The following is a 72,089-nucleotide window of genomic DNA, read 5'->3' as shown; positions in this document are numbered from 1 at the left end:
GAAGGCAACTTGGTTTAGGCCGGAAATTCAGAACAAGGTCCTTGATCTGCCCTTCGATGGCGAAGCCCTATTTGGGAAATTAATAGACGATACGCTGCAAGACATCAAGAAGGACACAGAAACAGCCAGGTCTCTAGGTACCCTCCAGTATCGCAAATCTCCTTTCAGAGGTTCGAGAGGCAGAGGAGGTGGTTATAGAGGTTCATATCAACAACAGCAACAACGCTATTCTTCGAACAGCTCTGGATACCAGCAGAATCGCCAGTCATTCCAGCAAAGGCAAGGCCAATCTTCGGGTTATTCGAGGCCTTACAATAAGGGCAAGCAGGCTGCCCGCGGACGGGACATGTCCAAGCGCCAATAGCGGCCTCCTGGCTCTGCCTACTGTTCCCTCCTCCAAGAAATCTCCAGTTGGAGGCAGGGTGTCAAAATTCCTTCAGAATTGGTCCAAAATAACATCGGACCGTTGGGTGATCAACATCATAAGGCGAGGACATACTTTGGAATTTGTGGAAGTCCCTCCACCCAGGCCCCCGGGAGCCGTTCCGTCAAAACATCTGCGTCTCCTAAGGCTCGAAGTACAACACATGCTCCGCAAGGGGGCGATAGAGCCAGTTCCCTCCAAACAACAGGGCCAAGGTTTCTATTACAGGTTCTTCCTGGTGAGAAAGACGCTGGAGAAATGGCGCCCCATCTTAGACCTTAGGGAGCTAAATACCTATCTCGTCTCCCTATCCTTCCGGATGGTATCCCTACAGGATATATTGAAGATGGTCAGCCCGGGGGATTTCATGGCCACGCTCGATCTGGAGGACGCATACTTCCATGTCCCGATTCACCCAGCACACAGAAGGTTCCTACGCTTCACAGTAGCCAAGAGCCATTTTCAGTTCAAGGTTCTGCCGTTCGGACTTCGCTCTGCCCCCAGGATTTTCACGAAGGTGCTGGCACCGGTGGCGGCATTTCTGCGAAGGAGCCACTTCCAGGTCTTCCCTTACTTGGACGATTGGTTACTGAAGGCCCCGTCCAGAGGGTTAGCGCAGGACGCTGTGCAGGCTTGCACAAATCTGTTCCAGAATCTGGGGCTCACTTTGAACAGGGAAACATCCACGCTGATGCCCTCAAGAAGAGCACGGTTCCTAGGAGCAGTGTTAGATTCAAAGCTCTCGAGGGCGTTTCCTACTCAAGAGAGGATAGAGAAACTGCAACGGTTGTCACGAAACCTTTGGGTAAAAAGGTGTCTTTCTGTACGCAGTTACAAGTCGCTGCTAGGGGTGATGTCCTCATGTATCCCCTTAATTCCACACTGCAGACTTCGGATGCGTCCCCTGCAGGAACAACTGGACCTCCAATGGAAACAAGTGCATGGATTGTTCGAGGACAAGGTGGTTGTCACTCGGGAGATGAAGGAGGCAGTGATTTGGTGGTCACTTCAAGACAATTTGTGCCAAGGAAGGTCTATCCTTCGCAACCGTACGATCGCCTCAAATACTGACGACGGATGCGTCATTGGAGGGATGGAGAGCAGTGATGCAGGACCTGCAGGTCAGCGGCCATTGGTCCCCTCGCGAGCAAAAACTGCATATCAATCTGTTGGAGCTGAGAGCGATCAGACTAGCTCTTCAAGCTTTTCTTCCGCGACTCCAGGGTTCACATGTGCGCGTCAGAACGACAACACCACAGCTATGCATTATGTGAACAAGGAGGGAGGAACGAGATCACTCCTCTTGTCGCGGGAAGCTCAGCAGATATGGGAATGGTCAATTCTTCAGAGAATCTCGCTAAAGGCGGAGCACTTACCAGGAGTGCTGAACGAAGGCGCCGACAGACTGAGCAGATTATCATCAGTCAGTCACGAGTGGGAACTAAAACAGCAGGTTCTGGATCTACTATTTCAGACATGGGGCACACCGGAGGTGGACCTTTTTGCAACGCCAACCAACAAGAAGTGCTGCTCTTACGCCAGCAGGTTCCACCATCAAGGCTCATTGGGCAATGCCCTGTCGTTAGCCTGGACAGGGAGGTTTCTCTATGCGTTTCCACCGATTCCCCTGATTCCACGCCTCATCAGGAAGATGAAAACAGAACCATGCAAAATGATCCTCATAGCGCCAGCATGGCCACGATAGTTTTGGTTCACAGAACTACATCTGCTGTCACTAGTCCCTCCATTGCAGCTGGAGGAGGTTCCGGATCTTCTGACCATGTCCATGACCAAGTTCATTGCACCTGACTGCATGGCTCCTGACCAGCGAGAATTCATGAATGTCCCTCTTTCCAAGGAGATCAAGGACATCCTTTCCCAGGCAAGAGCACCTTCAACAAACAAGACATACAGATTAAAATGGAAAAGGTTCTGTATTTGGTATAAGAAGGAAAAGGTTGATCCTTTTACGTCTAAACCTCATCAGATCTTGCCTTACCTACTCTCGCTAGCAAAGTCTAATCTGACCCATTCTACCATCAAGGTCCATTTGGCGGCACTTTCCAGATTCAGGAGAGCTGACTCTGGTCCTTCATTGTGGTCTTCAAGAATTGTCAAGCAATTCCTCAAAGGCCTGTTCAGGGTCTATCCACCAGTGAGACCTCCTCCTCCAACTTGGCATTTGAACTTGGTCCTGGCTCACCTGATGAAGGGACCGTTTGAGCCAATTCACCGCTCAGACCTGAAATATTTGTCATGGAAATTGGCCCTACTTTTGGCCCTGACATCGGCTAGGGGAGTGGGAGAGTTGCAAGCCCTTACTATCCAGGAGCCGTTTTTACAGTTCAAGAAGAACACGGTCATCTTGCGGATGAACCCAAGATTTATTCCTAAAGTTCCCACAGACTTTCACTTGAACAAACCAGTAATTCTAAAGACATTTTTTCCAAACCCAGTCACTCCAGCGGAGAAGTCATTGCACACTCTGGACTTACAACGATGTCTTAAATTCTACTTGGCCCGTACCAAGGAATTTAGAAAGACTTCGCAATTGTTCATTGCCTTTGGTGGTCCAAGCAAAGGTCTTCTTCTGTCCAAACAGGGGATCTCCAGATGGATTTCAAGTGCTATTCTGCATTGCCACAACATAGCAGGAAAACCTCTGGTGGGCAGGATACGTGCTCACTCAACGAGATCAGTGGCATCCTCAACGGCCCTCTTTGCGGGGGTGTCTATAAAAGACATTTGCAGGGCTGCTACCTGGAGCAGCGTGCACACTTTCACTAAGCATTACTGCTTAGAGTCATTGCAGCAGGATGATGCAGCAGTGGGCCAGGCTGTCCTGAGGAACCTCTTCCAGTGATTGGTGAGCTTTCCTTTCTATCCCACCTTCCAGTGGTAACACATTTTGTGATTTTATTTGTGATGATATACAGTACTTATTTACAAAATGTGTTTATGATGGTTTACTGCTTGCTATTCTGATACAAAAGCATGGGAATCTATGAAAGTTCCAATACTGGGGTAAGAAAACAAGTTACTTACCTGTAACTTTGGTTCCCCAGTATTGGTAACTTTCATAGATTCCCATGCGCCCACCCACCTCCCCGGGGAAAGCTCAGCCTTCAGCAAGTAGGGTGTCTAGCACACAACGGCTACGAAAATCTGAGGCTCTGAGATTCCTTCAGGAAGGTTCCAGGGGTGAGGCTCTTCTGATTGGCTGATGCCTAATATTTGGTCTCTTTTACAAAAAGAGGCTGATATGCTACAAAAGGGAATGAGGCCTAGGCCTTTCCTTTCTCTTTTGTACCTACTCTATGGTATTTTGTTATTACCGAGACTCCCATTCTGACGACGGGGAATGATACAAAAGCATGGGAATCTATGAAAGTTACCAATACTGGGGAACCAAAGTTACAGGTAAGTAACTTGTTTTCTTCCCTTTTGCCTTGTTGACCCGTGTTTGGCCTCACCTGTTGTTTCCTCTGCTTCTGCCACCATCTGGACAAGCCGACTGGAGGGCTGCAACACTAGCTTGGCTCCCGTGATACCACGGCAATTTGGGGCAAAGACAACATTTCCCAGCGTGCCCTGGCGCCCTGCAGCATGTCATCGTTAGAGCGCCAGGAGGCGCTTTAAAACCAGGAGAGGCAGAGTGGGCTAAAGAACGGTGATGGATTAAACCCAGATCTGTTGACTGGGTGTGAGTGTATGATTGGTTCAGATGCTCAGTCCATCACCACCCACTTTTGTACCACTTTGTTCGCCATAAGTTGGCAGGATATGCTCAGACGTGAATCCCTTGTTCACTTTGCCACTGGATTCAAGCAAGCCTGGCTGAAGACGGCTGTAATGCCAGAAACCGGTCCTAGGAAGCTTGAAACCGGTCCAGGGAAGGCATGGCTTGGCAGTTCGGGCTGGACTGTTCCCATGAGGCAAAGGGTCATTCTGATTTGCATATGGCCATGTCTGAACTGGGGTGGCAGAGTGGGCTGAAGAACGGTGATGGATTAAACCCAGATCTGTTGACTGGGTGTGAGTGTTTGATTTGTTCAGATGCTCAGTCCATCACCACCCCTTTTGTACCGCTTTGTCCACCATAAGTTGGCAGGGTATGCTAAGACGTGAGTCCCTTGCTCACTTTGCCACTGGATTCAAGCAAGCCTGGCTGAAGACGGCTGTAACACCAGAAACCGGTCTTAGGAAGCTTGACATGGCTTGGCAGTTCGGGCTGGACTGTATTACCATGAGGCACAGGGTGAGACTGATTTGCATATGGCCATGTCTGAACTGGGGTGGCAGAGTGGCCTAAAGAACGGTGATGGATTAAACTCAGATCTGTTGACTGGCTGTGAGTGTTTGATTAGTTCACATGCTCAGTCCACCACCACCCCCTTTTGTACCGCTTTAAAACCAGGAGAGCACTCACTCAGCGCGGGACGCGTGCGAGCGTGCCCGGGTGCCCCCAGGGCGAAGCCCGGTTCAAGGGCGGGCCCGTCCTTGCCCGTCATCGGCTGGGCTGGGCCTGGACTCTTGGTTTTGGATGTTCATAAGGACTAACTGCAAAATGACTGTCAACTGGTAACTATCTTCATCTTTATCAGCCCTGCCAATTTTTTCCCACTGTTGTACAACTACTCGGGTCTGATTAACCCGCCGGACCTTGCACATCGTTGACAGGGGCTGGGGGGGGGGTTTACCAATTAACACGCTGTCAAGTATAAAGATATGTATTTGCAGAGTCTTGTGTAAATATCTTGTCTAACTATTTGCCCAGAATAAAATCTCTATTGGTAATTGATTCAACGTTGTTACTGAGGAGCAAAGGAGGGGCAAACTTCTTTTAGAAAGCACTTAGGGTGTAAGAAAAATGGGGAAAAGAAAATTACATACTACCCCGCCTGGTCAAAAATTGAATAAGACTAAAAACCCTAGTGCTTCTCTTATGAACTACTTGTCCGGGGTGGTGGGAGTTTAAGAGAATCAAATTTCTAACGTAGAAGAAGAATTGAGCAAAGAGTCGTCTGGGCATACTAACTCGTGTACATGTAGTTTATCCCCTCCGGGAAACTCTGAAGATGCTGTAATTCCCACACTAGAGGCGATAGATAAACTACACAATGGCTGTATACAATTAGTGTGCGATGATATTTCAGTGGTTGATATGGAAGTTACTTTGTTACCTCCCCTTAAAAGAGCGTGCATATCTAAGAAACCGGCCATCACAGCTTTACCACCACAGATTCATGCACATCCCCATAAACTACAAAGGGCCAAAACTAAATTAATCACCTCATCGAATGAGGAAAGCCCAGTCACTACCAAATTAAAAGAATGTGTAAAAGGCAGAAGTAATAAAGGCACAAGTAATAAGGGAACAGTTAAAGGTCCATTTAGTGCCGACATGGGAGATATTGTAAAATCCATTGAAGATTTGACTATTTTCGTCAAAGACGCAATTAGCATTCTGGAAAAGAGACTCGATTTAATCGTGTCAGGTCTGGCCATTCTGATAGGACACGTAAATGACACTAACATGCTGAACAACGAATCATGTATGGTTAGGGGACAAGTTTTCGATCATAATAGTGCCACAATAGATTGCCCTTCAGATAGCGGTAAGCAAACTACACAAGTGGATAGAGCTAGCTGTCAGAGGGGACTGGTGTTTGATAGTTCAAAGGGACTAAAAGTACAGGGACCAAGGGAGGCTATAGTGAGAGGGAGTATAAATGATCCAACATGCATAAATAGCATAAATCCACCTCTTAGAGATAGTTGCTCTAGACCAGCCACTAGACTGACACACACTCTTGCCCAAAGCAATAACGTTGATAGATTGGATCTTCCACCTGCAGCTGCTCCGCATACCCTGATTTTGGCAAATGTGCCACCGCCAAATGAAGGCGACAGGCAAAACTGGGCTACATTGAGAAATAAAACACTCCACTATCTAGGTTCAAATACTGGCCTGACGCAAGCAATGTTCAACGCTTTTAAAATGGTCAGACGTGTCAGTTGGTTGTTCACGGTAAAAAGATATTTGAAGGGGATTGTATAGTTTTATCCTTAGGCTCCCCGCCCTAGTACAAGAAATTCTGATCCGGGGAGGCTCTAGTAGAATTATGTTAGAAGGGATAAAAGTGCTGGCCCTGGGTTTTTTCTACCAGCCAAAATTGCCTGTTAATCATAATGTAGCCCAGATGGGTAGTCATTATAACTCTTATAACAATGATACGAGGTATAATATACATGTTTCAAACCGGTTTGGCCCACTGTGCACACTGGAGGAAGTGGATTGACAAATGTCGAACAAGGTTGTCCGAATATCTGTGAAGGTTTTGAAGTCCCCCATGGGGATGGTGCCGGGGTATCAGCAGTAGACATCATGGAAATTGATGATATTGTACAACCTGGGATCCCTCTGGCAGTCGTATCCCCCCGCTCCCAAGAGATAGCGCGAACACATCGAACTACCCAAGTATATTTAAAATGGGAGATATTTCAACAATAAGACGTGAAATGATGCCCCGGTGAGTAAGCAAGTGGATCTTACCCGGTCATAGTAGGAAGTAAGGACAGAAGCGTAAGGGTCATAATTGAGCATAGGAAGGGCAAAGATGGGGAGGAGAGAGTAAGGGCCACAGGGTCTCAAAATAAGCATGCTGGGGGCGGGTGAGTATAGCTTATTGGAACATTTCTGGGCTACATTCTAAGGTCGACGACCCATTTTGCATTGATTTTATTAGGGATCTTGATCTCATATGTTTACAGGAGACCTGGTTGATTTAAGAAATACATCTCGATGGTTTTAAAACCTACCACATTCCTGCATGTCGCTCTACTCATGGGAGAAACAAAGGGGGGATTTGTCTGTATGTTTCTAATCTGCTGGGAGTGCAGAGGATAAAAAAATGTTAAAATCAACCAGTTACTATCAAATTGTTGTCGTTGATGTTTCACATGTGGTGGAGATTGTTATTATCAACTTTTACAATAACATGGATAGGGGTATTGTCTGTGATGTATTATCTGGGCTTAATGAGGAAATCAAGAGACACTGGCCCGATGTAGGTCACCAAATACCGGTCAGTAACGGCCGAATTCGGCCGTTACTGACCGATATTTGGTGGTTGAGATGTAGGGGCCAATATTTTACACAATCGGTAAATTTACCGACTCGGTAATATTACCGATTCTGTAAAATACCGAATCGGTAATTTTACAGATTCGGTGAATTCCAGATGTAGGTAGCACTGTTTACAGTGCTACAGGCCTTCAGAATTCGGTATTTTACCACCCAATCCTATTGGGTGGTAAAATACCGAATGCAGGTGTGCATGCACATCTGTGCATGGACACCTGTGCCATGTGACACACAGACATGCCCTTAGGGCATGTCTGTGTGCCACATGGCACCCATGCCTGTACTTGGGGTGCTAGAGGGTGTCAAAGTGACACCCCCTGCACCCTTGCAGGAATCGGTATTTACCGAATCGGTAAATACCGAATCGGTATTTCCCATTGATTCCTATGGGCTTCAAGGCCCATAGGAATCAATGGGAAATAGCGATTCGGTATTTACCGATTCGGTAAATACCGACTCGTACAGATTCGGTAATTTTTTACCTACATCTGCCTGCTTCAGATTTACCGACTCTTAAATACCGAATCGGTATGATTCGGTATTTAGGAGTCGGTAAATCTGAATTACCTACATCGGGCCCTATGTGTTATACCGGGGAAGGATTCTATCTTAATATGGGGTGGGGATTTCAATATTAATGTTTGTACACAGCCCTCGTGTGGTTTTGGGGACCCGTATGAAGAGGATATAGGCCAAATGTAATGTAATGTAATGTAGTATACTTGTAAAGCGCACAGCTGCCCCAGCAACGGGGCGTCCCAGCGCTGTATAACTCTGGGGAACCCGTCCTGGCTTTCCCTGTGGGATGGTCCCTTGCTGGGAGTCCCCAAGGTGGAGCCAGGCATCCCCGGAATTGGTGGGGCCATTGTGGAGATTAGGCAAGCTAATGCCCAGAGTTGCCGAGTGGAACCCCTGATTAGAGTAAGCACCGAAATGAGAATTATCGAGTCCGCTGACCAAGGTCCACGACCCTGCCGCGTCGGGAATTGAACCCTGGTCCCAGGCTGACTTCTGCTCTCAGGCCTGCCGCCTCTAACCAGTGAGCCACACTACTCCACAAATGCCGCACTATATACACTCAATTGTGGGAGAAAGCTTAAATGAAGTCATGGCAACGCATGATCTTGGTTCTGCTAATGTGTAATGTGGTCCACCTATCAATTTTAGTACTACTTTGTAGGTCGTGGCCATAGTACACTGATTGATTTTATCATTTTTCCTAATCGTTACGCGTCATGGCTGGAGAAGTTTACTACCCACCCAATTGGGATTAGTGATCAACTGCCTCAAAGCGTTATCATTTTCTTGCCTGATAAGGGCATAGGTTCAGTGGTTCAGAGCTTAGCCTGGACCCAAGGCTGTGTGCTGGGTCGACAGAATGGTTACTCAATATCTTGGGCCGAGAGTGATCCTGAGATCTTGAGTTCCAAAATAATGCTACAGGCAAAAATCCCAATAATTGAGGGCCCCGAAATTCGAATGATATTTTATTATGGTTTTAAATCCTAATCATGTATGTATCTTTTGATCAGTTTTAAATATCACTGCATTTTATTTTTTGTAATGTTTTTTATTAACTATACAATAAAGAATTTACTTACGAGTGCTTAAAAGATGATATTTCCCCCTGCGAGCTACTAAGTGCCTTTTCCCAAATAACTGGGATGGTACAAAATATCCTAAAACGCCCATGCAGGAACCAAAATATTTCAAAAAATTAATGGTTTGATTTGCATTGTACAAAATCATATTCACTATTAAAAGCCGCCCTACATAAACCAGTTGAGGATTATGAGGAAATTAGGGATTTTAGGAAGGCCTATAGCCTAGTAAGAAATAAGCGCAAGAAAGATATTAAGGAGCAGGCCTGGACAAATTTGTACGATGCATCCCTATGGAGGGATTGCTCATTATTTTGGGAGGCAGTGAAGGCCCCTTTTTTCTCGAATGGCGGGGGAGCAAGGATCGAGGTGGCCATAAGTGTGGATACCTGGGTCAACTTCTTCTCCTCCGGCTATGGTGCGGGGGATAAAGACATTGCTGAAGTAAACAACCAAGTAGTACAAAATGACCATATTAATTTTGTGCCAACCGGTATCCTTTTTACACATGAGGAAGTTCAAACGGCCATAAAAGAGAGCAAAGGAGGCAAATCTCCTGGGCCGGACGCAACTCCGATTGACCTTGTATAAGTATAAGCAAGACTTATGGTCCCCACTATTGACATAAGTATCGAATGCTAGCTGTGAAAGGGGTTTTATCGAATCTTGGTGTGAATCCATAAATATTCCTATTTTTAAAAAAGGTGACCGGAAAAACCCAGCAAACTACAGACCTATCTCCCTGCTTGACTCCCTTGTGAAAGTAGCCGGTAGAGTGATATTGAACAGATTACAGCAATGGGCAGAAGATAATAACCGTTAACCCCTTGCATGCGGCCGCGATTCTGCGCCTGTGCGGCAAAATCGCAAGTGGGCGGGTTCATGACGGCCCCCAGCCGTCATCAGCAGACGAGCGCCGTAGTGCATGACGGCTGGGGGCCGTCATCAGCATGCAAGGGGTTAAGCCCGGTTCAATATGGATATTGGGAGGGGAGGGGTACTGTAGAGCAAGTCTTACATTTTATTATGATACATGGAAAATATACTCATGCCAAGCAAGGCAATTTATTTGCGGTGTTTGTTGACCTCACCGCGGCCTTCGACTGCGTGGACCACAGCAGACTGTGGCAGATCCTAGAAGGATTAAAAGTAGAGCCACCCCTTATAATATTCTTGAGACAACTATACGCGGGGGCCTCTGCCAAGGTGAGGTTTGGGTTAAAAGGAGAATGTACTAAGCCTTTTAATGTTAAAAAAGGAGTAAGACAAGGCTGCCTACTTGCCCCGTTCCTCTTCAGCCTATACACTAATGAACTGGAGGAACCATTGGTGGCTAAAGGGAGAGACAATCCGATAATTAATCACACTAATATCGTCTCACTTTTATATGCTGACGATGCAGTCTTAATGGCCAGAACTCAGCTTGGGCTTCAGAAGGCCCTGAGCACCAACATTGATTTTATGGAGAATAGGGGTTTGAGGCTTAATGTAAAAAAAAACATATGTCATGTCATGTGGTAAGGGAAAGAATAGGTCTTGTACACTTGTAGTTGGGGAAGATAAAATTTAATCCACAAAAACATTTTCCTATCTCGGGATTTTACTAGAGGACTCAGGGTCCTGGGGACCTGCAATTAAGAACAGGGCCTTATTTTTTAAGAGGTCGGCGGTGGCCTTGATGTTGTTTGCCAAAAAGATGGGTAAGAGGCCACCGGAAATTTTACTTAAGATTTATCAAGCTAAGTGTATTAGTGTGGCCACATATGGAGCAGGGGTATGGGGATCCAGCGACGTTAGAGCAATGCAATTAATAGAGAATGCTTTTTTAAGATTTATTTTAGCGGTCCCTCAAAGTGTATCTGTTTTTAACTGTCATAGCGAATTGGGGATTCGCTATATTACGGATGTTATTAAAATTCAACCGATGCTATTATGGCATAAAGTTTGGACATCACCTGATCTAGGACTAAACCTGGATATACTCAAAGATTCCATGGGTATGGATCAGGCGAGAAAGATCCCATGGTTGAATTACATCCGTTCTTTTTCTAATGATCTGGGTAGACCAGAATTTTTTAGTAACCCTGATTCCTTACTTAATTTTTCTAGAAAAGATCTTAAGGCACTGTGTATGAACCATTTTGATTTGTTACGACTGGTGCTAGAGATAAGTGAAAACTCAGTGATGAAACACCAACTTATATTGACTTCTGTCACTATCCAGCCCTATCTGGCATGGTGTATAAGGGGGTATGATAGGTATATTCTGACCAGGTTTAGATTCGATTCTTTTTTCACCTGGTCACATTCCCGAACACTAATGACTGGTCTAGAATGCTCATCAAATGCCCATGTGATAATTTATCAAATCAATCATTATTACATGTGATTTTCTTTTGTAAATTTTACGCAATTGAATATGCCAGATGGATTAAACCTTTCTTGAGGCAGGGTTTATGGCGATAATGCCGACCGGCTCTTCTATTTTTACAGTCACTGAATGATGAGTATTGTGTTGGAATCATGTTGGGTTTTTTAAAAAGTATTTTGAGGAAAAGAAAATGTATTAGCTGTTCCTAATTTAAGCATGTTTGTATATTATTAAATGAATTGTTGCTTTTATGGTTTTATAAAAATTGAAGTCGAATAAAGCATTTACTAATCTAATCTAATCAGTTACTTCACCATGAGGAGGATATGTTTTGTTGCAGGTGAAAAACATCATAGCTTGAAACATGTGGGTAAAATATGTGCAAACATTTGCGGATCCAAAGAGCAAAGTTCTCCAGCTGTCTTCACTTTGATGTCTTTCATGTTTGCATTTGCTTCCCTCAAAAATTCAAGCAGGTCATCCCAACATACTTAGCACAACTGTGTGTCAAAAACCAAGTAGGTGCACCTAGGTTTCTTAACATACATTTCAATTCTTCATGACGATGATACCAATACCCATTGGGGCTATGTTGCCATGCCATTACATTGATCAAGTTGTATTCTAACATTTCCCCCTTTCCTTGAACTTTATCAGAAAATTCCTGTGCAGAAGGATTTTGAAGATTAACTCCAGATGAAAGTCCAGACATGTCACTCAACCAGAAGATGGAATATGTATGGAATGCTCTGGGTAAATCTAGTATCCTCAAAATAGGCTGGATGATCAATATTCAGTTTCTGGTATCTGTAAGAGGCGGTCATCATAGCAGCCACCTGCTCCAGTGAGAAACAGTTTTAGAAAACAGTGAGCCTCTGAACATTTCTCCCACATACTCATGTGAGCTTCTATTGTTTGTTTCATTTGGAAGAGATCAATAGATTTACTGATTACTTCTTTAGAGTGCAAGGGATGGGTGCTGTTGTGTTCATAAATTTCTTATGATCTGGATTGATTCACTTTTTCAATCTGTCCATTTACTGGTAACATTTAATCCTCCATAGAAGTTATATCTTGAACATCAACATTTTAATAATAAATATTATTTTGTACTACTTATAATGTCGCTTTTATACTTTGTTAACATCCACTAACTCTTGCCAGTTTTTTTTGCTCTTTTGCTCTTTGTAGGGACCGCATTTACAAGAATAAGTGGTTAATGAACATCTAGTTGTACACCAATAGTTTCAGCATTCTTTTTAAAATCTGAAGGTAAGTAGACAACTCTTCCTTTAAGACCTTCATGAAGTTCTGTTAATGCTAAATTCCTTTTCCTTGGATCCATATGAATAACAGACTGAAATGGGTGCATATGTTTTATGAGAATGTATTCAGAAACATTTAGGGGCATATTATCAAGGGGGTTTATCTCCGCTTATTGGGCTTTAAAAGCCAAGAAAGTGGAGATAAAATTATCTCCCTATTACCTAGCTGTCGCTAACAGCTAGTAGGAGATAGCGACCATCTTGGGCCCCACTTTGCATGTCAGTGATATTTATCACTAATGACATGCAAAGTGGGCGTGCCAAGATGTTAGCGACTGGAAACAGTCGCTAACATCGCTATCTCCTATTACCAAACTTTTGGAGATATTCGCGCTAAGCGCGAATATCTCCAAAAGCTAACACCTGCCCTGAGCAGTTCTTAGCCAAGGTATCCAATGGGAGGTGGATAACATGGCTAAGAGCATTAGCTCGGTAATGCATGAATATCGCTGACTTTTCAGCGATATTCATGCATTGCGGCCGATTTTTATCGCATTTGCGATAAACCTTGGTAATACCAACGTTTATCTGCGATAAAAATCGCCGCAGCTCAGCGGTAAATTTTTGTCTCTAACCAAGCAATAGCGATAATTATCGCTATTGCTTGGTAATATGCCCCTTAATTCTCAAAGTACTTCCAGAACTGTTATTAATTCTAACTTGTTATGTTCTACTCTGGTGGATTTTTTTATCTTCTAACTTATTGTAGCAAGATTTATATGCAATTGTCTGTGTGGGCAAAGCAAACCATTCTTCTATAAATAAATATACAGCAAATCGTTGCCACTAATCTCTGCTCTCTTGTTCAGTTTTTGAGTACAGAACAACATTACAAGTTTGGCTTTTGCAGTGAGCGTATTGACACCAAATAAAAACACAATTTGGTTTCTCAGAGGATACGATATTAAACTTTCTAATCTTTTCTTTAAAGTTAAACACACTAACACTTGTGTCCTGTTCCTCCATGCCTGCACATATCAACTCTTCATTTTCCCTACACTACTGCTCAAGACCAAAGAAACAAAACTGAACATTTACACAAAAATTTTCTACTTGTTCTGCTACTGTTCCATGCAAAAGGTTTCTATTCATTTCTCCTAAAAATAAGGCAGGAATTCTTACATAACAAAGTCTCCTAACTACATTTTACATTTTAGAATGATGACCAGCTAACCTTCTACAGTGATTAAAGGTGCGGCTGCACCCTTTCTTCGACAGACCTGTCAGTGAATGTCCCTGTAAATTGGTATACTTCACTACTATGTATGGATCTAATCCTTGCAAAATCCCAATTTTCTGTTTCAACTTTTTGATTGAAACTGGTGTAGGGTGCCGCTCGCCGAGGAGTTTGAGAAGTTTGACGCCTGGGAACTCTGTGCCTCGTTTTTGCCTGCCAGGAGCCCCGTAGGGCATTGAAGCTGCGTGGGAGTGTGTAGGCGCTGGAGGACGGGACTGCGAGGCCCATCAGGCTATGCGTGTTCCAGCGAGCACACCTGTTGCCTCTTCCCGTGTCTCCGCCCCCCTGCCTGTGCCCTTATACTCCTCGCGGCCCCCGCTCCGCGGGAGCCGCTCGCCGAGGAGTTTGAGAAGTTTGACGCCTGGGAACTCTGTGCCTCGTTTTTGCCTGCCAGGAGCCCCGTAGGGCATTGAAGCTGCGTGGGAGTGTGTAGGCGCTGGAGGACGGGACTGCGAGGCCCATCAGGCTGTGCGTGTTCCAGCGAGCACACCTGTTGCCTCTTCCCGTGTCTCCGCCCCCCTGCCTGTGCCCTTATACTCCTCGCGGCCCCCGCTCCGCGGGTGCCGCTCGCCGAGGAGTTTGAGAAGTTTGACGCCTGGGAACTCTGTGCCTCGTTTTTGCCTGCCAGGAGCCCCGTAGGGCATTGAAGCTGCGTGGGAGTGTGTAGGCGCTGGAGGACGGGACTGCGAGGCCCATCAGGCTGTGCGTGTTCCAGCGAGCACACCTGTTGCCTCTTCCCGTGTCTCCACCCCCCTGCCTGTGCCCTTATACTCCTCGCGGCCCCCGCTCCGCGGGTGCCGCTCGCCGAGGAGTTTGAGAAGTTTGACGCCTGGGAACTCTGTGCCTCGTTTTTGCCTGCCAGGAGCCCCGTAGGGCATTGAAGCTGCGTGGGAGTGTGTAGGCGCTGGAGGACGGGACTGCGAGGCCCATCAGGCTGTGCGTGTTCCAGCGAGCACACCTGTTGCCTCTTCCCGTGTCTCCGCCCCCTAAACCAGGATCCGTATTTAACCTGGGCAGACCACGCGTTAGCGGGACGCGTGTGCGGGACCTATCCCGGGACAAAGCCCGGACTAAGGGCGGACAGTCTTAGACAGTCCGAGACAGACTGAGACTGGACTGGGCGCGCCACTCTGCCCCTGCTGACCCGGATTTGTTTGGTTGCAGTAAGACTTTGTACCCCTGTTTATAATTTAAACCCTGGATATACTTGCATCGTATTACGTATGCCCTCTCTTATTTTCCGATTGCTATAGAGTGGGTATCAATAATTAGTATAAACAAGAATGCCAAAAAAGATTCCTGTGGCGGGGGGTAATACCATGGACAATTATATGGTTCATGTAGTGTCAAAGATTAATAATGAAAGGAGACAATCCTTAGGCCTTAGTCAATCCCCTATTCTATCCCCCCTAAGCCCATCTCCAGACTCACCGTGGATTGATATACCTTCTCAGGTTGAGGGAAGTGTAATCCTAGATACTGATACACACGATAATGGTACCTTAAACCAGAGTGTTCATATAACACAAGGACAAGACTCAGCTCTGGAAAATGATTCTGATTCCCAGTTAGTTGATACTGAACAAGATTCAAATGTGCTGGAGAGTGAACAGATAAATAACGACACTGATCCCCCAGCTCAAGTCCCTGCTACTCGTGCTATCAGAAAGTGTAGAAAACCACAAATCCATCGTGGTGGAGCTCACTCTGGGAGGAAGAGGGCTGTGTCACCTGTGAGAAGCAAGGAAAAAAGTAGGGGGAAAGGAGAAGATGCTGAGAAGTTAAACATGGATGAAGAGCTATTATCCAGGATAGCAGAATTAATTGATATTAAATTTAAAGCTTTAATTAAACCAGTAGTGGCTAAACTGGATAAGCTATCTGCGGATGTAAAGAAATTAGGCGCAGATCAGAAAAAGATAGTAGAAGAGGTGTTAAACATATCTGTAACAGTCACAAATTTGGCTTCACCCGTAAAAGAGGCTTTTGGACTTGGAATAGAGGGAGGCATAAATTCCAATACTACACAAGCAATTCTATTGGAACAGACCCCAAATACCGTGTCTAATCATTCATTGTCAATAGAGGTTCAGCCCCTAAACCCCCCTGTACTGTGCGCACCAGGAGTAGAAGAAGATACACTACACTTTATAGAAGATGCGGCACCATTAGTGCTGGTACTGGCAAATGCCCCCCCACTAGCAACAGATCAATCAGAATCCCCCACGGCGCTAACAAGTAAGGCCCTGCATTGGTTATCTGGAAACATGCAGTTGGCCCCATGGGGGAAACAACAGCTAGCTGGAGACATTAAGTCAGCCAGTCGGGTTCCGTGGATAGGGCAAAACCCCAAAAAATGTAAAGGGGACTGTATAATTATAAATTTTGTAAACTCTGCTGTTTTACCAAACATTCTACCAAACATCCTGCCACCACAGCGCAGGAGAGGTACCATCATTCCTCTCACCCTAGAATTTTTTGGCAAAAAACAACGGAGTATGACATACCCTAAGCCAAGTCATACCCATATCAGGCCAATTTGGCCAGAAACAATTAATGGCTGGGGTTTTGATGTACCAACTAACAACTGGGGTTACAGTTTGGACAGAAGGGAACGTCCAATACGGACATATCAACAAGATCATCAACATCCTAGCCACTTCAATAACCGATTTAACATCCCCATTTCCAACAGGTATGATGTCTTTCTTGATGAGGGTGGGCTGGAAGGGGTGGAATGACTACCTGATACACCTCTTAATCCTGACCACAATGATTGCCTGTCAGACGACGTAGGTTTAGGAAATGACAATCAAATCCTAGAATTGCAAGGTAGTAATGTTGCGATGTTGGGAGTTGTGAATCAGTTAACTGATATAACTAGACCACATAATGATATAAATCCAGTCCCCTTCTCAGTACATACTATGGCCAATTCTGTGTTAGAACGGGTATGTTGCAGTACAGGTCCAATATCCACTAGTTTAGATGTATACGAGAAAACTGACACAACACAATGTGAACTGCAAAAATGCAAGGAGAGGGTATTATCGTGGAACATAGCAGGACTCCATGATAAACTGAGTGATAAAGGATGGTTGTCTTTTGTCAAAGAATATCCGATAATATGTCTCCAAGAAACTTGGGTAGCAGGAAAAAATTTACATATTGAAGGCTACCAGAGTTTTATTATTCCTGCAGTTCCATCAGCTAGCGGAAGAGCAAAAGGGGGTTTGGCAATTTTTGTTAGCTTGACACTTGTATGCCATAAGGTTGAACACCATTCTGGTAACAGTAATATTCAGGTTTTAGAGTTCAGGAGGGGTAAAACAAAACTTGTACTGATCAATTTTTACAACGCAGTGAATCAGCCCGGAGATTGTAATATTGAGTCTTTGCGTGAATTCCTAAGGGCAAATGTCGGCTCTTTGCCTCGCCAAAAGATAATAGTAGGTGATTTTAACACACATTTATGTGGGAACCCTAGTATGATAATTGTTGGTCAAATGGGTTGTAATAGTACGGAAGGAATTCATTTTGATCACTCACGGAGGGGAACTGAACTAAATGATCTGTTGAATGAAAATAATTTCTTTATAGCAATGTCAATAGTATCGGAGCTAACTGTTTTCCCAACCCCCACATTTAAAGGTCATGCGACAGGGACATACATAGACCATATTTTACTATCGGCAGACCTTGTTAATATTGTTGAGGATTTCACGATTCAATTGAGCATTTATAGCGACCATAACCCTATATGCATTAAAATGGGTGAGAATACATTTGAAAAACGCAATCCCCGTGAGGATCGAGGTCTTATAAAATGTATTAACGGTAAACGACGCTTAAAATGGTCAATGGTGGATTGTGAACAGTTTTACTCCTCTATTAATAATGTGTGTAACTATGAACTGTCAGTATGTACATCCCCTGTATCAGCGCCATTACAAATCTTAGCATCTTTCAAGGAGATTGCCAAAAAGGTGGAGTCAATTTTAACGGTACCTACCAAAGGGAAAGTCAACCCAAACAGTAATCCAAAATGGTTTGACAGTGATTGTTCGAAGGCCAGTCGTGAACTTAAAAAAGCCCTAAAAATAAAACCTAGAGACCTAATGCTTGTCAGGGACTTGCGGGTTAGGTTTAAGAAATCATGTGCCAATCGCAAGCGAGCGGTAAAAAAAAGTCTATGGGAGTCTTTGTTAGACCCCGAGACCTTGAAAAACAGCTCGAAGTTCTGGGAGATTATTAATAAGCCTATATTTGACCACACTAGCATTTCCAATGTGGGCACTAATATCCCAGAGGAAGAATGGATTAACCACTTCAGCTCTATTTTTAAAAATAATGAGTCGCAAGCAGAATACAGATTAAATGAAAGTAGTGAAAATGTATTGCTCTTCTCAATTGATGAGGTAATAAAAGTAATTGAAGGGCTAGCAAACAACAAGGCCCCAGGACCTGATGGCCTTCCTCCCGACCTTTTTAAATCTCGTATAGTACTTTGGGCACCGGTCCTTACAGCAGTACTTAATGCGGCTGTGTCATGTGGATGCCCAAAATCATGGGGGGTATCTACTATCGTGCCCATATTCAAGAAAGGAGACCGTAATAGTCCTCTTTGCTATAGACCAATATCACTAATAAACTCCGTGGTTAAAGTTGTGGGAGGAGTAATTTTGAATAGATTGGTCAGGTGGTCGGAGGAAAACAAAATAATATCCTCAATCCAATACGGATTTAGGCCTGGGCATTCTACGATCTCTCAATGTTTAAATTTATACCTTATCATTGGGAAGTATACTAAGGCCCGGCAAGGAACGATCCACATGGCGTTCATGGATCTTTCCTCGGCTTTCGATTGTGTGAGTCGCGGGAAGCTCTGGGGCGCCATGGCAAAAATGGGTGTGGACCAGAACTTAGTTAATTTGCTAGAAGATATGCATTCTGACACTAAAGCGAATGTCAGATACACACAAGATCTAAATGTGACAAAAGACTTTGGAGTGTATCGGGGTGTTCGACAAGGATGCATTCTGGCCCCGTTCCTTTTTAACCTCTACATAAATGATTTGGAAGAGCACCTTTTAAGCACTAAGACAGACTACCCGTACATTGGCTGAAAGGGACTGCCGGTTCTGCTATATGCGGATGACGCAGTCCTTTTATCTAGGACCGCCAATGGACTTCAAATTTTATTAGACTCTTTTTTTTCTTTTATGAAAAATAGAGATTTAAGTATTAACAATTCTAAATCCTACATAATGAAAGTTGGCCAAGGAAGCAAAAAACCAAATCGCTTAAATGTAAATGGAGTACAAATCCCTGTAACAAACACATTCTCTTACCTTGGGGTCCTTTTTGACACTCAATTAAATTGGGGACCCGTGATTCAAAAAAAGAAGGGAGAGGTTATCAGGGCAAATGCGGCTATAATGGACTTTTCCAGGAAAATGGGAAACAGCCCAGTTGCTGCATTACTCCAACTTTACCAGGCCAAAAGTGTTACTATAGCATGCTACGGTAGTGAAATATGGGGATATGCTCCTCTGGAAGCCCTAGAGATAGTTGAAAATAACTTTCTAAAACAATTATTAAGGGTTCCCAGGGGTACGGCAAATTTCTCTGTGCATGAGGAATTGGGGGTCCCCTTCATATGTGACAAAATTGCAGTAAATCCCCTATTATGCTGGATGAACTGTTGGCTAAATGACAACATACCACTCACCCAGCTTATATTAAGAGAAGCACTTACATGGGATAACAGGATGAAGATTCCCTGGTTAAAGTACTTGTATAAGTGCTTTACTGATTTAGGTCGTCCTGAACTTTTCTTATTTCCTGAATCCATTACTAAATCGGATGTTATTGCGGTCAAGAAGGCTTTTATTGATTCTAGATACCAGGATAGGGAGTCATGTGAATTAAAAAAAGATAGTGTACGAAATCACGTACTAATAAAAAGTACATTGCTTTTGGAACCGTACCTAACATGGCAAATATCTAGTTATGACCGTTTTCTATTGACAAGGTTCAGGTTTAACCTGTTTCATTTACTGTTGGCTGTTCCTAGGGGATCTCATCGTGGGCAAGTGTTGCCGGCTTGCGGCTGCGACGATAAGTCTCCGCAAGACCTGGCACACTTTTTGTTTTTTTGTCCCTATTATGTTATACTGAGGAAGTTATATTTAAAACCCTGCTTGAAAAAGCTGAATTTTCTACAATTTCGCCCTGCTCAACACTTCCTTCAGCTGCTAAGAAGTGAATACACCCTGTATATATGTAGTTTTTTAAAATTGGCAATGAAATTTAGAAACAGTATGGAAGGTTAAAAGTATTGATACATGAAATGTTATTCCCTGTTTCTTTTAAGGACTTTTTTAAATATTCTGAATGCTTAATGTAGATCTGTCTTGTTTATGACTCTATTTTTATTTGATTTCTTCTTTTAATGACAAATTGTGTTAATAATTGTATAATGTAAATGCTTTTATGGTTGTCAATAAGAACAACCGAATAAAGTTTCTTGACTTGACTTGACTGGTGTAGGAACGCTTTCAATATATCGATGAATTCCTGATGAACACTGAAAATACTGCTACAGTTCCAAGTGTATACAGGGGCCTGTTTACACCTTCCTTGTACCTGTTCAGATATCACTTCCTCTACATTCCTAGGAACCTTCTTCTCTCTTGGAATGGGAGTTCCATCCTTCACCTCATAATATCGCCCAGTTATCTCAACTGCATGCACTAATGTGTTCTCTTGAAAGTAGCTTTTTTCATTAAAGGTATGCTTCCATTCTCAGCTGAAAATTTTACAGAAATTACTTTGATTCACTAGTCTTTTCCTTTGGCTTCTTCTCTCCATAGACAACCCTGCTTTATCCAGTGTTCTCATTCCACTCAAAATCAAAATACGTAGCTTCCTCTTCAGGTCAAAGGCCTTATCAACCACAGCCTCAACACATTCCTTTTGTTTAACTGCTTCTTGTCTCCCTTAAAACTGCTTGACAGTTTGTATGAGATTCTGAATTACCCTACTACGAAAATTCTGACTCTTATTTGCTTGAAATGCCTCTGACTTCTTGTTAAACTATCTCCTTCCTTGTACGATTTAGCACTGTTAATGTCAGTTACTTGTTGTTCTTTCTTAGCAGATTTAAAATCTTTATTTTTATTCACTTGCTTTTGTTCACTTTGCAGTTTTCTAAATACTATTTTAAGAAACATCTTCGTTTGTTTTCTTATCAGCAGCTCTTTTCTCTTTAACCACATTCTGTCCCTTTTGTTTCTCTGTTGTAAGGAGATAGTATCCTTTCTTCTGTTTCTTTCTTGTTTCTGTTTTTGCTGCATTGTAACTCTCTGTTTTTAAGTTGAAATAAATGTCTGGAAACAAAACAAAAGAATGCATTTAGTTTTTCATTATATACTAATAGAATACATGTTTTAAGCAGCTATCTACTGACATAAACAGTTATATTGCTATATTATAATCACTCTAAGTGCCTTATTATAAGTTTGGCGGTGTGCTGCTCTCCTGCACCGCCAGACTCATGTTTGAGCACCCCACCAGATTAGGTTTTTTCTCCTGACTGGTGAGCTGTTCTTTGACTTTCCTGCGGCGGGGCCTAAAAAATTGGCACCACAATGGGAACATCAAAATCGTACCTGCAGGCCATGGACTGCTGCAGTCCATGCCAAGCAGGTACTGGTGTGCATGCACACAGGGGGGCGCAGCATGTGCTGCCCTAAATGCACCCCATGGCGCAGAGGCACAAGGGTGTTTCCTCACTGCCACACTTTTCATGGCAGTCGCGCACTCATGAAAAGTGTGGTGTGAGGAAACTCATAATATGCTTTGCCAAGCATATTACAGCCTCCAGACTGCTGCACCACCTCCAGAGATCTCTGCTCCTTTGCGGTTGTAGTGGTCTCAGGGTAGCATAACTGCCCTGGTAATAATATGAAGACCACCACTGAAGTACCCTCACAAGTCTGGCAGTATGTGGACCACCAGACTTGTATTAAGACCCTAAGTCTATTGATTTTCAAGTTTTTCTGTGTGTCTCTGCCTGTGTCATCTTATGCATCAGTGCATCCCTAGGTATACCACTGTTTTTATCAGTGTTTCCCGGGGTGTCTAAGTATATGTGTCAGTGTGTGGCAGGGTACTGTATGGAGAAGTCTGGGACTGGCTCTCTCAGTGTATGCTTAATTGTGTCATTTGGTGTATTAATATATACATGAGTGTGTCCCTAGATATCTGACTTTATCCATCACTGTCTGCTTGGGAGTGTATGTGTACAAAACACTGTGCACCTGGGAGTACTACTGCGTGCATCTCAGTGTTTATGGGTCTGTCAGCTTCCATATCAGTCACCAACTGGGTTTCTTACTGAATGGTCAGTGTGTCACTGAGTGGGTTAGTGTTTGTAACAGTTTGTGTCTGGCTGTATTATTGTATGCATGAGAGTATGGCTAGGTATGTCAGTGTATGCCTGGGTATGTTATCATATGTTCAGTGAGTGCAATAGTGTGTCAGCATATGCATCAGTATGTGCCTGAGTTTATCATTGGATGTATAAGTGCAGGAGGGAGTGCTGCAGGGCGGGGCGGGTGAGGGGCAGGATGGGGGGTAGTAAACTCCGGCGTACGGCTGAACAGAGATAAGTAAAGAAATAAATACAACGAATTACATTGCGCACGCTGCAACGCCAAACGAGATGCAGCGCATGCAATGTAATTTGTTTTATTTATTTATTTCTTTACTTACCTCCGTTCGGACGTATGCCAGAGTTTACTATCCCTCAACCTGCCTCTCTCCCGTTCCACCCCACCGCCCTGCAGCACTCCCTCGAGCAGAAGCTACTGTAAAAGTGTTTGCTGAAGTGTCTTAGAGTATGGATCAGCGTGTGACTTAGTGTGCCAGTGTATGCATAAGTGTGTCATTCGGTTTGTCAGTGTTTGTATGAGTGTGTATCTCGGTTAGTGTATGCTTCACTGTCTGTCCGGGTGTGTGTCTGTATATATCAGTGTCTGCCTGGGTGCCCTACTCTGTACATCAGAATGTACATGGATGTGTGAACATATGTATCACTGCCTGGGTGTGTCAGTGTGTGAATCAGTATATGCCTGGTTGTCTTAGTGTACGGGTTAGTGTCTGACTGGGTGTGCTAGTGTGTTCATCAGTGTGTGCCTGAATACGTCAGTGTATATGCATTAGTGTATGTGTGGCTCTGTCACTTTATGCATCATAAGCACATAACTCCCTATGGCTTACCCACAGCCTAAATTAGGGGGAATTTTATATAGAAAAAGGGGATATTAAAGTTTGGAAGGAGTTTTGAATGGGGTGTTGGCTGACACTAAAACTATGATCACAGGTTCTGCAGTAGCAGCCCAAGACATGTTTAAACAGCTACTTGTCTGGAACCTTGACTTCTTACTTTCAGTACTTGAATACATATCTGAGTGAGTGTAGCAGTGCCTCTTTTAGTGTATGACTGTTTGTTTAAGTAAATATATCAGAATATGAGTAGCTCTCTTAGTAACTATATAGGTCTGGAAATCTGTATGCAATTGCCTGCCTGAATAGCTTACTGGCCGTGTTAGGTAGTATTAAGATATATAACTGTGTGTGTAACTAGGTGTGCTACTGCTGAATATGTAAGTGCTGTGTGATTGTGTGATCAAATGTCTAAATCCCTCTGTCGCTGTCTGACTGGGTGTGTGAGTATCTCTATGCTTTTGGTAATACATATGTGAATTGCAGTATGGATGAGAGACTGAACGTTTAACTGAACATACGTCTCCTATTAGTGTGCATTTAAGTCACTGAAACTTCAAAATAAATATGTATCTTACATTTTAACAACATATCACCCTGCCCTATGGCTTACCTATGCCCTACCTTAGAGGGTAGCTTATATGTAGCAGAAGAATAGTTTAAGGCAAAGGGTTTTAAAAGCCAAATCAATATAGCAGTTAAATTGCACACACAATCTCTGCAGTAGCAGGCCAGAAAGACATTTAAATGGCTACTTCTCTAGATGGGTGACTTGATTATGTCAGTACTTGAGTGCATATATGTGTGAGTGTATCAGTCTTTCTATAGATATGTGAGTGTTTGTGTAAGTAACTATATCAGTATTTGCGTGGCTCTCTTAGTAACGCTATGGGTATGTACATGCATATGCTACTGGCTGTATGGATAGCTTACTGGGTGTGTCAGTTAGTATTAGGGTATGTAACTGTGAGAAACTAGGTGTGCTACTGCTGAATACATAAGTGCTGTGTGAGTGAATGTCTAAGACCCTCTGTCACTCTCTGACTGGGTGTGCAAGTGTCACAATGCTTTTGTTAATAGATATGTGAATTGAAATATGGATGAGTGACTGGATGTTCAAATGAGCGTATGTCTCTGTTAGTGTGCATGTAGCTCACTAAAACCTATATCTTACCTTTTAAGTGCATACCACCCTGCCCTATGACCTACCTATGACATGCCTTAAGGGTGACTTATATGTAGTGTAAGAGGAGTTTAAGGCCTGACACAGGGTTTTAAATGCTACCTTGACATTGTAGTAAAACTGCACACACAGGCTTTGCAGTAGCAGGCCTGAGACATGTTTAAAGTGCTACTTGTCTGGATGGGTGACTTGGTGGTGTCAGTATGGGTGAGAGACGTGGATGTATAACTGGGTATATGTATTTGTAAGTGCACATGTAGCTTACTTAAATTTCCAAGTAAATGTGTCACCTTCTAACCTCATAGCAACCTGCCATATGGCAAACTATAGGCATGACTTATATGTAGCAGAAGGGGAGTTTAAGGTGTGGCAAGGGATTTCAATTGCAATCAGAGTTGCAGTAGAACTGCCCAGACAGGTTCTGCAGTAGCAGTCCCAAGACATGCTGTATGGGCTACTTGTCTGGTTTGGTTACTTGGAGTATCAGCACTTGAGTACATGTCTGGAACCTGCATCAGATGAACTTTAGGTGTTTTACTAGATGTATAAGTAACTATGTTGGTATATGATTTGCCCGCTTACAAACTTTATTATTCTTTAAATAAACATGTAAATGGATACATAGATTGCTTACTGTCTTTGTTAGTGTGTCTTGGGGTATGTAACTGTGTGTACAAATAGCTCTTTTAGTGCTTCATACATAATCGTTGTCTAGCTGTATGACTGAATGTGCAGGTACATATTTTGCTGTGTGACTAGGTGTGTCAGTAACTTTATGGTTTTGTAAATAGGTATCTCAGTGAGTGCATAGATAGATGAGTGGTTGGATAATTGAGTATACTGCTATCTAAGTGTGTTTCTAATGCATTTAAAATTCATATCTACATGTTTTCCCTTTTAACCCCTTCGCTGCGGGGTGTTTTTCCCCCGCTGTGCGGGGGGAGGTGGGCCTCGCACAACGCCGCCGTGCTGGTGACGAGCTCAGCTCGTCACAGCCACACCTGTTTTTAGAACGTTCAGCACAGCGGGGAAATTAGCCCCACGTGCGAACGTTCCATCGGCCGTGACGAGCTGAGCTCGTCAGCAGCACCCATGAGGTTAGAGACATACCTTCCTGCCCTATTGCCTACATACAGCCACCTTAAGCGTTGTTTATATGTAATAAAACTAAAGCTTAACACTTACCAAATCGGTATGACTCAATTCTGCATAGCAGTATGAATTACAGACAGCGGTTCTAGAATACTACATGTAACACATTTGAAAATCTACTTCCTTGATTTGCACAATCAGGCTTTGAATACATCTGCTAATATTTACTTAAAAGATCCTGGGCATAGCTAGAGGAGTGAACTATAGTCTTACAAATACGTTGATTATACCAGTTGTGGGTGATATAATGCAACCATATCTCGGGAACAAAAGCATTTACTTCACCACTATCTAGAATTAATAAAGTTTTCAGTCAGATACATTTAACAGAATGACTCTGTATGTATTTAAATTTGTTAGTGAATATTTCATAATCCAAATGCCTATATAAAAGACTGCATAGATTCATATATAAATTACTTATGAAATGGGTGACTATTCCCGTCAGCACTTCACGTCCTATATAATTGGTTATATCGCTGCCTATTTAGGTATGCAACAGGATAGGTAACCAATACTTATACTTTCTTTCATTTAACATGCACTCATAATGATATATGTATATGACCTCGCATATTATACCACTCATTACATAGTCAGTGGCATCACTGGTGACATCTCAAATGACATCACTGATGACATCACTAATGACATCATCTATGGAGTATGAGTTTCTAAAATGTTTCTGAGACTTAAAGATATATACTAAGCTACTGCATAAATTAAATTACTATTCTTTCTATACTACTAACATGTCACATGAGTGAAGTGTGAGTGTCTTAAACCATGTGTGAGTGGCTGTATGGGTGTGAGTCTGAGTGGCAATATAGGTGAATATGTGGGTGTGTGAGAGGCTGTATGGGTGAGTGAGTGGCTGTGTGAATGAATGAATGGGTGTGTGTGAGTGGCTACATCAGTGACTGAGTGGCTGTTAGTAGGTGTACGGATGGGTGAGTGTATGTGTGAGTGGCTATATTGGTGGGTGAGTGGGTTTATGAGAGGCTGTATGGGTGAGTGAGTGATTTTTTGAATGGTTGTTTGGTTAAGTGTATTGGTGTGTGAGTGGCTGTTTTGGAGATTGGGTATCTGTGTGAGTGGCTGTATGGATGAGCATGTGTATAAATGAGTATATGGATATGTGAATGGGTATGTAAGTGGTTGTATGGGTATATGAGTGGGTGTGTGAGTAGTTGTATGGGTGAATGAATGTCTATGTTGAGAGGCTGTATGGTTGAGTCACTGGCTGCATGAGTGGGTGCAAGGTTGAATAAGTGGGTGTGTGGGTAGCTGCATTGGTCAGTGTATGGCAGTTTGAGTGGCTGTATGGGTGAATGACTGGTTGTATGAATAGCTGTATGGATGAGTGAGTGTTTGTGTGAATGGCTGTATGAGTGTGCAAGTGGATATATGAGTAGCTTCATGGATGGGTGAGTGGTTGTATGAGTACTTGTATAGGTCTGTGAATGGGTACCTCAGTGGTTGTGTGTGTCTATGAGTAGGTGCATGAAGGTTGTATAGAATGTAAGTGTGTGTGTGGTGTGTGTGTGGGTCTGTGGAAGTCATACGTGATATCATCAGTGATGTCATTTGAGGTGTCATCAGTGAAGTTATCAGTCACTTCGCTGACCATGTCATGAATGATATAATAAGTGAGGTCATGAGCAGTGCATTGAGGGGGTATCAGTTATAGCTAGTTCAGGTACCTCTAGCTGCTGAATTTCACTGGATTTGTATGAGTGGAATCTGAGCTTAATTATAATCTTCCAGTAACCTCTGTTTTTAGTGATTTTTGTAGTTGTTTTAATGTTGTTTCCTAACTATAGTGGCCATGTAATCTTTGCATTTTTAAGTGAATGTCTATCTTTAAACTGTAACTTTGAGAGTGAGTTTGTGAGTGAGTGCATGAGTGTCTCATTGGGTGCATGAGGGAGTGTGTGAGTACCTCAGTTGGTGTGTGAGTGGGTGAGTGTCTGCATGGTCTGGGAGTGGCTGCGTAAGTGTCTCACTGGTATGTGAGGGTTTGGATGGGTCTATGAGTGGGTATGTGAGTGTCTGAATGAGTGTCTGAGTGGGTGCATGGTATCTAAGTGAGTGTCTCAGTAGGTCTGTGAGTAGGTGTAAGTGTCGTAGTGGGTTTGTGAGTGCCTCCATGAGAATATGAGTCGGTCTGCGAGTGAATGCATGAGTGTCTGAGTAGGTCTGTAAGTGAATGTATGTGTTTGAGTGGGTCTATGATTAGGTCCATGGATGTCTGAATGGGTCTGTGAATAACTTCCTGAGTGGCTGTATAGGTCTGTGAGTGGGTATGTGAGTGTCTGAGGGGGGCTGTCAATGGGTGTGCAAGTGCCTGAATGTGTGAGCGGGTATCTAACTATCTGTGTGTGTATGTCAGTAGCTGTGTGAGTGATTTGGCAACAAAAGAACCACACCTGCCCTTTTTTCCAACAAGAATCCACAGTTTTGCACAAAATTTCTACCCAAGTGGAGTTTTTTCTGCTGGTTAATCACTAAGTGCTACTTCCCTGGGTAAATGTTCAGTACATTTTCTACACTACAGCTGCATAATGGAGCATTAGGAAATTTCACACTGCCCTTGTCTGGATTTTGGCAATGTGATTGTGGGTCTTTATCCAGAAATATGTGATAACATGAATCCTTCTATAGAGAAGACGACAAGACTTCAAAGAGGTAAACCTCTACTAAACAAGGGTCCTTCTTCTTAACTTTATGAATTAAGTGCTTCTGTGCTTGATGGAGATGTCCTCATATTCCTCAGCATCAAGAACTCTGTAACAAAATTGGCAGGAAATTCTCTGGGGGGGGGCGATTGTTAAGCTGTCCCTCATCCTGGTAAAAAGCAGGTACCTTAGGAAACTACTAAGGTGGGCGGGGCCAAACTGGTAAGCATCCGAGTAATTTCCACATTTGCATACTCCTAGCAATTTAAAGTAAAGATGTGACCTAATGGCTAGAGCGGTCGACCTCAAAATTGTGGAACAGGGTTCGAGTCTGGGCACTTAATCTCCCTGAGCCTAACAAAATGAAGGTGCTCATATAAAGAGCTCTGAAACCTTCAGGTCGAGTTCACGTTATATAAAACTTCAAAGAAAAGGAAGAACAATGGACTGTGCTCTCACCAGGAAAAGACAAGCAAGAACCCACTCATCACAATCACATATAGATTGCGCTCCAATAGGTCAATGATGCTGTCACCTCCACAAAGGATTTCAGATCATTTTTTATTCTGTAATTGACATGAAAACACTCTTGCTTTGCCTTTACCAAGCCCAGGAGTTAGGATCATATGTGCTTTACATAAGGGGAGCTTCAGAGGGGCACCTTTTATCTTCATATGTGTACATGCTTACTTTTGAGGTTTAATGTTTGTGAAATGAGTGTCAGGGCCAGAATGGAACCTACCTCCTTGGCTGGCCATGGCTTACTGAGAAAGGGACTGCATGGCCCCCTCCCTGGGCTGATATCAGCCCCATGGACCCCATTCCCCCAGGTCCCGGCCTACTTGAATGAGTGAGAGGGCAATGCAGCACCCTCCCTGGACCAATTTCACACCCGGGACCCCATTCCCCGGGGCCTAGCCATGTGTCCCTAGGTGCCCTGGTCCACCCCATGACATCCAGTGTGGTTTGATGGGGCCAAGGCTGGCCTTAAGGCCCCGAAATTCCCAACTGGCTCCCCGCCTCCTATGGGAACCCACATTTCTTTTGCACACCAGTGCGGCTGGGAATGCAGCTCTCTACGTGCGAAAGCAATCCTTTCATCTCTTTCCCAGCCCACATGTCTGTGGGTAGAAAAAAAGATTAAAACTCCACTTCCTGTAAGCAGGACCACTGAGACAGCTCCTGCTTGCTGTGAGCAGGGTGTGTGCTTTTGACTGGTGAGAGCTGTCAGCTCCGCCAAGCAAAATGAAACAGCTATGTCCCAGCGGTAGGTACCCCAGGGCATATCAGGAACCAGCCCTGGGGTATGGTGGTTCCCAGGGCCTTATATGGCTCCAGGAGGGGGGCTGCGTCACACTCTCCTTTGATCTGCACAAGCCAGCATCTGGGAACTAATGGTCCCTGGGGGGTCCATGAGGCTCCCGGGTTCTTATTAACAAGATCCCTAGGGAGGTGGTGGTCCCAGGGGCAATATATGGCCCAGAAGAGGGCCCAGTGGCACCTCCTTCTTTTAAAAAAAATAATTGACCCTGGGGAGGTTGTGGTGCCTGGGCCCCAGATGGGGCACATGCTGCATCGACATGTTTTTTTACAATTGTAGCCCCAGGGCTGTGGGTCCCTGGGGCCTCAGGGGGGCTCCACATGACTCCCCATGTATTTTTTAATTTGTAGACACAAGGAGTCCGTGGTCCCCAGGGCTCGGAGGGTCTGCGAAGTCCCTCCGAATATTATTAACGAGAGCCCCAGGGAGGATTTGGTCCCCGGGGATCAGGTTGTAAGTGCACCTCCCTATGTATTTTTTTAACATTGTAGCCATAGGGACCACCTCGGGGCATAAATAAGGGGCCCTAAGTGCCCCTCCATTTTTTATATACCTCTGCATGGCCCTGGGACCTGGCCTACCCAGGGATTACTTCGAAAAGTAGCATCATTTTTAACTCTTGTCACAAATTGATGACATTTTGCTGCAAAAATGTTTTTAATGAATGCTTTTTTGCACTGCTGGGGTTGAAGATCAAGGCTAGGAGGTTAGGGTATTTGTACCCTTCCTCCTTTCTTATTCTTCTGCGTTTTTGTTTTTGGGACTCGGCTGAAGCTGAGTGCTAAGATGGTTGCCAACACTGGCAGAAAATCAGAGCTCTACATCTCTGCATTATTCATAAAAGCTTCGGAATCGTAGATCAGCAAATTTGGATTTCCCTGAATTTCTCACAAACTACTGAATGGAAGGACACCAGATAACTGAAAACAAGATCCGTGAACTAAAAGCTACCTTTCTACCAAATTTGGTGAAATTCCATCCAGCGATTTGGACTGCAGTCGTGTTGAAAACTCCTGTCAGAATTAACATGGGAAACACACTATTTTTACACCGCGTTTTTCATCTACAGCTTAACGGATCCCCCTAAAACGTTCCATGCACAACTAGACTCTCCGGGCACTTGTTTTGGAAACTTTCGTGAGGATTAGTCATATGGCACAAAAAATCTAAGCAAGTACAAAAACAATGCTTTTCCTATGAAAGCCTATGAAAACTTGGTCCTAATTATAACTACCTACTGACCACTATATATAGTATGGTATACACATTAGCCATTTGCCCCATTATTAACTTACCTGTGAAATTGCTTTGCTGTTCTCCACTTATTAACTCACTTTTACTTGAAATGTCAGGCAAAATATTTACCACTCTCAGTCGGAAAGGACCAGCAATCAAATTGTTTCCCACTCTTTTTCCAGTGAATCTGATCTACTTAGCACATCATAAGGTTCTCTTCATTTTTTTTCTTTTGTTACTCCACTTCTGAATGATCAGGTTTTTTTAACTGATAGTAGGCTGACAGTTCATCACTCACTTTGTTGCGTACCCCCGTGTACCGTCGCAGGGACATCACAACTATCACAACATCATTGTGAACATTGGTGAAAATATAAAAAAATATATATATGTACACACTGGCTGGTCATTGTCACACACTCATGCATGCACTCACAAACTCACCCAGACACTTATACATCCATTCACATACCCACTCACACACTTATACATTCAGTCACATACCCACTCAGATACTCATGCACCCACACACATACCCATTCAGGTACTCATGCACCCACTTACAGACTCATTCGGAGAGTGATGCACCAATGTGCAGACCCACTCAGAGACTTATAGACTGACTTAGAGACCCACTCATAGACTCATGCTTATAGTCTCATACCGACATAGAGACTCTTACACTCACTCACAGGCCCACCTGGGTACTCATGCACCCACTCAGAGACCCGCTCAGAGACTCACACACCCACTTACAGATACACTCAGACACTCCTACATGCATTCACATACCCATACAGTCACTCCCTCACTCAGTCACAGACCCTCTCAGAGACTTATGGACTCAATCACCAACTCACTCATACACTCAGAAACACACACCCACTCACAAACTCACTCAGATATACACACACCCACTCCTGATAAAAACTTTTTTGTAAAGGTGGTTTTTGCCTAAATTGATCATAGAAAGAAAAATAATAACAATTCTTACTAAATATTTAGAGTTTATTTAAAAAAATCCTTTAGGTGGATTTTTCAGTATGTGAAATACATTTGCTGATCACAGATTCTCCACAGTAACAATATTGTGCTAACTTAAATTCTAAAAAATAAAAACAGTTAATAACGTACTTTCTGATAAAGACATACCAAATCAAAAAATGAGTGGTATATAATATACAATGTGACAAAAAAGAGCCCAACAGTGGATCCCTACAATTGGCAGCACCTGAATTGCTATCCCTCCATTATTCTGACCTCATCTATACTCATGAGGATATGTGTGCACACTGTATCACACCCACTGTCACAATGTTATTCCTAACGGAACTCAACAATTTTAAACAAAAGCACAGGTGCACCACTTCTCAATATTCAGGGAAAGCAAATATACAATCTATTCCCAAACAGCAGCTTTCTTCCAAATTTTCCTTTATTCAAGTATCAAAAAGGTTTTATAAAAACAAGGTCATAAACATCACTTGTTGAAAGTGGCACCGCCGACGTGTTTCGTCCTTGAAGTGGATTTCTTCAGGGCTGTAGATGCCAAACACATAAATATACATATCAATACACATAACTAGACATAAATACAAAACACTCAATTCATACAAACACATAAAAAGGTTATTAAAAAAAAGTAAGGACTCTTTTTACAGCAAAGAACTGCTAAAGACAGATGTCTTGTAGTATAATCAAGTATAAATTATTTTCCAAACCTAAAATCTAAATTTACATTTAAACATGTCTAGAAAGCCTATAGGGCCTGTATACATATGACTCAGTAATATGAGATAAAAAGAGGGGAGAGAAGAGTGGGAGAGGGAAGTTGGAGAGAAAACAGGCAGCCAATATCAGAAATATATCGCAGTACATCCAAAACTTGTGGCTAGAAAAAAGCGACGGACAAGATATTTATTCAGCGTGATCATGGTAATAATACCATATACCTCATGATGGCGAACCTACTCCACTCTAGTGGCGGTAGAAAGAGAAAACCTCAAACTAAAGGGAGCGTGCTAAGTAAGCCACGGGCTCTAATACACAGACCAATATGGTTGGATAAATAAATGGTTTACAAATTATGTCGGGTACATATTCAGAAAGGCAGAGGCAGATGCCAGATAATCCACGGTAAACTACGGCTTTCAAAGATATAGTGGAAGTGCAAAGACCTCCATAGTCTGTTAAGGGGACCCGGGGAAACACAGCCCACTTACCATTAACTAGGTAGACAGATGTGTGGATCCAAATGCAGGGAGCAAAAATTCAACCTCAAATTCCCAAATGGTAGCGATCCAAAGGGTGATCTACTGTATGATCTAAGAAAAGATGAGGGGAGCATACAATCAATAATTGATTCCCCTACAATTGCGGTAAAAAACACAATAAATGGTCAGCATCTCAGCTATACCCACTAGATCAATTGCCAAGACTACAAGTTCTTAGTCGCAGACAAAGTGTTTCGGATAGTTATCACTTCCTTCCAAGAATTCTATATAATTTCTGTACGATGACACTCAATAATATGAGTGAGTTCCCCTTGTATACACAGGCTGAAAAAAAGATAACGTGATTCAAACATTCAGTTAAGTGGGCCCCTCAATTCACAGTGACTTTCATATTAAGTAGTATACAGTTAGAATGGTATACAAACAGAGAGCCATGATCGTTAACAGTAAATGGGCAATAATAAGCCACAAAAAATCGCCCTCTTGTACTCACAATGGGAGCAGAAATCTATTGATCACACCGACCAAGCGCCTCATATCTTTTAAGGCAATACGTCGTCAATGGTTAGCCTGCAGCTTGTAAAGAAAAGGGGAGATAAAGATGCATAGGAACCCAATCTATTGTCCAAAAAAATCCCCTAAAGCATTATACTGCTCTTTGCGGGACTGTCCACCCCACAACCTTGTTCCAAAATAGGAGTAGTCACCAAAATAGGTGAAATCTAAGTCATAAAGTTTGTAGTAAAACGGGCTAAAATGCACAGAGGGCCTCCCCTAGCCTGTGTAAAGTACACGTGAAGACAGCAATTTTTATAACGAAATGTATCCTGAAGGGGCACCTATGTTGTTATCCTAGCAGTACCCTGTAGACTTACTATAAATGCAGAAAACAACCCTGAATGTGTTCAAACGCGGTGAAGCATGTACTGTAAATTAATTCACTTACGTAGTCAATATCAATATAAACACTCTATGGATCCAATATTCCTCAAATATTGAGAAAAGAGTTCCCCATATCCAACTGTACCATGTAGATATTATTTAGATGTGGTAAAACCACCTCAAATTTATTTAAAAGAGGTGAAGCATGTGCTAAAAATTAATTTACTCCCTTAGTCCGAGCTCGTATAAACCCGCTATCTTTCCTTCAGAGTTGAAGAAAGGGTTCCTCATATCCAGCTTACCAGTAGTGTGCTGTCAGGCATGCCGTCCGGGGTTCATCAAGGTATCAGGCATAATGCCTGGGGAACAGAAGCAGGAGGCAAAACCTGCAGTGTTCAAAACCCGGTTTAAATACGCGGTAAAAGGCAAAAAGCAGGAACACATGCGAATCATCACAATCGGCGCATGCACTTACACGCCGCCCATGCCTGGTTGCCATCTTAGACTAGTAAATGTAATTTATTTATAAAACCGCATGTCCTCATACATGGTTCGAGGCAACGTATATTACCAATATCGTACAGGCATGTCAAGTTACGATTTCCATAATGAAGAAAAAATGATAGTATAATCACAATATATGGCTATTTAAAACCAGTTTCCTGAAGAAAAACACTGCAGCCGCCGAGAGACGATATGAGGCCACGATAATAAGTGACCCTACACAATCTAGCCTTAGATGCCCCAAAATATTTCACAAAAACAAAAGAACCTGAGAAAAGTACCCGCCTAAAGAGGGATCATCCGAAACTTTATTGAGACTCCGCTAGTTGATTCTATAAGCAACTAGATGCATGGTGGCCATCTTAGACTAGTGTTTGTAAATTATCTATGAACCGCATGTCATCAGACATGGCTCGAGAAAATTGAAATTTCCAAAACGTTACAGGCATGTCAAATTATGATTTCCATAATAAAGACAAAATCATTGTCTAATCGTAATATAAGGTTATTTAGAACCAGTTTCCTGAAGGAACACCCGCAACCGCCGAGAGACAAAATGAGGCCACACGAATAAGTAGCCCTACAATATCTAACCTTAGGTGCCCCGTAATATTTTACAAAAGTGATTCAACCCGAGAAAAGTACTCACCTTAAGTGGGACCCACCAGAAACTTTATTGAGACCCCGCTAGTTGAATCAATAAGCAAGTGGAGGGGATATAAACTCATTATTGGCGACCATCTTGACACTGTTAATATATCACAGTACCAGTGATCCAATCAGGTATGCTCAGTATAAAAGCTGAATCATATCAATAATTGCTTAAAATCCTGGTCCATAATAGACCACAGATGTTAACAATTGAATGCACACACTACGATATATAGAAAAACATCCATATTCACGACAAATTCAAGTCCCTATTATTAAACAAAAAAGAGTGACCACCTTTAAGAGAGAATATGAAAATAGTCATCAAGATAAACAAATTCAAAGAGAGTAAAAGAGAAGGATATATAAAGATAGAGACCTTGATATAAAATAATTGAGAAAAGATGTGTATCTCAATACGAAGAGTCGCCATATTGATGTTCCAATCAGTATTACAGCAAACGTAATCACATTTAAGGATACAATGTTAGTAATGTCATTGTTCCAGGTAGGATTGATCAAATATAGTGAGTCACCATAGGGATTGTCTAATCAGCAATACAGCAATAGTACTCTCATTTAAGTTTCACAAGATTGATTATGTCAATATTCCAAGCTAAAACCAGAAAGACATGTTATTGGAAGGTGACCAGGTTGTCATTGTACTTCCCCCCCAAACATTTCACAGTGTTCACACACATATAAATGTATATGAAAACATCATTTGATGACCATCATAATTCATTAATTAAGCTTCAACAGTAAGGAGTACTACCATATACAGGGATAGCTAGTTTCATAAGCCAGCAAAATATACTTGTAATGATCTTTCCTGAAATATTATCTTGTGTTCCATAATAAAGAATAGATTTATGTAACGGTGACGGGTATATCATAGGCAGTCTGATGCACCCAAGTGAGACGGGGCCCAGTTTTTCACAAAAAATAGTGCATCTCATCATCACTATTATGCCCCAATTCCACACACCGTAGTTTACTGATCCACCCAGCCTCATTCTTCCTCAGGGCCAATTCCATATTGCCTCCTCTTGGGTGGGCTGGGGTATGGTCAATGCCCATAAAAGAGAGCTTATCAGTTCCTTCATGTTTTTCCTGCATGTGATCCCCGTTGCGGAGTGCATGTAAGTGCTCCTGAATCCTTATCTTTAGTGGTCTCTTGGTGCTGCCCACGTAGATTTTATCACAGGGGCAGCTCAATACATATGTCACGAACTTAGATTTACAATTAATTAGATGGTTAATCGTATGCGTTCGTTTAGTGTTATAACAGATCGTTTTCGTCTTATTTCTACCAAACTTACATACATTGCACTCATTGCATGTAAAAAAAACCTTGGTGGATGTCGTTAACCACATTTGAGGTTTGGGTGTAGTCACGTAATTGGGACATAGTAGACTGCATAGATTCTGTCCTTTTCTGTATGTTATCTTTGGTTCCTTTCAGTTTAATATATCTGTTAATAAATGCCAATGTTTACGCAGGATATTATACACCCTATTACTGTCAATATTAAATCGGGTGTTAAACGAAATTGGGGCCCGCAATGATAATATACAATGTCCAATTATAGAAAGCAAAGACAATTAAGAAATAGTATTTTTAAAAACTTTGTAAATTCACTTAAAAAAACAAAGATTACAGGGACATTACAGTTAGGAATTAGCATTTAAAAAAACCTTAGAAATTCACTTGAAAAACCAAAGGTTACAGGGACATTATAGTTAGCCTGACATTTTACTCGTACGAAACCAATGAAATCCAGCAGTTATAGTTAGCTGAGCTAACTATAACTCGTGCCCCCGCAATGCACTGCTTATGAGCTCACATATTACATTACTCATGAGTTAGTCAATGACAAAACTGATAAGATCAGTGATGACATCTCAAATTACATCACTGATGACATCACTAATGATGTCATCCACAGAATCTCAGACGCACCTACTCACACCCTACTAACATTCTCAAAATCATTATCACCCATACCAGTACCTACACACCCAGTCATGATTCATAGATATACACACACATCTACCAGGTACCCATACAGCCTCTCAGAGACCAACTCACTCATTAATACAGCCACTGATATATTCACTCATAGACCCATACAGCAACTCATACACTGTCAGTCACCTATAGACCTACTCACACACCTACTCACTCACCTATAGAGTCAATCACATAAACATTTACTCAACTATACATTTATACACATACCCACTCCCTTATTCATACAGAGGCTAACACATACTTACCCATACAGCCCCTCACACACACACACACTCACACTCACTAACCCATACAGCACCTATCACAATCCCTCACACACACATACAGTCACTCATATACTCCAACACTCAGCTATGCTGCCTTTCACATATCCAGTTACTCACCCTTATACCACTGACAAATCCATTTATGCACCGACACAGCCAAACACTCACTCAGTGACTTATACAGCCCTTCACTTACATACTCACTAACCCATACAGCCACTGACTCACCCACTCACTCATTGATGCATACAGTCACACACCCCCTCACCCACACACACAGACACTTGTACACCCATACAATTACTCAGATAACGAATCAATCACTCATACTGCCACTCACGTACCCACTCACCAAGCTTGTATAATTCCTACCAATCTGTAGGACCTGCACATTGTTTGGACTACATAAACTAAGGGCTTGGTATCAAGACTGATTCCAGACACCCCCAAGGATATGTTGGCCTATAAACCAGCTAGCTCACAGCGCCACTATAAACCCCCCTAACCTACCATGGAGTGAATGGTTTCTGGCAACCACTGAACATGACAACCCTGATTCCTCAGGTAACATGGAACCAGTACAGAACCTTTCGCTCAGTCACTCGTGCTCACTTATTCCCAGAGAAATATACAGAGAATACACAGTGGGAAGTTTTCAATAATATTTATTGAAGCTATGTTATTGTTCCATAAAATACATGTGCTGCAATGACCAGTATACAGAAGCAGATAAACGTGATTGCGAGCTCCAAGAGCGTTATTAGTAGATATAGTTCTACCTTGGTGCTAAACAATTGCATATATGCAGGCGTAGAACAAGGCAATAATCTGGTGTACTCCTACTATGCGAAATCTACTCTAAGTGTACCTAGGTGTAGAGCCAAAGATCACCCCAAGGGACTGCCCAACCCCATTACCTGATGGAGAGAGTGAAGGACCCTATCTTGGTCTCGAGTTGGACACCCCTCATGGAAATGTTAGACCGGTGCATGGTGGTTTCTCAGCAGGCACAGACCCTCAGCGTCAGTGAAGTATCTCCTCTGCTGATCTATCAGGATGCTTCATATTTATAATAAAAAGCAACTTCACGATGTCTGCGTTAGATTAGAGATGTTATGGTATGTAGATAGCATTGTCGCATCGGGAATGAAGATAAGACGACTTTTGTACCCTGTGCGTAGAGAGGCCTAGTACATAATGTTCAAGGCGTTGTGATAATGTTGTGCAAAGATGGATTTGTAAACAAAGTAGTTTCAGAGAAACAAATCCTACATTGTTGTGCATGCAAATGTGTGCAAATGTTCACAGCTGAAATGTTATTTTCTAGGGCAATGTAAGAAATGAACTGCTTGGCTACAGGGGCTTAACTCGAGGCTATAACACCAACCCATATAGCCTCTTAGACACCTTCTGACAGACTGACACAGGCATTCAGGCAACCTGGTAAGTGACCCATACATTCACTTAGACACCTAATCACTCACTTATACAGTCAATTATGCACGCACTGAATTATTGATACAGGCACTCATACACCAACTTATTGATCAAAACACCTTGGTATGTATATTTGACACTCATAAACATTTTAAAATCACTCACAGTGAGTTCCTATCCATTTGCGGATGCAAGCTAGAGTCCAGTCCACGTTTTGCCATGCTTTGCCGGTCAGCGAGTAGCAGAGCGAGGAGCTGAGCAGAGGGCGAGCAGGCTGTACATCGGCCGTGAGTGTCGAGTGCTCCAAAATGCCGCCGCAGCTACTGGAGGGTCAGCCGCGAAGCCCCCACACGGCCCTCCCTCACCTGAGGCTTCTGGATTCTCTGTGCCGCAGTGGTGCTGCACAACCGCGGTTTGATTAACGCAGCAGGTGCTGCAGTTGCTGCCGGTGCTGCCAGCCGTGGTGGGAGCCACGGTAGAAGCGGCGAAAGTTTGTTTAACGTGGCAGGGGGGCCGCAGATTACTTGTTTCTCCAGTGTTGATGACCCCTCCATCACCCAGAGCAGAGGCTGCACGTTTGTCGTATTAGCAGCTGATTTGCACGTTAGGGGGCGAAGAAGAGTGAGGCAACGAAGAGGAGGCAGCGAGCAGAGTGCGAGCTATGTGTGACAACCGACAGTCCAGGAAAGTGTCCAGCAAGGAGATAAGAGCCCCCCATCCACAGGGGTAAGCTGAAGCAGAAGCAGTAGCAGTAGCAGTAGCACTAGCAGGGGAGAAATAGCAACACGCACACCAGCCCACACGCCAGCTGATGGTGACCGGTAGCAGGGGCAGAGGCAGAGACTATTGGTGAGAAGTTGTGAGAAGGGGTCGGCACTGGGGGTGGGAGTGAGGGGATCCTGATTTTGAAACTAACTGCCCCCCCGGACCTCACAGAATGGACAGAATGGACAAATCAAACTAAAAACTTATTTCACTTTAAACAAACCAAAACAAACGATTCAAACACCAAAAACTTGTCAAAACTTGCCAAACTGAACCCTTCCCCAAAGCCACTGCCCAAGTATGCAATTCCAGCTCATTGAGTGAAAGGCCAATAATCTGCCGTGAGGTCTGGAAGGACAAGGGGAGGGGAGAAAAAAGAATTGTTAGCCAACTCCAAGAAAGAAGCGTAAAAGGATGGCCCCCTGGCGTTGGTCATGGAGGAAACCAGCACCCCACCAGCCTCCCCACAGGGAGGAGCGAACCAAACAGAGGCGAAGGCAAATAAACTGCGTCAAGCAGTACACGCTGGGAGTTTTATCCACGATCACCGCAGTAACCGTTGGAAAGACAATCACCAGGTCTACCATGAGCAAAAAACTCATCGAGTCAGCCACACACGTTGTTCCAGAAGGTGGCAAGAAGAGTACTCCATTGGTACCATCTAGACACCATTGATGCCCAACCAGCAGCAAACGGGCACTGATCACTAATTTTTTTTAAATGGCTACAAAATCCATCAAGACCAACCTGGATCGGATCGAATTTGATCGCCATGAATACTATAAACTTAGTGATGATACCACCAACACTCAAAGTGAAGTCGCCACAAAGTCCCTCCGGGACAGAAGCAGCAGTAAGAGTAACAAGCATGAAACAGATTTATTAGTAGAACTTTGGGAAATGGGACCAGTCCCCCAAAATGCGACACAAACAGTGAAGCTCAAGGCTTGCAATTTCATACAACCAACACTTTTCTAGAAAGGGGACAAAGTAAAAAAATTAAAGTCACGGAGGTACTGATACACTACCAACCACCCTTATCAGAATCATATCTGCAGCAGGAAAAACAACCAGCTCTTAGCCGCTACTGCAGTAGTGAGGTTGTCCCGACATATGAAACAAGCTCAAACATCCTCAGCCCATTTCGAAACCTACACACGTACCTGCCTACAGACGACTTGGACCCTGTCGAAATATTCACCAAAAAGCAAGACCAATTTACAACGTCACGTCACTCATTGGAATCAGTGCATCAAAGTGCCCAATATGATGATATGCCTTTTAAATTAAAAAACCTTGAAAATTCCCTCACTGTGCCGCAATCACAAAAAAGGGAGAAACCAAGTGAGAAACCAAACGAAATCCCGGATTCACTGACTTTACCGTCCCTGGATCTCCAACTAATACAGGAAGAGAAAGCCAGCTCACCACCTACGACAGTCTGGCCGCATTTGTTAAATACTCTGGACACCATCGGTAAAGCTATGATTTACCATGCAGACAAGTTAGACACCCAAGTGGATTTTTTAAACACCTTAGCCATCCATGTATAGGGCGTGGAACAAAAGTTGTAAAACTTTAATGAAATGATAACAAGGGATGCAGCAAGACCGAAAAACAACTTATCACATATGCCATTGTCACTGCACTCAAATAATAGATCAATTAGCGGTAGTCCCAGGTTTAATGTCTGAACTATTGGGGGTTGTCAGGGACACCTCATCTATGTCCAACCCACCAGTCAACAAAGAAATACTGAGGGAAGAGGATTAGGTTCGTTCTAGCCCCCTTATGGAGCAAAATGTAAAAGTACTGGAGACCAACTTAGCTCAAATACTGGGAAACACAAACAAACCACCACCAACAGAAGTATCAGGCATCACAGGCTATTCCCCCAATCGATCATTGCATCAAGTCACCAAAATCAGCAGCCCCACTGTCCAAGCGGGAGAGAAAACTCTTGAGAAAGGCCAGAAACGGGAAAAAACTAAGACAGGCACAGAATGTAACCAGCATAACGAAGGAGCAAGACGCGACTCAAAGTGAAGACAATATAACATCCATAAACATTAAGGACGTCAGCCCAGGGGCCGAAATGACCCCATCCACCAACCAGATCTCCACCTCAAAAAGTCAATTTCAACCCACTAATATGATCTCCACCTCAATAAGTCAAATTCAACCCATAACAGAACATTTGCAAGCCCACTGAAAAGGTAAAAAATTGTATCCAACAATCCAGGCCACACAAATCACAAAAATCACCCCTACATCGGGATGTAATATGACAGCAGCAACATTAAATTAATAAACAACCACCACAAGGGAAGTGGTGCATCAATGACTGTCAAGAACAATGACAAACACACTCGAAACATCATAGGCAATGTTCAAAATGTCCAAAATCACTGCCCGATCATCCTGGGACAAATTACGGAGGAAAACAAAATCGGAAAGAGCGAGAAAATTGAAGAGTGGTTAATCTGTTCTGATTTCACTAATGACAACAAAAAGTTGGACTTCATCCCCCACTACGTCTCAAGGGGAACCCATGACGTCCTCAATAGAAGCATATTATTAAAACTATTCAAAGCACTCCCTTCCTTGAGTCATAGTGATACTGGCAACTTAGAAAGCATAGAGTTTAAGTATAACCCCAACCTAACCGGTCACAAAATTACCCGAGATCTGGCGGCAGCAGGAGTCATTTACAAAATGAGACATAGAAATAATAAAAACTAGCTCCCCCCGTTATCCAAGTCAGTTACAACAACCTAACCCACCAGAGAGCATGCTGAGAGGCGTGAAAGGCCCGGATGAATACAGCACAACAAAGAGCACAGTACAAACCGGAAGGAAAATCACCATCACCTTCGCTCACCCTGAAGCAGTCAAGCACACTGGTCATTGGCAGCCAAACATAACCGGAACCAACGACGGAATGGTATGAATAAATTCAACCAGAGCAAAGAAACCAGACAATGGTTGTAACATCTGCTCCTAGAATGTCAACGGCCTAAGCACAAAATTAGAAGATCCTGATTTGGTGGAGTTCATTGAACAGTATGACCTTCTTCTCTTTCAAAAGACATGGCAGACAAACCCTACACCAATTGTGGGATATAAAGAATATCTAAATACGGAAAAAAGAGAATTGAAATACAGAGCAAAAGGAGGCCTCTCCAGCTTTGTCTCCACTCACATCTCATGGCAAGTTTCTGAAGTAGATCTAGACTCATCTTGGATTTCGTGCATCAAATTAGTGGCCTCACCTATCTTTAGCCTACTGATATTGAAGGTCTACATCCACCCATCACCAAAACAAAAGAGATCAAGTATCGAGATTTTAACAGCAACACTAGCCACCCGTAAACTTGCTCACCCACATGCCAACATTGTACTGTCAGGAGATTTCAACATGAATCTATTACATGGCAGCAAAGAAAAATTAATAGGTCATACTCTACCCAGCAAACAAGGTGACACACATGGTAATAAATGCGCATCCCTGCTGGAAGAACCTTCAATGTGCGTACTTAACGAACAAGTTTTGCCGGGGTGTCTTCCAGCATACACCAGGGTCAAGCAAAAAACAGGATCAATCATTGATTACACACTAACAGATCAGGATATTCTCCCTTACATCTCAAATTTCCAAATTAAATCAAGGACATAAAGTGACCACTATTCCCAAATCCTCTCTTTGCTCATAAGGACGGCAAATTTACCAATAGACAAATCAACGTCCCTACAAACAAAATGGTGTAACCTGAAAGGACTCCCTTGGAAAAGGGACAATATCGGCAATATTATGGCCACATGCACAGCTCGTTTGAAGAATTTCAAAGTCAAACCATCACTTATAAAGGTCTGGGTATCTTTTACTCATGATCTAAATAAGGAATTCACAAAACAATGAATCTGCCGCAAAGCAGGAAGATCAGTGGGGGCAGAGTGGTTCACTAACAACCTAAGGAAACAAAAAAATCAACTGAATAAATACTTAAGACAACTAGGAACCTGAGATTCAGACTCTTCACAAGATATTCTTTCCTTAATATCAAAATCAAGAGAAAATCTAAAAAGGAACATCAAGGCAGCTAAGAAGACTTTAGAGAACTTATCTGGGCAAAACTCCACCATGCCAGAAAATAAAGAGACTCAAAGCTCTTCTGGGAAGTCATCAACTAGTTATCAAATGGAAAGAACCGCCATTTCAACTCTGAAATAATGGAGGACACCTGGAGGGCGCATATTCAACTTACATACAATGCTATTCCTCCTATTGACATCGCAAACTATGGAGTCTCAAATGCAGGAATAGACCAGGATACAGTAAAGTTAGAACTATCAGATCTCACCCCGGAGATATCACAAGAGCAGGTCCTCAACATCATAAGAAATCTAAAGCTTGAGGAGTTCCAGGGCCTAACGGACTCCCAAATGCAATATTTCGGCATGACCCCTCATCTTAGTCTGGTGTCCTCACTGTGCTCTTTGCACAGGTGCTAGCAGGTGCTAGCATCAGGCACAATCCCGGTCTCCTGGCGAGGAAGCATCTTACACCCCATATACAAATCAGGTTCACACGCGGACATGGCTAATTATAGAATGATAGCACTAATTGCTTCGAATCTGCTGGTAGATCTAGAAGATTGAGTGAGCCGTAGAAATCTGATGCCAAATACGCAAACCGGATTTCGGGCTGGAATGGGTACCCTTACCAACATTTCTGAGGTTACATTCCTCGCCAAACAAGCATACGAAAAATCATGCACTCTATACGCATGCTTTATTGATCTCAAAGCAGCTTTTGATAAAGTACCAAGAGCAAAGTCTATGGTCCAAAATTCAAAATTGGGGGGCACTGACCAAACTTCTAGAGGTGAATCAACCTTTACTTAGCCACGTAGGTACAAGTAAGGATAGAAGACGGACGCAGTATAACAAGCAAGATTCCAACCAAAAACGGATTAAAACAGGGGTGTGTGTTGGCCCCCTGCCTATTTAACATCTACCATACAGACCTTGAGAAAGATCTCCAAAAAGTTCAAACTGACCCCCAAAACTGGGTAATACGCCAATCACCAGCCTCCAATATGCAGACGACATTGTTCTTCTTTCACAAACACCGATAGAGCTGCAGCGATCTATGACCCAACTAGGAGCATATACGACCACAGCGCAATTAACAATAAATCTCAAGAAAACCAAGGTGCTATGCTTCTCTAAACATCGAAAAATAGGGTCAAAAGGCAAATTCATCTGGAAGCTAGATAGCAGGGTCATCCCCAAACTTTTTGCTTCTTCCTCCCTTATTTTTCCTGACCCGTGGCTGTTGGCAATAGGACTCTGCACACTTTACCACTGCTGATCAGTGCTAAAGTGCATATGCTCTCTGTGTAAATTGTTATTCTGATTGGATATACATGTTTGGCATATTTGTATCACCATGAAGTCCCTAGTAAAGTGCACTGGGTGTGCCAGGGCTGGTGATGACAAATGCTACTGGTGGGCCTGCAGCACTGATTGTGCCACCCACAGGAGTAGCACCCCTGAACTGGTGGATGAATGGTGCGGGACACCTGCCACAGGTGCCCTGGCTATTCTAGAAGGGGGTACCGCTCCAGGTGGGAGGGTACAGAGCCCCAAGGAAGAGGAGGACCTGGTGTGGGGAAGCCCACCTCAGCCTCTTGTCCAGCTGCCGGATACTGGTCCGGGACTGGTGGGTCAGTGCCAGGATGTCAGACCTGACCTGACAAGAGAGGGAGTGGACAAAGGGTGCCAAGCACCTGGGGCTACTGCCCCCCACCATCTGATGCCACAGGGGTTTGAGAGCCATGAGAGGCATGAGGCCTGGGTCTTATCCCTGATCACTGTTGGTGGTCACTGTGGCTTGCTGTCGGTCTGTTGGGACACACCTATGAGTAAATTAAGGTTAGGTGCTGTATAGGTGGTGTCCACAGGTGAAGAGAAGGTTTCCACATGGATTGGCATGGTGGACTCTGAGAGTATGGATAGAGTGATCCAACTGGGTTTAGGCCGGCGTAGAACAGGACTGCCCTGCTGTGTGGGCCAGTTTCCGTGTTCTATAGCCTTAAGCAGGGAATCCCATCGAGGTATCGTTTGGTCTACCCTGGCTTTAGGCTGGAAGGGGGTTGTGTTGGAACTGGCCCTTCTTGCAGGGTCATCCCCAAACTTTTTGCTTCTTCCTCCCTTATTTTTCCTGACCCGTGGCTGTTGGCAATAGGACTCTGCGCACTTTACCACTGCTGATCAGTGCTAAAGTGCATATGCTCTCTGTGTAAATTGTTATTCTGATTGGATATACATGTTTGGCATATTTGTATCACCATGAAGTCCCTAGTAAAGTGCACTGGGTGTGCCAGGGCTGGTGATGACAAATGCTACTGGTGGGCCTGCAGCACTGATTGTGCCACCCACAGGAGTAGCTCTAAAATGGTGTCTCAGGCCTGCCACTGCAGTGCCTATGGGCAGTTTAGAACTGCCATGTCCTCCTGGTCAGTGTCCCCACTGACCAGGCCTAACCCTTCCCTTTTTGTGCACATCAGTCACCCCTAAGGAAGGCCCAAGGTACTCCCCTGGGCAGGGTGCAGTGTATGTGAAAGGTAGAGCATGTACTGGTGCAGGTAACATGTTCTGGTAGTGAATTACAGCCATTTTCGTTTTTCACTATTGTAAGGCTATCTTGCTCCATAGATTAACATGGGGGACGCTGGCTACAGTGGTTAACAGCATTTCTTCCCATAGGAACAAGATAGGACATAAGTATCTAGTATCCCTGAACTCAGAATTTAATAACACATCTTTTAGGAAAGGTTGTTTTTAAATCCTGTGTTTGAGAACAGCACTTTTAGAAAGTTGCTGTTCTCTTGTCTGACCCTTCTGTGTGCCTGGGCCTGTTTGTGTATTGAGTGTCTGGTTTGAGAGTGACAGGGGCTGGGGAATTCCCCAGGAGGCTGGCTGAGTCAGCCCTAGGCTGAATGACTGCATTTGCAACTTGAGTGGTGGGAGGAGTTAGCACCTGGGCCTGAATAGGACTGTGCCCGCCCCCCACAGTGCTGGCTCCACCCCCTGTGGTGCGTCTGATGTCTCTGCCCTGCACTGTGAAAGGAGAGAAGGAATCATGTCAACAAAGTGCTCCAGGGCTGGGCTTTCCCCCCACAATGCTGGCTCCACCTCCTGCTGGGCGGCTGAGGACCCTGCCCCTCACTCTGAAAGGAAAGAAGCAGCCAGCAAAACAAAGTACTCAGGAAACACCCAGAACTGGTTCAGACCGGGCTCAGGGCCCACATGCACAGAGAGAACAAAGATTTTAGGGGTATAAGTACAGGACCCCTGACAACAGAAAATGAGATCATCCTGGAAATCAAGAAGGAACCTCTGCCAAGGAGAAAGCTGAAACTGAAGAAGGAAGATTGTCCTGCTGTTGCTCTGCTGGACTGACCTGTTGCTTTGCTGCCAAGGAGAGGGGAAGGACTTTGCTGCTGAGCTGTGTCCCCTGTCTTGAAGGAATCTCCAAGGGCCTGAGTAGAGCTGGCTCCCTGTTTTGAAGTCCCAGGAACAAAAGGACTTCACCCCCAGCTTCCCTGAACTCTGCTGAGAGAGTTCTGTCCTTCCTAGAGTGCTTGATCCAGTTGTGGGGCCTCTGGAAGTTGTACCTGTGCTGGGAAGCTTGAAACTAAGCTTGAGTGACTTTTGAATTTAAAAAGTGTCGCATCGCTCGCTTGCGGAGCGCATCCCCGACAGTGCGAGAAATTTCCCGCCGCTACGGAGGTTGAGATCGTCGCAGCGCCTGACGCAGCTGCCAGAGACGTCGCATCCTTCGTTTGCGGGACGCACCAGACCGGTGCGGGAGAATTGAACATCGCTGCGAGTATCGTCGCAGAGCCTGTCATCGCTGGGTGAGAACGCCGCACCGCTTGCTTGCGGACCGCATCACGTCGCTGCGAGCATCGTCACAGAATCAACGCATCGAGGAGCTGCGAGAGAGAGGATCCCCGCTGGACCGCGCATCGTTGCCCCGGAGATCGTCGCAGCCCCTACGAGATTGTCGCATCGTGCCTTTGCGAGAACAGACTTCCTACGGAACCTACGCACCGGAATCCATACAAGTGGCCTTCCTCCCCATACAGACCGGATTTGTCGCAACACGCCCGCTGCTGCAGCGGGGCTGTCGCACCGCCTCTCCAGGGTCTCAGGAGCAACGCATTGCTTGTTTTCCACCGCACCAGCTTCTGCTTTTGGAACTTTATTGCAACTAAAAGGTACTGTGAGTAAACGTGACGCAACTGTGAACTTTTCACGCATCAGTAGAGAATTCTATCGCAACGTAGAGAATTCTATCGCAACCTAAGAATTTTAATGCAACCTTAAGAACTCTTTTTGAAACCATATTCTTGAACTGTGTATGTTGGATTTTTGTCGTTTTGGTCTTGTGTAGTTTAGATTAAAAATACCTTTATTTTTCTAAACTGTTGTGGAGTCAGTTTGTGGTGTTTTCACTGTGTTACTGTGAGTGTTGGTACAAATACTTTACGCATTGCCTCTGGTTAGCCTAGACTGCTCGTGCCAAGCTACCTAGAGGGTGAGCAGGGGTTATCTCCGAGGGTTATCTCCTTGCCCTGACTAGAAGCAAGGGTCCCTATTTGGACAGTGGTACCTACCTCTGCCAACTAGAGACCCCCAGATCTAACATTGGTGGCAGCGGTGGGATTTGAACTTGTATTTGTACTTGACCCACAGTAATTGGTGTACATCACTAGTGAGTGCAGACCACTACGCCACCACATACTGTTTGTTTTTTCCGGTGTCCTCCTGGAAGTATTTTTGGATATTGAGACTCTGGCTAGTGTTGCACCTGTAAAATCCTGCCAAAATGGAAGTCAACTTTTTCCACCTGTGCATTTACACAGAAGAGGAGATAAAAGCCTTTTGCAAGAAGAGGGGGCTGCCCATGGAGAAAGGTTCCACAAGGAGGGATCTTGAGGCATGCCTGTATTCCCATGAGGCCAGAATTTGGGAAGCAACATTAGCAGATGATTCTGAGGAGGAGGACTTCTCTGACAGTGAGGAAGAGAAAGATGAGTGGCTCCTTGCTGCTGAGCAAAGGTGCAGAGAATTAGACCGGCTAAACAAGGAAGGTATGATCCGGTGGGCCTTAGCCCAGAAAGAAAAATGGGATGCTCAAGGAAGGAGCTTTGCTGAGTTGGAGGTGGAGTCCAGCTCAGATGGTGGCAGCATGTTTATGATATCTAGTGCTGAGAGAAAGGTACAAACACCCAGAGATGTGGCGCCTGACTTGAGGGAGGGGGTCGACATACACCAGGGGGTTCAGGTTTATGATGTAGTTCCAGTGGAGTGCAGTGTCCCTGAAGTAGATTGGGGGACTGGCACAGGGGACCATACTCCTAGTGGTAGGAGGGACACTCTACTGACTCTAGATGAGAGGTACAGGGAGAGGGGTTCCCCCATGGTAGAAACCTTGGTGTGTGTGTGTGAAGACCAGCCAGAAGAGTGTGGGTTGTGTGACAGAGACAGTCAGATACTGTCTTGCCAGCCTCAGGAGAGTGGTGTGGGGTACTTGTGTGAGGCACTGGAGGGTGAGGCAAAGGGTAGCTTGGTTAACAACTGTGGGGGGCTGTGTGATTCATTTGTTGGAGAGCATATTTTAAGTCCCTGTTTTCCAGAGCTATGCCAACACCCGGTGGAGTGTGAGTTCTCTGATTCCAGAGAGCTTGCGTTGGAGGCAGACCTCTTGGTGGATTCCAGAGAGTCTGAGGAGGCATTGGGGAGTGATCCCAAAAGAAGTGGCTTAGGTATCTTCCAGACCTGTGAGGTGGAAGCGGTTCAGTGTAGCCCAGTTAGGTCCCAGTGTAGTGGGAGGGGTATAGGGGCTCATGTCCGGTCTCAGTGGAGAAGGAATGAGTGTGGGACGGTGTGTCTCATGGTGCCCGAAACCCAGTCTCAGGGCCAGGAGGGTTCCTTAGGGGAACACCAGGTTGGGGACCTAGACTGTACTTGTAGGCCATTTGAGGAGGATCCCCTAGTGTCTGGGGAACGGGGAGTGCCTGTAACCAGGCCTCCATCAGTTCTGGTGTCTGGCAGTGCCGCTCCACTTGGGAGGGTACAGAAGTCCAGACTGAGGGGTGAGAGGGGGAAGGAGTCCCCAGTGGGAGAACCAGTGGGTCAGGGACCAGTCGGAAGGGCTGAGTCCCCAGTGAGTGACCATGGTGACCTCACTTCTGTCCTGGGGGATCTTCCCGCGCTGTCAGGTGGACAGGGGGCGGGAGATCTGCGCCAGGCAGACTGTCACAGGACACATGAGTTGTGTGACACCCTCAAGGGGGTACTATGTGAGTCCCCAGAAGTCCTGGTGTGCCAGGCAAATGCACAACCGCAGGTTTTGGTCCCTGGGTTGGGAGATCAGGTTCAGGATTTGCCTGACCTGGAAGGAAGGACATCTGTAACCAGTGTCCTGACCAATATGGTTCCCAGGGGTACCCCTCCAGTAGGGAGGGTGCAGCGCTCTGGAAGGGGGTGCAGAGGGAGGGAGCCCTCGCCCCTGACCCCGGTACAACCTGAGGGGTTAAACCCTCGGTTGGGAGACCAGTTGCTGGAGGGAGGTCCTGAACTAGTAGGAAAGTTGTGTTCTTGGTTGTCTTGGTGGACAGGGTTGCCCCTGGAAGGAGGGCAGGAGTCTCACCCTGGGGGTGGACTGGGCCACACTGTTGTGTTGGCCAGGCGGGTACTGTCTACCAGTATAGGCACCTCAGTGAGTGAAGTCCTGGTGCGCCAGGCAAGTGTTCCACTGCAGGGGTTAGTCCCTGGGTGGGGAAGCCAGGTTCAGGTGTTGTCTGACCTGGAGGCTTGGGAGCCTAGGTTTGAGGGCCAGGCCCGGGGTATCCCCACTGACCTGGAAAACCAGTTGCAGGATAGCACCCCTGAACTGGTGGATGAATGGTGCGGGACACCTGCCACAGGTGCCCTGGCTATTCTAGAAGGGGGTACCGCTCCAGGTGGGAGGGTACAGAGCCCCAAGGAAGAGGAGGACCTGGTGTGGGGAAGCCCACCTCAGCCTCTTGTCCAGCTGCCGGATACTGGTCCGGGACTGGTGGGTCAGTGCCAGGATGTCAGACCTGACCTGACAAGAGAGGGAGTGGACAAAGGGTGCCAAGCACCTGGGGCTACTGCCCCCCACCATCTGATGCCACAGGGGTTTGAGAGCCATGAGAGGCATGAGGCCTGGGTCTTATCCCTGATCACTGTTGGTGGTCACTGTGGCTTGCTGTCGGTCTGTTGGGACACACCTATGAGTAAATTAAGGTTAGGTGCTGTATAGGTGGTGTCCACAGGTGAAGAGAAGGTTTCCACATGGATTGGCATGGTGGACTCTGAGAGTATGGATAGAGTGATCCAACTGGGTTTAGGCCGGCGTAGAACAGGACTGCCCTGCTGTGTGGGCCAGTTTCCGTGTTCTATAGCCTTAAGCAGGGAATCCCATCGAGGTATCGTTTGGTCTACCCTGGCTTTAGGCTGGAAGGGGGTTGTGTTGGAACTGGCCCTTCTTGCAGGGTCATCCCCAAACTTTTTGCTTCTTCCTCCCTTATTTTTCCTGACCCGTGGCTGTTGGCAATAGGACTCTGCGCACTTTACCACTGCTGATCAGTGCTAAAGTGCATATGCTCTCTGTGTAAATTGTTATTCTGATTGGATATACATGTTTGGCATATTTGTATCACCATGAAGTCCCTAGTAAAGTGCACTGGGTGTGCCAGGGCTGGTGATGACAAATGCTACTGGTGGGCCTGCAGCACTGATTGTGCCACCCACAGGAGTAGCTCTAAAATGGTGTCTCAGGCCTGCCACTGCAGTGCCTATGGGCAGTTTAGAACTGCCATGTCCTCCTGGTCAGTGTCCCCACTGACCAGGCCTAACCCTTCCCTTTTTGTACACATCAGTCACCCCTAAGGAAGGCCCAAGGTACTCCCCTGGGCAGGGTGCAGTGTATGTGAAAGGTAGAGCATGTACTGGTGCAGGTAACATGTTCTGGTAGTGAATTACAGCCATTTTCGTTTTTCACTATTGTAAGGCTATCTTGCTCCATAGATTAACATGGGGGACGCTGGCTACAGTGGTTAACAGCATTTCTTCCCATAGGAACAAGATAGGACATAAGTATCTAGTATCCCTGAACTCAGAATTTAATAACACATCTTTTAGGAAAGGTTGTTTTTAAATCCTGTGTTTGAGAACAGCACTTTTAGAAAGTTGCTGTTCTCTTGTCTGACCTTCTGTGTGCCTGGGCCTGTTTGTGTATTGAGTGTCTGGTTTGAGAGTGACAGGGGCTGGGGAATTCCCCAGGAGGCTGGCTGAGTCAGCCCTAGGCTGAATGACTGCATTTGCAACTTGAGTGGTGGGAGGAGTTAGCACCCGGGCCTGAATAGGACTGCGCCCGCCCCCCACAGTGCTGGCTCCACCCCCTGTGGTGCGTCTGATGTCTCTGCCCTGCACTGTGAAAGGAGAGAAGGAATCATGTCAACAAAGTGCTCCAGGGCTGGGCTTTCCCCCCACAATGCTGCCTCCACCTCCTGCTGGGCGGCTGAGGACCCTGCCCCTCACTCTGAAAGGAAAGAAGCAGCCAGCAAAACAAAGTACTCAGGAAACACCCAGAACTGGTTCAGACCGGGCTCAGGGCCCACATGCACAGAGAGAACAAAGACTTTAGGGGTATAAGTACAGGACCCCTGACAACAGAAAATGAGATCATCCTGGAGATCAAGAAGGAACCTCTGCCAAGGAGAAAGCTGAAACTGAAGAAGGAAGATTGTCCTGCTGTTGCTCTGCTGGACTGACCTGTTGCTTTGCTGCCAAGGAGAGGGGAAGGACTTTGCTGCTGAGCTGTGTCCCCTGTCTTGAAGGAATCTCCAAGGGCCTGAGTAGAGCTGGCTCCCTGTTTTGAAGTCCCAGGACCAAAAGGACTTCACCCCCAGCTTCCCTGAACTCTGCTGAGAGAGTTCTGTCCTTCCTAGAGTGCTTGATCCAGTTGTGGGGCCTCTGGAAGTTGTACCTGTGCTGTGAAGCTTGAAACTAAGCTTGAGTGACTTTTGAAACTGAAAAGTGTCGCATCGCTCGCTTGCGGAGCGCATCCCCGACAGTGCGAGAAGTTTCCCGCCGCTATGGAGGTTGAGATCGTCGCAGCGCCTGACGCCGCTGCCAGAGACGTCGCATCCTTCGTTTGCGGGACGCACCAGACCGGTGCGGGAGAATTGAACATCGCTGCGAGTATCGTCGCAGAGCCTGTCATCGCTGGGTGAGAACGCCGCACCGCTTGCTTGCGGACCGCATCACGTCGCTGCGAGCATCGTCACAGAATCAACGCATCGAGGAGCTGCGAGAGAGAGGATCCCCGCTGGACCGCGCATCGTTGCCCCGGAGATCGTGGCAGCCCCTACGAGATTGTCGCATCGTGCCTTTGCGAGAACAGACTTCCTACGGAACCTACGCACCGGAATCCATACAAGTGGCCTTCCTCCCCATACAGACCGGATTCGTCGCAACACGCCCGCGCTGCAGCGGGGCTGTCGCACCGCCTCCCCAGGGTCTCAGGAGCAACGCATCGCTTGTTTTCCACCGCACCAGCTTCTGCTTTTGGAACTTTATTGCAACTAAAAGGTACTGTGAGTAAACGTGACGCAACTGTGAACTTTTCACGCATCAGTAGAGAATTCTATCGCAACGTAGAGAATTCTATCGCAACCTAAGAATTTTAATGCAACCTTAAGAACTCTTTTTGAAACCATATTCTTGAACTGTGTATGTTGGATTTTTGTCGTTTTGGTCTTGTGTAGTTTAGATTAAAAATACCTTTATTTTTCTAAACTGTTGTGGAGTCAGTTTGTGGTGTTTTCACTGTGTTACTGTGAGTGTTGGTACAAATACTTTACGCATTGCCTCTGGTTAGCCTAGACTGCTCGTGCCAAGCTACCTAGAGGGTGAGCAGGGGTTATCTCAGAGGGTTATCTCCTTGCCCTGACTAGAAGCAAGGGTCCCTATTTGGACAGTGGTACCTACCTCTGCCAACTAGAGACCCCAGATCTAACACATACCAATATCACAGGTGAACTCGTGCAAATATCTTGGGTTCCAACTTGACCATAATCTTAACTTCAACCACCAGCTGAACCAAGAAAAGCGAAAGCTAAACAACTCCTCTACCTCTTTAAAACTTTAGAGAGAAAATTAAAAGGCTGTTCAACTGGTCACCTGCTTAAGGTAATTGCAGCAAAATGAATTCCAACAATAACATACGGATCAGAATTGATGAACACTAAAGATGCAGCCGCCTTAAATCAAGCTCAGTCGAGTCTCTTTAAGAGTTTGTTCTCAATCCCAAGGCATATCTCCCATTCTCAGATCTGACTGGAATATGGGCTTAAAAACCAGAAACCAGCCCACAAGGAGCAATGGCTAAATATTACTGGCGGATGAGGCAAGCAGAGGAAAATACTTTAGCCCACTCTTGCTGGTCAGAAATTGAACATTAAGTAAGGCAAAACAACAAAGAATCACTCACAGACCATCACTTAGAAGAGGCCTGGCACACAGTCACCTCATACTCTGTGTCCCAAAACATACTGAACATCGCAACCAAACAAATTTCTTTATTAATAGTCAAAACTGCCTTTGGAAAAAAAAGGCACGCATGGGCAGTGATTCAATCTTATCAGACGCTGAAACCACAACAATATCTGTCAGAACACTTTGCACATCACAAAAAGCATTATCCGATGATGCTAAGGTTGGGACACTTCCCCATGAAGGATTTGACCCCGAAATGGAAGTGCACATGGCCGACGAAAGAATGCCGATTGTGCGGACAGAGAGAAGAGACACTATTACACCTCCTATGCATCTGCCCCTCACTACTAGAAATTCAAAGAAATTTCCTTTGTGAGACCTTCAGGAATAACCAATTAAGGACATGCAGAGCAGCTGTCATCGAATGCCTTGGAGGTCTGTCTTTCCAACTGTCCTGCAAAGCCATTACGTTTTTGAAAATGGCAGCGAAAGAACTAGATAATAAACAAGAATCAACTTGAGTGCCTCTCTTATAATACAGACTGGTCTCTCCTCTTCCGCTCCTGAACAATTTTCTGATTTCTCCTCAATGAATATCCCAGCGTTTTAAAAATGTACTGCTTATGTAGCTAATATTTCTTATATCAACTGTTGGTGAGGATTGAGTAATGACGGCACAATGTTTTTATTCTTTGTACTTCTTAAACCACCATTTTTAAATCATTGTGTATAACAAGCTTGTACAATCTTTTACCATTTTTAATGAAATCAAATAAAAGTATTATTGACTGACACTCACAGTTACTGGTGATATGATCAGTGATGTCAACAGTGAGGTCAATGACCATGTGATGTGCGATGTAATATGTGAGGTCATAAGCAATGCTGAATTTCTCTGGTTTTGTACGAGTAAAATATCAGCCTAACTATAACGTCTCTGTAACCTTAGTTTTTTTTCAGTGAACGTATGGTGCCTGTCACACAGTGCAGGGATGTTTTAAAAGTGTATATTTTCTATTGAGACTGGTGCTACAGTCTGCAACATTAGCCTCAATAGAAAATATATTCTTTGTGACTGCCATGATGATGGCGGTTGCATCCTATTGTGGAAGTGGAGCTGCTGACTCCTTGCCGGGCGGTCCGTTTCCACCACGATGTCAGTTGGATGCTCCTCCAACCGACATTGTAATTAGGTCCTATGTTTGTGCATGCTAAAATATAGTGTATTAAATTACCAAGAAATACCGCTCAATTTCATGAAACTACTACTTCACAAAACTACTGCTACAACAGAAATGCCTTCTACATAATACCTCAAGAGTGCTGTGGTACTTAATTAAAAATAATAAATATGTTAAAAAATTAAAAATACACTGTTTTACAGTATATGTCCTATAGTGTATTAAATTACCAAGAAATACCGCTCAATTTCATGAAACTACTACTTCACAAAAATACTGCTACAACAGAAATGCCTTCTACATAATACCTCAAGAGTGCAGTGGTACTTAATTAAAAAGAATAAATATGTTAAAAAATTAAAAATGCACTGTTTTACAGTATATGTCCTATTTTATAGTGCACTACCGTATATTTTCTATTTTAACATATTTAAATATGCAGAAAACATTCTACAGAGTACCGCTGTAACACCTGCAAATTATCGTGCTATTTAATGAAATTAAATGTGCAGTTCTCCCTAAACTACTGTAAAAATATATAGACATGTTTAAATTCATTTGTCTACCTATTAACACTTAAATAAAGTGGTAATAGATAGTGAACAGCAATAAAACCTACTACTTAACTACATCTAAGAAAGGAACACAGAATGCAGTGACATGTAGAATGCAGCCAAAATATTCTAATAACTGCATGGCTGTCTTTTACCTTTGGTAAACACTGCCATTAGTCAATTGCATACTGACTTCTCATCCGCATGTACCACAGTATACAACGGCACAATAAATATTAAGTTTAAACTTTAGCACTACTTACACTATTCACACATATTACCCAAAAATATGATTTACACCTCATAATGTATATTCCTGACACCTTACACCTACATCCGATCACACACTTTCATGCTACATCTGTTCAAATTACCACACTCCACTTCACCCCACTCAACTCTATGCCACTCCATTCTACACCACTACACCCTACACTAATGCTCACTATGTTACTCCACTCTACCTCACTTCACTATATACCACTCTACTCTATGCTTATCCACTGTACCCACTTCACTCTATGCCAGTCCACTGTACTCCCCCTCCACTCTACGCTACTACACTGTATATTATTCTGCTGTACGCAACTCCACTCTACCACATGCTACTACACTATTGTACTCTATGCAACTCCACTGTACATCACTGTACATCACTTTAGTATACACCACTGCAGTGTATGCTATTCCAGTGTACACATGTCCATTATATGCCACTCTACTGTATACCACTACATTGTATGTCACTACACTATGCTACTTCACTTTACAGCACTCCGCTCTTTGCTGCTCTACTATATGCCACTCTACTGTATATCACTACCCTCTATGCCAGTAAACTCAGTGGTATTCCACTCAGCACCGCTTCACTGTCCGCTACTCCACTGTATGCCCCTACTATCTATACCACTCATCTCTATACCATTACACTGTATGCTTTTCCACTGTACGCCAGTCCAATCTAAAATACACCACCCTTTGCCACTCCACACTACACTATTACACTCTACCCCACTACAGTTTGCCCAAGGGTTCTTGAAAGACAGTCCTAGAGGGCCAGATCGAAGCCAAATTTTTAAGATAACTACATTTATCTAAATGGAGGCATGCTAAATATCTGCCATGTATCCGATCCTCTAGGACCAAGTTTGGAGAACCCTCGTACCCCAATACACTCTAGTCCACTTCATTCTACAACACTCCACTTTATGGTATTCCACTCTACAGCACTCCTCTCCATGCCACTCAGGTATATACCACTCTATTCTACGCAACACAAGTCTATCATATTACACTCTACACCACTACACTATACCCTCCACTCTACGCAACTCCACTCCAAGCTACTCCAGTATGCCACTCCACTCTGTACTATTCTAATCTGTGCCACTCCACTCTATGCCACTTCATTCTACCCCACTCCAGTGTATGCAATTCAGTGGTATGCCACTCCATTGTACACTACCCACTCTATGCCACAGCACTTTATGCTATGAACATGCAGCACAACACTGTACCTCCCTCCACTCTACAGCACTCCACTCTAAGCCACTCTACTCTATGCCACTCCACTCTGTGCCTCTCCACATTATGCTGTTCTACTGTACACCACTGTACAGTATGCTATTCCACTGTATGCTGCTACACTGTACTCCACTCCACTCCACACCACTACAATGTATGCCATTCCAATCTACACTATTCCAGTGTGCACAATTCTACTGTATGACACTCCACTCTATGCTATCCCACTCTATATGCTATTCCTTTGTATGCTACTCCATTGTACGCTACTCCACTCTACATCACTTTACTCTATTCCGCTCCACTCTACACCACTCCACAGTATGCCACTCTATTCTACACCACATTCATAGTATCTGCCAAATTTAACTCCACCCTATGCCTCTCCACTCTACTCCACACCACGTTTCGCCATTCCACTATACGCTATTTCACTCTACGCCACTCCACTGTACACTATTTCACTGTACCCCACTCCACTCTATTGTTAGCCACTCTACTATTCGCTATTCCAATCTACGCCACTCCACTGTATGACATTCCACTCTATTCTTATCCACTGTATGCCAAAATAATGTACCTCGCTCCACTATATGCATGCACAGTCTAGGTCACTGCAATCTACGCTACTCCACTGTATGCTATTACACTTTACCACACTCACATTCTATGTCACTCCACTCTACACCACTGCACTCTATACCACTTCATTCTTTGCCATTCCACTGTACACCACTCCACTCTGTGATATTCCAATGTACACAAGTCCATTCTACCACACTTCACTCTATGCCACTGCACTGTACACCATTCTACTGTAGGTTATTCCATTGTATGCCAATACAGTGTATGATACTCCGGTCCATGCAACTGCAATGTATGCCGTTCCTCTCTATACTATTTCAATGTACAATACTCTACTGTAGGACACTCCACTCTTTGCTATTCCACTGTATGCCATGTGTTAGACCTGGCATTTCTTGGCGTGATTACCCAAGACTTTTTGCCTCTACCACCTCTATTTTTGACTGGCTTAGATGCTTTGGGCACTTTACCACTGCTGATGTTCATACTTTCCCTGACGTAGAAACGAGGGTCCCTATTTGGCCTAAGGTACCTACCTCAGGAAACCAGGGATCCCGGGTCTAACACCACTCCACTCTGTTTCACTCTACTATATGCTATTTCTTAGTGTGCCACTCCACTCTGCACCACTTTACTCTACCCAACTCTACTCTACACCACTACACTCTATGTCACTTAGGTGTACACCACTCCACTCTATGCTATTCTGCTGTATACAACTCCACTCTATGCTATTCTGCTGTATACAACACCACTCTCGCAACTCAACTCTACACCTCTCCACTCTACCACACTCCACACTATGCCACACCACTATATGCTGTTACATTCATTTCAACTCCACTCTATGCTCTTTCACTGTACGCCAGTCCAATCTATGTTACTCCAGTTTGCCACTCTACTGTATGCCCAAAAATGTACCTCCCTCCACTATGTACCCCCACTCTAAGATGCTGCACTCTTTGCTACTCCACAGTATGCTATTACAATCAATTAATTAATCATACGGTACGCATAAAGCATTGCTTATCACCCGAGAAGGTATCCAGGCATTGTGCTGTGGAGTCAGCCGAAGAGCAATGTCTAGAGTCCCTTCCTGAAGTAGGTCAGTAGGGTGAAGTGCAAAGGTGGAGGATAAGCTTGTTCTAGGACTTGGCGGTGAGGAGGGGAAAGGACCATCCACTGGTTCGGTAGTGGCGGATGTGTGGTACCTGAGTAAAGAAATTCCTGGGAGGTAGGTGGAAGTTTAGGCTGGGGTACATATACATGGGACTTTGATCATGGAAGGCTTTGTAGGTATGGATCAGGAACTTTAATTGGCATTTTTTCTGGTTGGGTAGAAGTCTTTCAGGTGCTGGATGGTGTGGGTAAATAGGTTGGGGATGAGTCGGGCTGCTGCTATCTGGATCTTCTGGAGTATCCTTATGAGTTCGGTAGTGGTGCCTCAATAGAGTGTGTTGCCATAGACCAGCCAGCTGGAGATGAGGACCTGCATCACAATTTTCCTGATGCTGATGGGGAGCCACTTGAAGACTTTGTGAAGCATGGGGAGAGTGTGGAAGTAGGCTTAGGAGAAAGCATTGACCTGCCGTTTCATGAACAGTTCACTGTCCAGGATGATGTTGATGTTGTGAGTGTGGTCTTTCAGAGTGGGGGTTGGTCTAAATTCTGATGGCCATCAGGAGTCCTTCCAGAGGGAGGTGTGTCTGCCAAATATCAGTACTTCAGTTTTGTTCATGTTAAGCTTCAGGCAGTTGTTCTTCATCCAGGTTGAGACATGCTTCATACAGTTGTGGAAATTGGGCTCCAATGTGGTAGGGTTCATCTAGAGTGACAAGGCGAGCTGGGTGTTGTTGACAGAGGAGACAATGTTGATGTTGTGGGTTGTGATGAAGTCCACGAGTGGTGTCATGTAGATGTTGAAGAGGGTTGGGCATAGTGATGAGCCTTGAGGGATGCCGCAGATTGTGTGCTTGGGTTGAGAGGTGAAGGGAGGGAGACAGATTCTCTAGGTGTGCCCCTTGAGAAAGGAAGCCATCTATTTGAGCACATCATCATTGATTCTGATCTGGCACAGTCGATCAATGAGTGTGTGGCTGGAGAGGATGTTGAAGGCTGCGGAGAGGTCGAGGAGGATCAGGGTGGCTGATTCTCCTCTGTCGAGCAGGGTGTGGATGTCGTCTGTTGTGGTGAGCAGGGCTGTGTTGGTGTTTTGATTGCTCTGAATCCTTATTGGGAAGTGCCCAGCAGGTTGTTTCTCTACAGGTGTTCAGTGAGTTGGAAGTTGATCGGCTGCTCAGAGACTTTGGCGGGAAACAGGAGCAGTGAGATAGGACAGTCGTTCTGGAGCTTGCTGGGGTCTGCAGAAGGTTTCTTGAGGAGCGGCCTGACTTCTGCTTGTTTCCAGGTGTCGGGGAAGGTGGCTGTGGTAATGGAGGTGTTGAGGATGGTGGTGAGCTGGTGGCTGATCTAGTATCTTCCGAGGTTGAAAAGTTGGTAAGGGCACGGGTCAGTGGGTGATCCCGAATGGATGGAGTTCATTAGCCTGTTTGCGTTCGTTGTGCTGAGTTGTTCCCACATGGTAAATGGGTGGTCGGCTGCAGTGGTCGATGGGATGTTGAAGTTGGTGGGTTAGGAATCAAAGTTTCTGTAGATGGTTTCTATTTTGTTGTGGAAGTGGTTGGCGAGGGCATCACAGAGTTCATCTGAGGAATGGATCGAGCTTTTGGCTGCTGACGGGCAGGTGAACTCTCTGACATTGAAAATTTCCTTAATTTGGTCAGTGCTGGTCTTGATCTGGTATGCCAGGGCCTGCTTTGTTGCAGTTTTGAGCTGGTAATAGTTTGAGGTACTACTTGAAGGTGGCCAGGTCAGTGGTGCTCCTGCTGGTTCGCCACTTTCTTTCCAGTTTTTTGCATCTTTGTTTTGACATGCTAAATTCTGGGTCATACCAGTAGGCTCATTTAGTAGATCTGTGCATTCTTACTGGTTTGGTGGGACGACTCAGCCAGAACCACATGTTATCCAGGCATTGAAATTCTCTACTGCCTGGTTCAGGTCTCTGTTGATGATGGGCTGGCGGATGCTGAGGGTGTCAGTACATTGGTCCTAAGTGACCTTGATCCAGTTACATTAGGGGTGCTGTGGCAGTTGGGGGTGGTGTGGGGAGGTCCAGCAATGGTGAAGTGTACTATGGAGTGGTTCGACAAGGTGAGTTCTGTGGTGTATCTGTACTTGATTCTGCTGCTGGACATGAAGACGGGGTTCAGCATGTGTCCTGATTTGTGCGTGGGGTCTGTGGCAAGCTGTTTGTGGCTGATGTTCACCAATCATTCCAGCAGGTGGGTGGAGATGGTGACACTGGGGTCATTCTGGAGAAAGTTGAGGTCTCCCAGGAATACGAAGTGTTTGGATTCAATGGTGAGCAGGGTGATGAATTCAGTAATGGTGTTGCTGGGTTCGTGGTCCTGGGGTTCTGTAGGTGAGGATTCATTTGATAGTGGTTTTGTCATCAGAAGCTCATTTATTCCATGATTAGTGTGGTCTCGTCATCAGGGGTGATGCAGGTGATGGATTCTTTGTGTACAAAGGTAATACTGCCCTGTGTCTGTTTATGTGGTCACAGTGTTTCATCTTGTAGCCGATGGGTGTTGCAGTGGTTATGTCCGGGGTGGATGAGGAGGTGAGCTAGGTCTCTGTGATGAAGGACATGTCGGGGCGAGGGTGGAGTTGGTGTTCCAGATTCGGGGCATGTTTTCAGATTGACCTGTCATTGATCAGAAGGCAGCTGAGTCATTCTAGGGAGGTCTCGGCCACCGGGGTTGGCCTGATGCTGGTTGATGTGATGGTGATTGGTGATGGGGTGGAGGTGAACCTCTGTGGAGCAATGCGATGCGAGGCAACAGTTTTTGTTTCATCCAGGGTCGAGGGCACGGAGATCTGCAATGGAGTACCTGTGGAAGTGTTGAGGGTGAGGGTTCCTGGCAATGGCATGTGGTCCAGGCACTGATGGGCACAGATGGCCTTGCCTATGGTGTGCCTTTGGTATGCCAGCAGCATGTCCACTGTGCGCTTCCGTTGCAAAGCCATGTATTGGCTTCCATAACTAGTCCTGGGAGGTGGAAGGGGCTGGCAGGGAGGTGAGATGGTGGCAAACTGGGAGAAAACAGGAAGAAAAAGGTAGGAAATGGTGCGGAATACAAAAAATAATACAGCTCTATGATTAATACACTCTACCTCCACATGCATGCCTACAAAGCCCTGCACAACACCAGACCCGAATATGCCCAACCACCGCCTCTCCTTCCACACACTATCCAGACACCTCCGCTCCGCTGGCCCTGGCCACTATCCCATGGATCCACAAGACATTGGATGGAGAAGATCCTTCTCCTACCTGGCAACGAAGACCTGGAAATCCCTACCTCTGCACCTCAGGCAATCACCATCACTACCTCAGTTCAGGAAGAACCTTAACACCGGGCTGATGGGCCATAGTATCTTCTGTCCTTACCTGACTCATCGTAGAGGACAGAGAGTACTCCTGCTCGTCAACCCGACCCCCTGACTGAATTCTTCCTTTAACAGAGCAATACCCGCTTGGATCCAACCCTGAAATCTCCTCGAGTCCCCCTGCCGTCAGCTGAGACACTTCCGGCCTCCAAAGGGCTGTCAAACCCCCCTCTGACACATTGTCCTGATGAAGACCCGTCGTGACCACCAACCGGGGCACTACTAGGGTTGAAACGCCGACGCATATTTCAGGACCAGACTTACCAACACTCCGCACAACAGAAGATAGGAGTCGCTGGTGTAAAAGTATTATCTGGCCTCTCACCCACCTGTACATAGAAACCATAACCACTCTGTATATACTGTACACTTGTTGAGCACTGATGACTATTGTCACATAATCGCCCCACATCCATGTAAATATCTCGTGTTGACAGCTTTTGTTTACTGTGATTATCTACAAATGAATCAATTCTGATAAAAAGAAATGGTACTAAGCAAAAAATAATTGTTTTGTCCTTATTGCCTAAAAGAGATATGTGTTTTACCCCACAGGCGTATTCTAGAGGTTGCTTTCAGTATTACATATGCCCTATGAGCAACATTAACCAATGTACTTTCTACCCAACAGAACCACTTGTTGTTGAATTGATACTTACCCAGGTTCTGAGGGACACAGGGTTACCCCATTATTATCTAATCAATCTACTCTATGTCACTCCATTCTACAGCATTCCACTGTCCGCAACTACACTATACAACACTCAACTTTATGTTTTTTACTCTACCTCACTGCACTGTATGCCACTCCACCATACATTATTCCACTGTATATTACTCCACTGTACCCCACTCCACTCTATGATACTCCTCTGTTAGCAACTGCACTGTACCCCACTCCCCTGTAAACTATGCCGATCTACATCACTTTGCTTTACACCATTCCAGTGTACGCCAGTCCAATGTATGCCACTGCACTGTACGCTACTCTGCTGTATGTATTTCAGTATATTCTAGTGTACTGTATGCTATTCCAGTGTTTGCCACTCCCCTCTATGCCACTTCCTTGTATGGCACTTCAGGCTACACTATTTCACTTTAAGCCACTCTACTCCACTCTACGCCAGTCCACTCTATGCAACTCTACACAACACCTCTGTATGCCACTCCACTTTATGCTATTCTACTGTGCGCCACTCCACCCTACAGCACCCAACTGTATGCTAATCCACTATACACCAGTCCAGTCTACAATACTACACTGTACACTATTCCACTCTACCCTATTCCACTGTATTTAACTGAATTGTTAGCAGCTCTACTCTATGCTAATTCACTCTAACCTACTTTACTGTACGCCACTCCACTGCATGCCACTACAGTGTACGCCAGGCGACTGTACACTACTCAGCTCTACAGCAGTGCATTGTACGGCACTCCAATCTATACTATTACACTATATGGCACGGCACTGTCCAGTGGTCGGCTATACCCCTCTTCACAGTGTATTATTCCACTACCCCACTCCACTGTATGCCAATTCAGTCAATGACATTCCACTATATACAACTTCACTGTACATAGCTTCACTCTACGCCACTTCAGTGTGCGCCACTCCACTCCACTGTATGCCACTACACTGTATGCGACACTCTACTTTGACTATTCTACTGTATACCACTCCACTCAACAGCACCGTATGCCACTCCACTCTACAACACAATATGCCACTCCACTGTTGAACACTGCACTCCACTCTAGTCTATTCTACCTCATTCCACTGGACAGCACTGTACTCCACTCTTGGCCAATACACTGTACTCCACTCAGTGACAGTTTTACACGTTCTACAACACAGCATACCACTCCACTGAACAACACTTCACTCCACTCCACTCTATAACACTTTACTGTACTTCAGAGAACTCTGCACATAAAAAGCAAAATCTTTGCTATCTTTTTATGTGTGGAATTCTCCGCTCTGACTATTGACGCTCTGTATTCATAAACATAATGTTAACTCCTAGTTTTTTAATTCCCCCCAAAAAAGTGAACTGAAACAAATGTATAAGATTACTTTTATGAATCAGGCCCATAATGTTGTGTTCTTCAAATCTTATCTGCGCAGAAAATAGGTGTGTTGCCAAATAGACATTAAGATTAAGAGTTATGTTTCATAAAGAGGTGCACAGACAGGCAAAAACATTGGTAACATTATCTGAGATGAAAAAAGTTACCTCTAAATAGTGCACCTATATAAAAACTAATAATTCTTGCTTTCATAACTGATGTAACCATGTGGGAGTAATGAGTACCTATCTTCTGAAGTTCCATACAGGCACTTTCTTCATTAGGTCTTCTTTCTACCTTCCCCCCTCTTTTTAGAGACTATACAAGGCAACATTTCGTACACTTCATCTATTGAATGTAGTATGTACAAAGGCAGAAGTGGGTGCAGGGGCATTGGCTTCTCTTTCCACTTCACCACCCAGCTGTGACATTTGTCAGAGTACCAGCATTTTTTAATTTTGAGACAAAAGATAAAGATACTAATTTACCAATGTACTTCATGTGTGCCTTATGAACTCTTGCTTGGTTTAAAGAGCGTTTGGTTACATTATAGACCGCTTCAGAACTATTACACTAATTTTCAATGGATTCGAGTATGTACTTCCTGGGTGAGTCTGTTGAGCTACTCATTGTTATGAAATCTCATGACTGTGTGACACACAATCTGGGAGAACATTTGGAGAGCCCCATCACATTTACCAATTATTATAATCACATTTAGAGTAGACACGAGTGAAATATATTATTTTGTATGCAAAATCGATAATAGTTCCCTTTTTATTTTATGGTTTGTCACAGTGTTTTATCCATTGTTGCAGGCACTTGTTTGTGAAATTATTTGGGTGAATGATACTAGTTAAATCTGAAGAAAATACGGAAAACTGTAAAACTGGTGTGTGCTATGAGCAAGAGACATAGGGGCATATTACCAAGGAGGGCGATAGGCGAATATCGCCGCTTTAGCGGCCGTTTTCGACCGTTTTCGGCCGCTAAGCGGCGATAATTCTATTGCCCTATTAACAAGCTGTCGCTAACAGCAGTTAGCGACAGCTTGTAGGCGATAGCGAACGGTTTGGGTTCCGCTTTCCATGTCAGCGATATTTCTCGCTAATGACATGCAAAGTGGGCGTACCCAACCCGTTAGCGACTGACAGCAGTCGCTAACGTCGCAATCGCCTATTAGCAAGGCAGGCATAGCGATGGTAATATTCATGCTAAGCGCGAATATCTCCAAATACTAACACCTGTCCAGACCAGTTCTTAGCCATGTTATCCAATGGTAGGTGGATAACATGGCTATTAGCATTTCGTCGCTAATGCATGAATATCGCTGTATTCTCAGCGATATTCATGCATTTTGCTGCTATCGCCTGCATTTTTATCGCTTTTGAGATAAACCTTGCTAATAGCAAGTTATCTCAGCGATAAAAACCGGTGATGCGCGGCGATAAAAATATTGCCGCTAACCCTACTTAGCGATAAATATCGCTATTTGTTGGTAATATGTCCCATTATCTTTATAAATGAGTGTCTTGCCACCATCTCCTACGACTTTTGTATGCAAGGTGTGGCATCATATACAATGTTCATGCCAGCAAACAATAAAATTAATTTTGCATAATCCACGTGTTACAAAAATCCAAGGTATTTTGCAAGAAAAAAGAAAATCGCAATTTTAGCCGCTCCTTTTACGGCCCCTTATAGAATGTTGTCTTTCTTTATGTTTGCCATGGAGGTACATCTCGTATAAAATCACGTTTGCCACCGAGGTGAATGCACATGACCAATAAATTAACCTAAATTAAATTAGGTGACTAAAATACAAGCCAACATCTCTTTTGCATGGTGTTGATTACTTTAGTGTTCCTTGCCTCTCTCAAGTGTCACACAACTCTCAATGTGAGAGTTTGCCAAATTGTTCTAACTCAATTAACACCAGTTAATTTTATATTCAGCTTTAATTTAGTTTAGGTATAATTTATCACTTTTCTTGACTTTTCCAGGTTTGTAAGTGTATGAATCTTGCACTTGTCTGGTGTGACAAAAAAAAACCAACCTTCTGTTAATGCAATTGACAGCTTGATATTTGTCAACAGAGGAACTAACAACAAGCAATTATGATTAAAGCTTCTTGCTATAAATCTGTACTCTGAGCTGAAGATATTGCTACTTTAAATTCACTGTACCAAAAAAGGATGCAGAGTCAAACTATTTGTTGTGCTGAGTGTTTGATGGTGGCCACGTAATATATGGCTTGTATACTGGCAATCAAAAATAGGCAACGACTATGATGAAAACGGAAAATGTGCATACTTTGCCAATCAAATATTTCGATCATCTTTACTGACAGTATTTCAATCAATAATAAGATTTATGAAACAGCGGGTGCATGCCCAATTCAGACAGTTCATAAGCCAAGTGATTGGTGATATTGACACATTGACATTCACATCAGTAGTAGTGATTCAACAACTTAGCACGCATGTATAAAATGCCTAAAATGGCAGTCATTGACCTATATCCTTATTGAAACCGTCACTGTCACATGTTTTCTGTAATACTTGATGTTTTCGATGTACGTTTCGTTTTCTCAGTCGTGTGTTCGCTCCTTAACTACCACTTATGTTCTCTGCTTTTTGTTCCTCTGCTGGATTTCTCATATCTGATCCCTATCCGCCAGGTGCTTCCTCTCTCTCTTTCAATCTTTTTTTATCTCTTATCAAATAATTGTGGAATAAGCTCGCCGTTCATATAAGTGTCATGGCAGATGTATCATAATTTAAAAGATTCTAGAGGCGAAATGTTTACGATTGTCCAAATCTGATGTTTTGTTTCATGTGATTTTATAGTGTTGCTCCTTTTGCAAATGTATTTTCTATAGCATCCAACTTGTTCAGCTCTTTGGCTAAACCACTGAAATAAACGATAAAAGTAAATAAATAAAATAAGCGCAATGTAAATATCTTTAAGTGATGCATACAAGAGTACTTTGTAGGACGATCCAGTGATCAAAAATGTTAGTTTGCACCAGATTTGACAAAGATACTAGATATTTAGTAATTGGAAGTTAGAGTTAGAGTTAGAGTGCTAGCTGCCACAATCTTATTAATTACCCTTTGGAAATTTGATTGGGTGCAGATTACTCCTACTAAGAAAAGTGATCATTTCTCCAATGACTGTTCCGTGATTTGTCACTGTGTGTAATGGACTTTGGTGAATGATTATTGTGGACCTTTAGACTTTACAAATCCAATGTTGTGTTGTATCATCTGATTAAATAAATGAGAGCAAGTTCTTGTTGGTGAGGGGACAGATTGCCCACAGGTAGACGTTCAGCCCCTGTCAGCCCTGCTGCATGTAGACGATGAAGTGCTTATGGCTCAAACTGCTGGGGGTCTAGTAGCCCTTATAAACGCATATGCAGGTTTTAAGGAAGAGCTGATCCTCAGTCTTAACATTATCAAATCTCATGTGATGGTAATTGGTCCAAGAAACACAGAGACTCAAATCTACAAGGTAGGATCACAGATTCTTACATGGGTTAAAGCTTTCCCGTTTTGGTGTGTTTTGTTCAAAGCTGACCTGTGCTGGAGTCCTTTGTTCATTGGGAAGAAGTCCGATTTTACTAGGGCTAATGCTGCAGTCCGGAGGTTTGCCTCCAGATTGGGCAGTAAGCCTTAAGAACCTTATTACTAGTTTATCATGCTAAAAGTGATTCTAATGGGAGTGATATCTGGGGCTATATTAAGCACGTTTCCTTTCAGGTGATTGAAAATACATTTTTGAGATGTCTTCTTTGTGTCCCCCAGAGTACCTCGCCTATCAAGTTCATGAAGAATTTAATATAAATGATCTTATAGACATAATAGCTAATGGTGGTATACGCAGTCCCAAGAGCCCAGAGGAGCAGTTAGGACGTACTCGCCTAGCTGTGTGCTTTATGGCGATTGACGCCAAACGGATGTGGATTTGCCTAATGAGGCGCACAGACATTCTGTCTTAAGATAAATAACGCGGCTCACTTTGCCTGACATAGGAACTTGTATTGAGGACCTTGTCTATATTAGCTTGGGATTTAAAGAATCACGAGAAATTCTTCACAACACTGAGAAAATGTTTTCTTTAGGACCCGCTGGGTCAGAATTACCACCAGTGGCTAGGTCCTATTACTCACCCAACTTGAGTACAGCCCTGAAGAAGTCAAGGGTTTTACACACATTTGACAAAACATGTGTTTGCTGGCCTGTGAAGTAATACACCATTAAATAACAATACGTCAAGTAAGAACATTTGTTTGCATCTTTGTCATCAATTACATTGTATTTTGTTTATCGACTCATTTGCATGTGTGCAGGGCCTGTTGTTGTTTTGGGCGGACCTTGGTCCTGATTGAGTGTTTAGGGGTTTCTCCCTCACCTGTAACACCACATAGGGAATTCACTTGTCAGCTAATTTCCCATGATCTGGGAAGTGCCATTCCATACCCTGTGATAATAACACCCCCCCTTATTTTTTTATATAATAGCTCTCTGACCACTTTTATGTTGGGTTGATATGCGGACCAAAGGTGCAGTCTTAAACAGTGTGGTTTTGCAGGATTGTTTATCCCTTGTTTTTGTATTATGTATTCCCTGGCACAAGTATCTCAAGGAATCTCTACAGCATTTAGGAAGGCGTGACCTATTTACATGTCCAGGTAAGATTGTCAAGGTACACCGTGGTTGGGTTAGGAAATTTTTTTTTAAAACACAAATTATTCGAGAAAGTCTGTTACTCTTGAGAAGGTGTCGGGCTGGGTTATTTGGTGTTGAAAACGACTTTATTTACAGAACCTTATCTCACAGTTGTTACCTGTAACGATGATAGATACCTGAGGACCAGATTTAGGTTAAACTTGTTGCACCAGTTAATAGCATCTCCTTGGGGATGGCAGGAGGTACCCTTATTAGGATCCTGCATCTGCAACCATGTGTCTCCACACAGGACACTAAGAATTTTGTTTTGTTCTGTAGATATTCTGATAATCACAGGAAGGCCTATATAGTTCATCTTTTATAGGCCCAACATTTTAAACAAGCACAACCCGCCCTTGTGTTTTTTTCAAACGCTTACTCCAGATATTGTTTTTAATGTTGCTAGCTTTTTCAAATCTGCTATGTATTATAACTGATTCATATTAATTGATTGTTTTTATCCCTGTGTGTGTTTGATGTATGAAATGTGATGCTTTTATGGGTTTCCCACACCCTCTACCAAAGTTCCTTACTGAAGACCCGTCCTTTTCTCTTGCCCTCAGGGCTACAAAATCATCTACCAACCCTTCAAAGAAGCTTTCTCCTTCTACCACAGCCAAGACCACCTCTTCCTTCTCAAAATTCACCCCTACCCCTGACCCATCCACCCCTTCCATTTCCCAGTGCCCCCTCCTAATGTCGCTCCACCCCTTCCAACTCCCAACCTCACAAAACTTCAGTCCACCCCTTCCTCTTCCAAAGTCGTACCTTCACAATCCAAGAACACCTCTCCCAAAACCAAATGTCCCCATCACAAATACGATCATTGAGGTACCTGATATGCCCAATTGATGTCCCTTTGTGAGAGGGTTCCCTGGCAGTGTCATGAAGGGCACATTTAGTGGCACAGCAGTGTGCTGAACCATAGAATGAGGACATGGACTGGCCATTGGCCTTTGGTTTACCACAACAGATTATTTTGGAGAGATTTAACATTTGATTGGTTTAGAACACATTAGTCCTGCTATCATTTTTCTAACAATTTGAGGCTATTATGTACGGTATGTGTGTCTACAGTCATGTTTTTTTTCACCCGATTGCTGATCAATTTGAAGGGGTTTGTATAATCTAACATTTGAACCAGTGCTGGAGTTGCACAGGAGAAGGGTAACTGTTCCAAGGATGGATATGTGGGATGAATTCCAAATGGGGCTGAAAGTGCATTGGGTAGGATATCATGTGGTAAGTATTTCTGCTTGTCTTGAAAAAATCATTTACCTCGGAGCACTCCCTGTGATGTAGATTTAATATGTGTTTGATGAATGCACTTTTGTTATTTCTTTATCCACACATGGAGGGTGGTGAACAGTCATGCAGTTTCACACTGTTTTACGGACATGTGTCTTTTTAAGAGTGATTAGCTTACACCTACTTTATATATGTGTGTGACAAAAGCTGTTACTGCTTTCATGATTTGCACTTTCACATTCCCCACATGTGCATGGCTCTTGTTTATGCAATCGGTTGTCCCTTATATACTTTGTATCTCAGTTCATGGGCACATAGAGGTTTTGTGGCATGTGCAAATGAGCTCGGGCCAAAGGGCCCAGTCTTTCAGGGGTCCCCCTGGTAGAGATACGCCTATTCTGTAGAAAGTGTTTACATTGTGACTTTGTATGCTTCTCATAATTACTTTTTGACATCTCATTGACATCACATCTACTTTTTATGTAGATGATGTGTGAGAGTGCAATACAGATATTTAGCAGAGAGGGTGTCTTTACATTTCATTACACATCCATCCAGAAGTCTCTTTGATATGACAACAGGAAATGTGAGGGTGTCACGGAGATAAATAGCTGGGATATTGATGGGGAGGTGCTGTTATGTTACTCCAATCAATGCACATATCAGTATCATTGATTCTTACTTTTATACACATATTAAAATTGGTGAGCTGGGCCTCTGCAGTGTCAGTGACCTGCCCAAAGAGGGCATCATGGAGCCCTGCTTGGCTCATTCATTCTGATTTATTGGGAACAGGGGGCCACATGACATGTTTGGGCAATGGAACCCATACACCTTCGCATTTCCAAGCGGGACTAACTATTTGCAGAAGATTGAATGCAAACTAGTAGGTATATGGATTACAATCAGTTGTTTACATGACTGTGTTGGTCGTCATCATGCAACGGCAGCAGGACATTGGGGGCCGGCTCTATGGTGGTATTGGACATGTACAGTTGAGTTAAGGTAAGTTTGTGCCATGATATCCTTCCCTTTCCACCAGCTCAGGAATGGAGGCTTAACCACTACCGTTACGTCGCTGGTAAGGCACTTCGTGATTGGGAGGGCGGGAAAACTTGTGGTCCACCTTCTGACAGATGCATTTGCCTATCCCACCACCAAAGCAGTTGGTATTTATGGGTGGTGGCGGCGGTGCTGCCCGGATTTTTCATCTTTGGGAGTGAATGCTTTGTAATAGGGTTGTTGGACCACCAACTCCGCGGCGGTGAATCCAATGCCGTTTTGACAGTAGTGGCATTACTGCCAAACTCGAAATTAGGCCCTAAGAAATTACTCTAACCT

The sequence above is a fragment of the Lissotriton helveticus genome, chromosome 8 (assembly GCF_964261635.1).
Source record: "Lissotriton helveticus chromosome 8, aLisHel1.1, whole genome shotgun sequence".
Lineage (NCBI taxonomy): Eukaryota > Metazoa > Chordata > Amphibia > Caudata > Salamandridae > Lissotriton > Lissotriton helveticus.
This window is presented reverse-complemented; position numbering follows the sequence as displayed.